A 72,089-nucleotide genomic window follows, 5' to 3' on the forward strand; every position below is an offset into this window, starting at 1 on the left:
ATGTAACCCATTGTCTCTGAGATCATTTTCGTAAACCTCCTCTGAACCCTCTCTAAAGCCAGCGTGTGGGGCGCTGACCTGTGCGCGGCTGCCCAGCCAGCAGCTGTCTGTCTTTTCATCTTTTTTTTATTTTTAGTTAGTTAAAGTGTTTTTGTTTCTGGAGTTCTAGACTTTTTTATGTGGGGGGTGGGGGGGGGGGGAAGGGGGAAACTACCTTTCAGGGTCCCTACCTGGTCGGAGAGGCAGCTTTTCTCCGGGCTGCAGTTTCGACCCATCCTCGCGGCCTACCAGCGGGCCTGGAGCGGTGTTTCCTGGAGGGGACCGCCCAGAACCACGGCTTCGGCAGCGGCACAGCGCTGGAGCGCTATCGTGGAGCGGGCGATGCCTTGCCCGGGTCGCCGCGCTGGAGCTCTGGTGAGCTGAGATCGCCGGGAACAACATCGTGGAGCTGCGGGACTGAGGAGCGACCAGCTGCGGGCGGCGGCGCTGAACTTTACACCGGGAGCCTGGGATCTCGCGACGAGATCGCCAGTAGTGGAGCTCCAACCAGCGCGGCCTTGTTGGCTTTGGAAGCCGCGGCCTCCAGTACGGAAGCGGCCGTTCCAGGTGTCCCAAGCCGCTGTGAGGATTCTCCCGACGCCGGAGCAACATCATCCGGCGAGAACGGCCAGGAACATCGGGCCTCCGTAGAGGCAACTGTGGAGGCCTCAATTGGCTCGACTATGGGTGAACTGGGGATGGGGACTGGACTTTGTGCCTTCCCTCATAATGGGAACCATTGTGGGGGGATGTTCTTTATGTTTAAATCTCTTATTAATGTTATGTCTGTATTCTTTCTTTATGTGCTGCATTGGCAAGAAGCATTTCACTACACCTAGGTGTATGTGACCAATAAATAACCTTTGAACCTTTGACCTTTGACATCCTTCCTCAGATTTGGGGCCCAAAACTGCTCAGAATATTGCAAATGTGACCTCACCAGCACCTTATAAAGCCTCTAAATTACATCCTTGCTTTTATATTCTAGTCTCCTCAAAATGAATGTTAGACAGTCAAGATGTCTGCGTTTTAACTGCACACTGCTCCCCGGTTCAGGAGCTGCTGACCATTCAAGCTAGACCTTTCTACCTCCCCAGAGAGTTCAGCTCAGTCCTCCTTACAGCTGTTTACATTCCCCCACAGGCTGATAAATCACTAGCCCTGGCCGAACTGTATAGGACTGTAAATGAGCTGGAGAACTCCCACACTGAGGCTGCGTTCATTGTTCTGGGAGACATCAACATAGCCAACATGAAGAAGGTTCTCCCAAAATACTTCCAACACATCACTTTTCCCACTAGGGGAGAGCAGACCCTGGACCATTGTTACACCCCATTCAGAGGCTGTTATAAGCCCCTCCCCCGCCCTGCCTTTGGTAAGGCAGATCACTGTTCCGAAACAAGAAACAAGGGTTTCGACCCGAAACGCTGCCTATTTCCTTCGCTCCATAGATGCTGCCTCACCCGCTGAGTTTCTCCAGCATTTTTGTCTACCTTCACTGTTCTATTTTACTTCGGAGTCACGTGAGTGACTACGTGAAGAAGACCCCGTCCAGCCGCACACGCATCATATCGTCAGACGTATAGCGCAGCGACCGGTTGTAGAGGAGCAGAGCTCCTCCAAGCGGTGAGTGTAAAAAGCCTGAAGGTGAGTGGTTTCATTTTCCCTTTCAGGTCGCTTTCTGCCAGGAGACTTGTGCTGAGTGCTAGACAAGTTTACTATGGAGAAAGTGCGTAAAGGCAAGGGGAGGCGTATCGCAGGTAAAACTCGAGAGGACCGCGGGTCGGTGACAGCAAAGCCAGCGACTACAGAAGCGGTTACGCAAAGTACCGTTGCAGCGCCTTTAGGGTGCAAGGCCAAGGTAAAGTCTGTTCGGCCAGTAGACTCTGAGGAGTCAGACCCGGAGGTTTCCCCGCCTCAGACAGACGTTATGTCTACTCGGGTCGCAAATCTAGAATTCCTCATGGGGAAAATGATTTATCAGGACCCACTCCAGGAAGAGTACAGCCCGCGTTGGCCTATGGGAGAGCCAGCACAGGGAATACCTGGACAAGGTCCGGCTCAGCTGCTGCCTGCGTACAGGCAGAAACTAAAACAGGAAAAAACGGTTTCCAGGGACATTTACAAATGGAACAATGAGGCTGATGAGGTCTTGCAGGACTGCTTTGACACAACTGACTGGCAGATGTTTGAGGACGCAGCAGAAGGCAACATCAACGAATACACAGACTCTGTCTCAGGCTACATAAGTAAGTGTATCTACAATGTTGTTCCGAAAGCCACCATCTGCACTTACCCAAATCAGAAATCCTGGGTCGGACGGGAAATTCGTGCTAAACTCAAAGCACGGACCACAGCCTTCAACTCAGGGGACCCCAACCACCTACAAAGCAGCCAGATATGACCTCCGGAAGTCCATCAGGAAAGCCAAGAGAGACTACAGAAACAAAGTGGAATCTAACTACTACAACTCTGACCCCAGATGCATGTGGAGTGGATTCCGCTGCATCACAAACTACAAAGGGAAAAACTGGAGCACTGTTCAACCTAACGCATCACTCCCGGACACCATTAACACCATTTACGCCCGGTTCGATGCAGACAACACAGAGCCCACCATGAGTCCACAGGTGTGCAGGGGGACTACCACACTGACCCTACAAACAGCAGACGTGAGGCGGTCCTTCAAAAAGGTCAATGACCGCAAAGCTCCAGGGCCGGGTGGTATTCCAGGGCGGGCTCTCAGGGAGTGCGCTGAGCAACTGGCAGAGGTGTTCATCAACATCTTCAATCTCTCCCTGAGTCAGTCTGTGGTTCCCACTCCCTTCAAAGCATCCATCATTGTTCCTGTTCCAAAGAAACCATTAACCTCCTGTTTAAATGACTACCGTCCTGTAGGACTGACATCAGTCATCATGAAGTGCTTTGAGCGACTCGTCAAAACTCACATGTGCTCCTCTCTCCCTGACACCTTGGACCCTCTTCAGCTTGCATATAGACCAAACAGGGCCACGGAAGATGCCATCGCCATGACAACACACACTGCGCTCACCAACCTGGACAAAGGGAACTACATATGTGAGAATGCTCTTTATTTACTACAGCTCGGCATTCAACACTGTCATTCCCCCAAAACCCGTCCCCAAGCTCCTTGATCTTGGACTGGAGACCTCCATCTGCGGCTGGATATTCGACTTCCTGACGGGCAGGCCCTAGGTGGTGAGAATTGGCAGCCACACCTCTTCCTCACTGATCCTCAACACAGGCGCACCACAGGGCTGTGTGCTCAGTCCTCTCCTGTACTCCCTGTTCATGCACGACTGTACTGCTAAGCACAGCTCCAACATCATCTTAAAGTTTGCAGATGACACGACCATCCTGGGCCTCATCACAGACAACAATGAGATGGCCTATAGAGAGGAGGTAAAGGCACTAAACAGCTGGTGCCAGGAAAATAACCTCTCTCTCAATGTCAGCAAAACTAAAGAGATGATCGTGGACTACAGGAGACAGCAGGTGAGTGGAACCTCCCCATCCACATCGGTGATGCTGAGGTTGAAAGGGTCAGCAGCTTCAAGTTCCTCGGTGTGCACATCACTGAGGACCTCTCTTGGACATTGCACACGGGCACAATAACAAAGAAAGCCCGCCAGCGGCTCTTTTTCCTGAGAAGATTGAGGAAGTTTGGCATGAACGCCAGCATCCTCACAAACTTCTACAGTTGCACCATTGAGAGTCTGCTGACGGGCTGCATCACAGTCTGGTACGGGAACTGTTCTGCCCACAGCCGCAAATCACTACAGACAGTGGTGAAGGCGGCACAGCACATCATTGGTAACTGTCTCCCGGCCATTCACAACATTTTCCACCGGCGGTGCCTGCGGAAGGCACACAGCATCATCAAGGACCACAGCTACTCAGCGCGCAGACTGTTTTCCTTGTTACCGTCAGGCAGACGATACAGGAGCAGGGCTGCATGTACCACCAGACTTAAGAACAGTTTTTATCATCAGGCCATCAGGCTTCTGAACTCAAAAACACATTTCACATCATATATGTTGATTATTTTATTATTGTCTTTTTACCTTACCAACGTCATTTTTATCTTATTTTATCCATGTAATATTATTGCTGAAGTGACCCGTTGTCTTGTCAAACACATTTCATTGTACCGTTGACCATGTGTTAACCTACATATGACAAATAAAACTGAATTGAATTGAATTAAATCAAGCAGTTGTCTTTACAGCCTGAAAAGGTTCCTGGCAGAATACTAAATCGGAGAAAAGTAGTGAAGTCATTATTGTTAGTGGTAGAGCAGACATAGTTGGAGTAGGAGAACTGGAGAGTTCAGGAAGATTGTGATAGGGGCTCAAAGTAATTGCTTCAATGTCCTCTACATTCACTGGAGAAAGACTCATCCACGGCTGGATTTCATACAAGCGATGTGACAAACAGCTGATGCTGTTAAGAGAGGTCATGGAATCATACAGCAGAAATACAGGCCCACCAAGTGACCATCATGTACCCATTTACATTTATCTTATATTTTGGTCTCCCCACATTCCCATCAACTCCCCACATATTCTGCCACTCGTACATACTAGGGACAAATCCAAATGGCTAATTAACCTGCACTTCTTTGGAAAGTGGGAGGAATTTGGAGCAGCCTATCCACACAGACAGCAGCGAAGGTTGGGATCAAACCTGGGTCACTGACAGCAGCTCTACTAACTTGGTTATTGTACTGGCTTCTGCTGAACAAACAAGGTTGGAGAAGTGTTATCAGCATGGATCTTTCCAAGATCTCGTTCAGTCCTCATTGTCTCTGTGAGGAGGGCCGGCCTTAGGAGGTGCGAGGCCCAATTGGGAACAATTTTGGTGAGCGCCAGGTTCCCAGCCAAGGTCTGTAGATTCATAGAAATATAATTAAAGTCAATTATAGACTTTATATCTCTATGGTAGAAAGGAAAGTAATCAAAATGTGCGCTTAAAAAATGCCTGCGACTTAATGGACCAAACAGATCTAAGCTACATTTTAATATAAAATTGCATACATGTAAATCTACAAGTAACAAACAAAATGTTTAGATCATCTCTGAAAAGTACATAGTTACAATACCACTTGTTTTAGTGACTGTGAAATGGAAAAAAAAGTAATTTAATTAAATAGATCCTGGAAAACCAATAACCATTGGTGAAAAACCAGCCCAGGCATTACATTTTGGGCTTCAGCCCCATCCTACCCTTTGGGCTTCTACCCCATCCTAACTTAGTTGTGTGTGTTAATTGTCTGTGCGTGATGTGTGTGTGGGAGGGAAGGAGGGGAGGGAGGGAGGGAGTGAAGGGAGGAAGGACAGAAGGGAGGGAGGGAAGTAGAGAAAGGAGGGAGGGAAGGAGCGAAAGAAGGGATGGAGCGAATGAGATAAGGGAAAAGAGAGAGGGAGGGAGGGAAGGAGAGAAGGGAGGGAGGGAAGAAGGGAAGGAGAGAAGGGAGGGAGAGGGCCTGCGGCGGGAGCGGATGCCGGGGTCCGGGCGGACGGGTGTGAGCTGAGGCTGAGGTTTGTAAATGTTGCTCCAACCCCCAGCCCGGCCCTCCCTGTATTGTCGGGGCTGTGTGCGTGAAGCACGGCGACTGGAGGGGTGACAGCGCTGCCCCGGGATCATGAGGGAACGACCAATCTCCCCCTTTCCCCCTTCTCCCTCATAGCCCCCTCCCCGACTACCCCTTTCTTCCCCCTCCACCCCCCTACACTCTCTCCGCCCCTCTCTCCCCCCGCCACCCGGGGTAGATCTACCCGAGCCGAGAGTAGATTACTCTGGCGCGGGGCCCAATTGGGAGCAATCGGTCCAATCAGCTTAAGGCCGGCCCTGTCTGTGAGTCACACTGCTTTCCTGTCAGACAGTGACCATAGCTCATGATGTCAGTACGGGAGGACAAAGTGGAAATCAATAAAAGGGTAGCATGAACAAGGATTAGGAATTTTGGGATGACGATATTGGATTTGTCCACTTTTCTTCTAGTTGGAAGACAAACCATTTCAAATAGTGTGTCGACATGCAATATAACTTTAATGTGTCTAAAAGCAGAATGATCCATAAAAGCTGAATTGATGGCAACGCTGTTGCCCAGAGTAGGTGAATCAAGGACCAGAGGGCGTAGGTTTATGGTGAAGGGGAAACGATTTAATCGTAATCTGAGCGGTAACTTTTTCACACAAAGGGTGGTGGGGGTATGGAACAAGCTGCCAGATTAAGTTGTTGAGGCAGGGACTATCGCAATGTTTAAGAAACAGTTGGACAGGTACATCGATAGGACAGGTTTGGAGGGATATGTACCAAATGCGGGCAGGTGGGACTGAGATATGTTGGTCGGTGTGGGCAAACTGGGCTGAAGGACCTGTTTCCACGCTGTATCACTCTGTTACAATATTGCACACAGAGATCACAAATAATTAACTCCCCTACTAAATAAATGATTTACCAAGTCTGCTTAGTCTGGCTTTGGTAAAATGATAGCGGTTCCCAAATGGATTAATGCTGTTGTCCAGCATGATCGGAAATAAGCACCCACCCTGAATGTCCTTGGGAAACTGGTGCAAACTACTATTTGGATACTATGATGAACATTTTGCAATGCTGCTAGATAATGCATTCCAGGAAACTACCAGCAAGTTAAGAAACAGCAATATATTTCCAAATCAGTATGGTGCTTGTCCGGAAGAGGAACTTACATGGAGAGATCCATGTTGATGTTTCCAAAGGTCTACCGTCAATGTTTATTATAAAGGTGCTGGAGTTAGTTTGTAGAAGGTAGTCACTGCAAGCACAGTCTATTCCCAGTGAAGAAGAGTGTATTTTGACTTTGCTGGACGGTGTGCAGATCAAAGATGTGGCATTGATTTGGGTGGTTTCCAACCCCTTCAGTGTTGTTGAAACTGCACTCACCTACATTATTCCAATTCCCTCCTGTCTCTTGCTTTCTAATTGCAGACGGGCTTGGCAATGCAGGAGAATGAGGTATACCATTCCATTGATTGAACTCCCTTTGAAAAATCATTTTAGAAGAAATTGAATCTGCGAAATCATCATCAAATAATCCTTCTTCTAACATCATGATAAATAAAACAGATAAAGTGGCTAAAGATGGTTTGGCCCGGTACACTGGCTGAAGTTCCCTGCGGCATTATTCCGATTCTGAAATGACTATCCACCATATTCCCTGATGCAAATTGTGGGAAGAGTTTCCAGCTTCATTCTCATTTCAAGCTTGTACCTTGCGTGGAGTTTTGGACATGTAACCAAGAATGAGAGCACGTATGAAAGAGCAGTAAAAGAGAGGAGACACAAAATGCTGGAGTAACTCAGAGGATCAGGCAGCAAGTCTGGAGAAAAGGAGGTGGGTCAGAACCCTTCTTCAGACTGAAAGTAGTGGGGGGGGGGGGGCAGATAAACTAGAGGCGAGAAAAGGCTAGAACAAATCAGGGCCAGCTACAGATGACCCCAGGAAAGGTGGAGCCCATAATGCTTGGGGAAGGTATGATAACAAGGGGATACAACCAGCGGACCAGGTAGGACTACTGGTAGGACAACTAACTAAGGTTGGGGAGCAAGGGGAAGAGGAATGCAAGAGTTACTTGTTCATACCGCTGGGTTGTAATGTGCAGGAAAGAACTGCAGATGCTGGTTTAAATCAAAGGGAGAAACAAAGTCTGAAGGGTCTGGATTCAAAACATTGCCCATTCCTTCTCTCCATAGATGCTGCCTGTCCCGCTGTTACTCCAGCATTTTGTGTCTACCCGCTAGGTTGTAAGCGAAATATGAGGAGCTGTTCCTCCAATTTGCATGGAAAGAGAAAGCACGCAAGAGGGTCATGATAACATTATATAGAGTGATGTGTTACTGTCAGCATTGCTGTGCCAGGAACATGAGGAGAAACCTCCCTGCTGCCGTACACTGCATTGTTGGAGGCACCAGGAATTTGGCACCAAACTCTCACCACCCCATTGCTGTGTGCTAGTGGACTGCAAACCTGCTTCCAACCCTTGTTCTCCAATGGTACTCCAGCAACTATGAACAGCCTATGACTCAGTTTTCAGAGATTGAGATGAGGTTGCACTCATGGTTGCACTCTGGCCAGCATGGAGAGTGTGGACCAGTGTTTTGGTTTGACAGCTCTATGGCTGCTCTATCTGTTAGATCAGAATCAGAATAGTTTATTGTCATTTGATCATAAGTTCAAACAAAATTACGTTTCTGCAGTCATAATACAAACAAAAAAAACAAAACACACAATTACACACAAACATCCATCACAGTGAATCCCCAAACACCTCCTCACTGTGATGGAAGGCAAAAGTCGTATCTCTTCCCCATTCCTCTCCCGCAGTCAAGCAGCCAAACTACTGCATCGAGCTGATCGAGGCTCCTGATGTTAAATGATAGAGCCCCCGGCGGGCGATGGTAAGTCCCGCGGCCGTTAAAGCCGCGCTGGGCGATGTAAGGCCCCGCTCCGGCTCAATTTAAACCCCTCGATTGGGCGGGCGAAGTTTGCCCTTGCAGGGGCTCCGAAAAACGGCCTCCCACCAGGGACCCGCGAGCTGCCGATGTTACCGTCCACAGGACCTGCAGCCAAAGCCTCCGAGCTCCGGTCGGGTCGCAGCCGCGCGCCACCACAGCTCTCCGCAGTCCGAAGTCGGCCAGCTCCACGATGGTGTCCGCAGGCCCAGCGACTGGAGCACCAGGTCGATTCCGCCGGCTCCACGATGTTAGGCCCCAACGACAACGGAGACTCGACAAGGAAAAAGTCGGGCCTCCCTACAGGGAAGAGATTACAAGTCCCCCCCCCCCCCACATACACACAGCTAAAAATAATATACAAACTAAAACCAAGATATACACTTAACAAAAAGGAAAAAAAAACAGACGCTGCCATCTTGTCCCTGCACAGAATCTCTTGTCCAGAGTAAGAGAATCGAGGACCAGACGACATATGTTCAAGGTAAAGGAGAAAAGATTTAATACGAATCTGAAGGATAACATTTTCACACAAAGGATGGTGGACGTATGGATCAAGCTGCCAGAGGAGGTAGTTGAGGCAGGGACTATCCAGACGTTTAAGAAACACGTTAAACAGGTACATGGATAGGATGGGTTTGGAGGGATATGAACCAAACACGGGCAGGTGTGACTACACGGGCAGTCACTCTCACACAGACACACCCTCACTCTCTCTCTCTCTCACACACACACTCAGTCACACAGACAGACCCCCTCACTGACTCTCACACACAGACAGACCCCCTCACTGACTCTCACACACAGACAGACCCTCGCTCTCACACACACACAGAAACACTCACTCACACACAGACAGACCCTCACTCAGTCTCACACACACATACAGGTGTGACTAGGGTAGCTGGGACATGTTGGCCGGTGTGGGCAAGTTGGGCCGAGGGGCCTGTTCCCACACTGTATCACTCTATGACTCTGTGACAGGTTGCCCGGGACCCACCAACAAACTCCCAGCACAGATTATCAGAGAGGAGGAAGCTGCTGCCTCCCCCTGTCTGTTCTTGTCCATTGAGCCTGTTACCACAGGGAAGCCTCTGGTCTTGGGGAAACCTCACAGGCAGTCAAAGAAAAGGGGAAGAAAGCCATCTCCATCACATCCAACACAACATCCCGCGGCTGGGGCCTGGGTCGGCGGCTGGAGAGAGGCCCAGCGACAGCGGAGACACCCGACCCGACCCGGCCCGGCGCAGTGATCAATGATGGCGCCGACCAAAGATCTTTGATCGCAAGCAAAGATCTTATAGCGGAGCAAGATATGCTACTCCTGCGAAATGCAATGGGCTGACGCAAAGATCCTATAGCGGAGCATCTTTGGGCTGACGTGTAGTACGCTATGGAGGGGATCATGGGCATTTTTCCACGCCCATTTTAGTAACCTGAGCCTACCTGACCCTGACCCGACCCTGACCTGACCCGACCCGACTCGCTCACGTTTGCGTGAGAGTAACCCATCTTGCTCCGCTATAGGATCTTTGATCGCAAGCTCCGCTCCTAGCGACCTCAGGCTCCGCCCCCAGGTGATTGACAGTCCGTCAGTGATCACAAGCCCCGCCCACCGATTACCACATGTGGGCCCCGCCCCCTGATGATTGACAACCCACCCGCCAGTGATCACAAGCCCCGCCCACCGATGACCACACGTGGCTCCGTCCCCAGGTGATTGACAACCTACCCGCCAGTCATCGCAGGCCCGCCCACCGATGACCACACGTGGCTCCGCCCCCAAGTGATTGACAACCCACCCGCCAGTGATCGCAAGCCCCGCCCACCGACGACCACAGGTGGCTCCGCCCCCCTGATGATTGACAACCCATCCGCCAGTGATCGCAAGCCCCGCCCAGCGACGACCACATGTGGCTCCGCCCCCCTGATGATTGACAACCCACCCGCCAGTGATCGCAGGCCCCGCCTCAGGGGTGGGCGTCCCCGTACACGAGGCCCCGTCCCGGGTGATTGGCAGGCGCCTCCGCTCCGCTCCGCCCCGCCCCCAGTGGTCACAGGCCCCGCAGCAGTGCGGGCGGTGGCGCCGCCGGCCGGAGAGTGGCTGCGGCCGGTAGGAAGGGGACGGGTAACCGAGGGCGGGGGCACCGTCCGGACGCGCCTGAGTCGGGGTGGGGGAAAACCGCGATCCTCCCTCCGATCCTTTCCCCCCCCGACACGGCCGGTCCGACTCTCTGTGGAAGGTGCTAGGCCAGAGCCTCGGCCCCTGGTGCAATCCGGCGGCCTGGGCCGAGAACCGGGCCCTCGGTAGAGGTGGTGCGTGATGGCGCCTCTCCCTGGAGGCCAGAGGGTCCCCTCTCCTCACTCTCTCTCACACAGACATACCCTCACACAGAAACACTCACTCTCTCACACACACACACTCAGTCACACACACAGAAACACTCACTCACACACAGACAGACCCTCACTCAGTCACACACATACACATACAGGTGTGACTAGGGTAGCTGGGACATGTTGGCCGGTGTGGGCAAGTTGGGCCGAGGGCTCTCACACACACACATACAGACCCTCGCTCTCTCTCACACACACACAGAAACACTCACTCTCACACACAGACAGACCCTCACTCAGTCACACACACACAAAGACCCACACACATAGACCCTCACTCACACAGAAACTCACTCTCACACAGACACACTCACTCACACAAACACTCACTCTCTCACAGTCACTCACCCACTCAGTCACACCCCTCATTGAGACAGACACACTCATACACAGGCACACTCCCCCACTCAATCACATTCACACACAGACACACTCACACACAGACACTCACTTTGACTCACACAGACACAATCACACCCACTCACTCGCAGAGCAACTCACACTCGCCCACTCTCTCGCACACAGTCACTCGCTCTCCTGCGCAACCCCCACAAATTTCACTCAGCTGCAGTAGACAGGTCTGTGGCCATAGCATCTTGCTATGTCAAAAACATTGGTGTAGGTAAAGTACATTGCAACTGCATTATCAAAAAAAGATCAATGCCGTGCAGAGGATGGAGAGAGTGATCATAACAGTACTCTAAAGTGTACTGGTTTGTGCATTCAAATGATCTTGGCCCTGTTGAAGTGATCTATTCAAATACAAATACAAAGTGTTAGAGTAACTCAACGGGTCAGGCAGCATCTGTGGAGGGAATGGAAAGTATTGGGTTGTGACCCCTCCACAGATGCTGACTGACCTACTGAGTTACTCCAGCACATTGTGTTTTGCTTAAAATTCCAGTACCTACAGCTCCTTGTGTCTCCATGTTCAGTCTGCTCTGTAGGTGGCTTGATGTCTGAAATTCGCACAGAATCCCTGTTTTGCAAAGCTGCTGCTGTGCATTGTGGAATATTGTGCTGGTGCATTTTGTACTCAAATTGTGAAGTTCCAATTTATGTGAAGATTTATTAATAACATAATTTCTGTAGTTTATCATGGAAGATCGGATGGAGAGCAGCAGAAAGATAAAGCAGAACCCAAGCACATCCTCAATGGAAGAAAAAAGAAGAGACACAGGTACTGGTTGTTCTGTTAATGCTAGAGATAAGGTTCCGCATGGTAGGCTGTTCTGGAAGATTAGATCGCTTGGGATCCAAGGAGAGATGGCTGAATGGTTAGAAAATTGGCTTTATGGAAGATAGTAGAAGCCTGTGACTAACTAGTGTAGTGGCCCAGGTTTCGGTGCTGGACCTGTCACAGTTTGTCATCTATATCAATGATTTGGATGAGAACGTGCATGGCAAGATTAGTAAGTTTACTGATGGTACAAAATGGGTGGTTTTGTAGATAGTAATAATAATAATAATAATAATATATCTTTTATTGTCATTGCACGTCAGTGCAACGAGATTTAGTGTGCAGCTCCACTGATGTACAAGAAAGGTAAATAAATACAATACATAAATAAACAAGCTGAATTGATTGACGTGACCATCTGAGGGAGACTGTCCAAAGGGGGTGGGTGGGGGGGCACTCATTAGGGCCGGTTCAGAGCCGCTATAGCTCTTGGGATGAAACTGTTCCTGAGTCTGGAGGTTCGGGCGTAGAAGGCCTTGTAACGTCTGCCGGAGGGAAGTAGTTGAAACAGACCGTGGCAGGGGTGTGATGAGTCCTTATGGATGCTGAGGGCCTTCCTGAGGCACCGCGTGTGGTAGATGCCCTCCAAGGCTGGTAGCTCTGTCCCGATGATCCTCTGCGCTCTGTTGACGACGCGCTGAAGAGCTCTCCTCTCCGCCTCCGTGCAGCTGAGATACCACACAGAGATGCCATACGTTAGTATGCTCTCTGTGGTGCAGCGGTAGAACGTTGTCAGCAGCTGTTGGGGCAGACCAGTCTGTTGGGGCAGACCAGACCAGTGAAGATGGTTGTGAAAAATTGCAGCAGGATCTTGATCGATTGGCCAGGTCGGCTGAGGAGTGGTTGATGGAATTTAATAGAGAAATGAGAGGTGTTGTATTTTGGAAGTCTAGCATGGGCAGGACCTACACAGTGAATGGCAGGACTCTGGGGAGTGTGCAGGGCTCGAAATTAACGGCTGCCCAGGTGCCAATGGCCACCTAAAGTCCCGCCGGGCAACCTAAATGCAGTGCCATTTTGCCCGGCTTGGCAGGCACCCGGGACACCTATCGTTCAACTCTGAGCTGGGTCCCCTCTCTATCTCTCTCTCTCTCTCTGTCACTCTCCGTCTCCGCCCGCCATCCGTATCCGTGTCCGGGCCGCCGGTTCTCCACTCTCCACCTGCTCCTCATCAACCGGCACTGTCGGGCGCCTTGCACATGCGCACTGCCACGGCCTGCACATCCTCCCCTGAACATGCGCACAACCACGGCCAGCACATCAGCCGTAGTTGTGCGCATGTGTCGCCTTGCACATGCCCACTGCCACTGTAACATTATTTAGTTATGTTAAAGTGTGTTTTTTTGTGTTTTTTTTGTGTTTTTATGTGGGGGAAGAGGGTACGGTGCGGGGGATACCGTTCTTCAGCGGCTTCCTGGTGAGGACGCGACTATTATTCGAGTCGCGTCCTCGCCCCCCCCAGCGGCCTACCTACTGGATTGGCGCGGCCTTTCCTGCCGTGATCGACCGGAGCTCCAGCAGCGGCGGGACAGCGCTGAAACATCACGGGGCTGGCGATGCCTTACCGGGGGTCGCCGTCTGGAGCCCGGAGTGCTGGGCCTGCGGCACCGACATCCTGGAGCTGCGGTTTGCGGGCTCCCTACGCGGGCGGCGCTGATGGACAGCGCGGAGTCCTGCGACTCTGCCCGGCTCGGGAGCTGCGGACTCCGCCTGCGGGAGGCGGCTGATTGGGAGGTCCGGGCCGCTGAGGAGGATGTTCACCGTCGGGGTTCGGCGTCGGCGTTCCACCAGCCCGGCGAGAGGGCCTGAACATCGGGCCACCCGGGGCGGCGACTGCGGGTGCTAGGAAGGCCTCGACCACGAGTGAACATCTGGGAAGAACGGAGGGGAGGCTGGCTGGACTATGGTGCCTTCCTCACCTTGGTGCCACTGTGTTATGTTGTGTCGTGGACTTTCAGTGTTTGTGCTTTTTTTTTAATTCTATTTTATTTTTAATATGTTTTATTATTTATTATTATTTATTTATTTTTATGATACTGCCTGTAAGGGAAATTCATTTTGTTGTCTCTAACTGAGACAATGACAATAAATTTGAATACAATACAATACAACTGGTCGGCGCCGGGCACTTTCTCCCTCCCTTTGCATTGTGGGAGATCTGGCCGCAATTGCTGTCCGATCGCCACCTCGCCGCGACCACTGAAAACCAACGCAGATTCACTCCCTGGAGCTGGAGTAACTCCCTGGAGTAACTCTTGCTTCTTGGTTTCCTGGTCCTCCAAAAATATTCCAAATGGAATTTAAACTGGAGTGGATCCTTCACCACCAAACTCCAAACTCTGAATAATAACGGCCTATTGCACTTTATCTGTTTATTTATTGTGCATATATATGGTCTATGGTATATAGACGCACTTAACTTTTACCTCCTGTTATGTATTATGTTTACATATTCTGTTGTGCTGCAGCAAGCAAGAATTTCATTGCCCTATCTGGGACACATGACAATAAAACTCTCTTGACTCTTGACTTAGACTTAAGTAAAAAAGGGTTCTTGGGGGAAAAAAGAACTACCTTAAATTTAGTTGTGTCTGGTTGGGTAACTATGGTAGGGTGAAGACAATTCCATGCTTTAATTGTGCGGGGGAATTCCATGGAGCAGCCAGCATCTCTGGATAGAAGAAATTGGATGATGTTTCGGGTTGAGATCCTTCTTTAGATTTCCTCTGGTTTTAATGTTTTTAGTTTAATTTAAAGATACAGCGTGGAAACAGGCCCTTCGGCCCACCGAGTCCATGCCGACCACCGATCACCCGTACACTAGTTCTATCCCACGCATGAGCGACGTAAGTCAAGAGTGTTTTATTCTCTCACGTCCCAGTTAGAACAATGAAATCCTTACTTGCAGCAGCACAACAGAATATGTAAACATAGTACTCTGTAAACAATGTTATAAACGAGAAAACAAAATATATGACTATGTGTGTGTATGTATATATATATATATATATATATAAATAAATAAATATATGTGTGTGTGTGTGTGTGTATAATATATATATACCCACACACACAATTTCCCTCCTGCGATTAATAAAGTTATATCGTAAGGTATCGTATGTGTAGGAAGGAACTGCAGATGCTAGCTTAAACTGAAGATAGACACAAAAAGCTAGAGTAACTCAACAGGTCAGACAGAATCTCTGGACAAAAGGAAAATATGTTTTGGGTTGGGTCTTAAAAAGGTTCCTGCACACCTTTGGAATGTGGAAGGTATCAAGAGCACCCAGAGAAAACCCATGCGATCAAAGGGAAAAGAAGCCAACTCCATACAGACAACACCCATATTCAGGATAAATTCCGGGTCTCTGGCATTTTTAGGAAGCAACCTTATGGCCAATGTACTGCCCCATAGTCTTGAACTGAATTAAAACATACAGTAGCTGTAAAGAGGGACATAGCGTCACTTAGAGATTTAAGACTGAAAATGGATAGTTTCTTTTTTTTTAGTAACCGGGGGGGGGGGGGGGTGCAGAGGAAAGGAAGAGGCGGAGACAGTGGGCTGAGGGAGAGCTGGGAAGGGGAGGAGAAAGCAGGGACTACCTGAAATTGGAGAAGTCAATGTTCATACCGCTGGGGTGTAAACTGCCCAGGCGAAATATGAGGTGCTGCTCCTCCAATTTACGGTGGGCCTCACTCTGGCCATGGAGGAGGGCCAGGACAGAAAGGTCGGATTCGGAATGGGAGGAGGAGTTGAAATTCAGAGCCACTGGGAGATCAGGTTGGTTATTGCGAACCGAGCGGAGGTGTTGGGCGAAGCGATTGTCAAGCCTACGCTTGGTCTCACCAATGTAGAGCAGTTGACACCTAGAGCAGTGGATGCAATAGATGAGGTTGGAGGTGGTGCAGGTGAACCTCTGCCGCACCTGGAAAGACTGCTTGGATCCTTGAATGGACTCAAGTGGGGAGGTAATGCGACAAGTGTAGCATTTCCTGCGGTTGCAAGCGAAAGTGCCAGGAGAGGGGGTGGTTTGAGTTGGAAGGCACGAATTGACCAGGGAGTTACGGAGGGAGCGGTCTCTGCAGAAAGCTGACAGGAGAGGAGATGGGAAGATGTGGCCAGTGGTGGGATCTCGTTGGTAGACAAAAAAGCTGGAGAAAATCAGCGGGTGAGGTAGCATCTATGGAGTGAAGGAATAGGCGACGTTTCGGGTCGAGATCCTTCTTCAGACTGATGTTGGTGGGGGGGGAGATTCGGAATGGGAGGGGGAGTTGAAGTGCTGAGCCACTGGGAGATCAGGTTGGTTATTGCGAACTGAGTGGAGGTGTTGTGCGAAGCGAACGCCAAGCCTGTGCTTGGTCTCACCGAGGTTGATCATACGCTGAATAATCCAACCACATTTTTGTTTGGAACGCGGAAAGAAATAATAGAAATTGCATTAATTGCAACGTGTAAAAAGAGTTGAGATACTGTATATACTGTATTATAATTTTGCTGCATGTCATTGTGGTATATATCATGTCTTGATTGGTGAATATGTTTAGTTTGTGACTTTATTTGAAGTAGAAATAATATGTGAAAGCTTCAATGAACATAATTCCGACTGGTAACTACGCACTTCGTCCGAGCACATTATCGCACGTGTCATGCAAGCCGTCTTAATGACCACCTAAGCTGTCATTTGGCAACCTAAAAAGCTGCCTAGGTTGCCCGACTGGAAACAGAAAAAAAGTTGAGAGCCCTGGTGTGGTAGAGCAGAGGGATCTAGGAGTGTAGGTGCATGGTTTCTTGAAGGTAGAGTCGCAGGTAGATAGGTTGGTCAAAAAGACTTTTGGGACATTGTCCTTCATCAGTCACAGTATAGAGTATAGAAGTTGAAAAGTCATGTTGCAGTTATATAAGATGTTGGTGATGCCACATTTCGAGTATTGTGTTCAGTTCTGGGCACCATGTTATTAGAAAGATGTTGTCAAGCTGGAAAGGGTACAGAGAAGATTTACAAGGATGTTCCTCGGACTTGAGGCTCTGAGCTATAGGAAGAGGTTGAGTAGGCTGGGACTGTATTCCTTGGAGCACATGAGGATGAGGGTTGATTTTATAAAGCTGTATAAAATTGTGAGAGTAATAGATTGGGTAGATGCTCGGAGTCTCTTGCCCAGAGTAGATGAATCGAGGACCAGAGGACATAGGTTTATGGAGAATAGCAAAAGATTTAATAGGAATCTGAGGGGCAACATTTCACAGTTAGTGGTGGGGGTATGGAACTGTTAATCCTGGGCAGATTGTAGAGGCTAGGACTTTAATCTTAAGGGCTGCTGGGAGACTTGGTCAATTTGGAATTGCTCTCTCCAGAACTGGGGCAAGCTGCAGAGAGGTGCCAGTTTGTCTAGAGCCTAGATACAAGCTGCAGGAAAAGAATAAGAACATCTGCAGACCCTGTCAATTAGGTGCAAAATGCATAGAATGGGTTGGATGACTGCAAACCAGACATATAACTTGTAAATAATTGTAAATAATGTTGCAGAGTTCTACTTTGCCGAGTGTTGATTGGATGAGGTATTGAGCCTTGTCTGGGTTTCTTGCAGATCAGGGTAAATGTTGCTAAGTTTGCTTCCCGTGAGAAGCCCTGTTTGAATACAATGTATTAACTGCTGTATTATTGGGTTAGGGAAATGTCTATTATTTATGGGGTTAATCGATATCGGTAATTGGATTGTAAAGAGACCACCCCCATGTGGTTCCCGGGACCTATAAAATTCCGCTGCCACGAGGTCCCGCATCGAACTTCTTTGAGAACGCTTGGGACTGCGTGACCTTCTGGCGTGTCTCTGTTTGAGCGAGGCCTAGAGGGTTTGATCAGGCAGATATGAGGCTCAAACCCGCGGTGGTTAGGTACAGTGTTGGGAACTGTAATTGTGATTTGTTAAAATAAAGATTAGTTGATCAAGTGCTTGATTCAGTGTTTTTTGACTGAAACTAGACTGGGGGAAAGCTTAGAACGAGCAATTTACAGAACAAGCTACTGGAGGTGGTAGTTGAGGTAGGGTTAACCAACGTTAAGAAACAGTTAAACAGGCACATAAATAGGACAGGTTTGGAGGGATATGGGCCAAACACGGGCAATTGGGACTAGTGTAGCTTGGACATATTGGCCGGTGTGGCATGTTGGGCCCGAGGGCCTGTTTCCACGCTGTTTCATTCTATGACTCTGGAGACCTTAATTTGATCACATAAGGATAGTTCAAACAATTTCCAATGCCATTTCATGAAATTTCATGACCCACTTAAATAAACTAAAAGGTATGGTGTCAGGATCTTGAAACTCAATAACTTGGCTTTGTAGGATTCCCTCTCATTTATTCACCGGAATCTACACCAGATTTTCGGATTATGCCTGCTTCTAAAAATAGGAATATGAATGGCCTTGATAATCTTTTGATCCCCAATCTTCCATTCAACAGCAAGATAGCCAAAATAAAAGCAGAAAAATACTCAAATCTGAGCAGAACTGGCAGCATCTCAGGCTGGTGAAAAGAAAACTTACCATATGACCTTTTTTTTGCCTTAATTCCTGCTATCTCTTTATGTGGATTGTCCTCAATTGTTAGACTGTGGTCATGTGAAGCATCTTAAGCATTTTGTCAGTTCAAAGGCACATTGGTGCAAATTGTTGATACTTCAATGGAAATGACACAAAATCCTTATTTCAAGCACGTTTGCTTGCTTGTCAATAGCTTATTGTATTTTATGATATTGAGTCATACTGTTCTGGACACCTGCTGAATGAATTTGTCTCATTTAGTCAAGTGTTAATGGAAGTAGATGGTTAAATGATTAGGTATCAGCATCCAGTAATTGTTAAAATAAAACATAGGAGCACTTCAAATTTAGAAGATGAATTATTAATGATTAGAGTCATAAAGTCACCGAAACAGGCCTTTTGGTTTAACATGCCCATGCCGTCCAAGATGCCCACATCTACTCTGTCCCGTTCGCTCCATATCCCTCTAAACCTGTCCTATCAATGTGCCTGTCCAGATGTCTATTAAACGTTATAGTACCTGCCTCAACTACCTCTTCTGGCAGCATATTCCATATACCCACCATCTTCTATGTGAAAAAGTTGCTACTCAGGTTCATATTAAATCTTTCCCCTCTCGCCTAACTTCTCTGCATTAAACTCCATTAGCCATTCCAGCTGATCAAGATCTTCTGGAATTTTTTTTATTCTAACTATTGACATGATAATAAAAAGGCTGATATTGTTTGTGAAATGGTATTCACAAGAATAAGGGGTAGGCCATTTAGAACGGAGATGAGGAAAAACTTTTCACCAAAGAGTTGTGAATCTGTGGAATTCTCTGCCTCAGAAGGCAGTGGAGGCCAATTCTCAGGATGCTTTCAAGAGAGAGCTAGATAGAGCTCTTAAAGATAGTGGAGGATATGGTGAGAAGGCAGGAACGGGGTACTGAATGTAGATGATCAGCCATGATCACAGTGAATGGCGGTGCTGGCTCGAAGGGCCGAATGGCCTACTGCACCTATTGTCTATTGTCTAAATATGCTAATTATCTTTTATGAAGGAAAAGATAAAAGAAAAAGGAAACGGAGTAGAAGTAGATCTTCTTCTGTGACTTCAACAACTTCTTCGTCATCCTCATCATCGAATTCATCATCAAGTTTGTCATCATCCTCATCGTCTTCAAAAAGCCGAAACAGATCAAGCAGTAGAGGTGAGTATGCAAAACATTATTCCTGGATGAAATTTACACTGACATCCCAGAGCAAACCTGACCTCACCCTACGGGTGGAGGAAGGAACTGCAGATGCTGGTTTATACCGAAGATGGACACATCAATGCTGACTCAGCGCGTCAGGCAGCATCTCTGGTGGAAAGAAATAGGTGAGCCTTTGGGGCGGAACCCTTCTTCTTCTACCCTGTCAAATCCTCCAAATCTGAAGAAGGGTTCTGACCAAAAACGTTGTCTATTATGTTTCTCCGGAGATGCTGCCTGACCCGCTGAGTTACTACAGCATTTTGTGTCTCACCCTATCGGTGCTGTTTCCTTTGTCCTATGTAATTCCACTCCCCTCACCACCACCACTGCAAATTAAAACTAACCTAGCCTCTTTCCCAGCCCTAACAAAGAGTCAACTATTTGAAATGTTAAATTTTCTTTCCAATGATGCAGCCTGATCTGTGGAATCATTTCAGTGGTTTTTTTGTTTTTATGTCAAATCTGATGTTGCTTTCCCTTTTGTTAAAGTCAAGACAGATCTTTTAGATCAGTTGTCCGTTACCAATCATGTATCCCTTTATTTCCTCCAGTCCCCAAAAATCATTTTGATTTGGGTCTTTAATTTACTTATGGTTACTGTGCATCCTCTGCCTTCGAGAATGCCTAAGTTTTACAACCTCTAGTAAATAAATGTATTTCTCTCCACTTTAAATAACTGATCCCTTATCCCAAATCCATGCTTCCCTATTGTAGACATTCTAGCAAAGGGAGAAAAGTTCTAATTTTCTACCTTGTCAAATCCTCCCAGTAAAATGCGTGGGAAAAAATTGCAGATGCTGGTTTAAACTGAAGATAGACACAAAAAGCTGGAGTACCTCAGCTTCTGGAGAGAAGGAATGGGTGACGTTTCGGGTCGAGACCCTTCTTCAGACTGGAATCCTCGACCGAAACATCACCCAATCCTTCTCTCCAGAGATGCTGCGTGTTCCACTGAGTTACTTCAACTTTTTGTGTCTCTCTCCAAGTAAAATATTTATGTTCCCCATACTCAGTAATTTGTTATTTTTGGTTGTTTGTCATCTTTCATTCATCTTTACAATATCCTACTCTTTTTCTAATGTCTTTAAGTTTATTCTCTCCATGGTTCCTAGAATTGTATGTTGCACTTCAGTTGATGATTAGCCTGTGTGATTCTTTACTTTTATATTCAGTTTTCTGTTTATAAACCTCAAATAACCTCATTCAAAGGTTTTGGGGAAATACTGAAAATATTTTTTTACATGGGACACAAATGTCACTTTGCTCATATGCAGTATTCAATATTTTGCCATATATTACAAAATGAAATGAGCATTAGCTTAACATAAAACTGCAGTTGATAGATTTTAATTTTTCATTGTTGTGCATTTATGCAGCATTGCCAAAACAGCTTGAAACTGAGACCTGATCAGGAATTAAATATGAATGTTAGAAGATCGCTTATTTTATTTTGGGCTCAACTTTGTACTACATTTTCTCACAAATCAGTGTGACGATCCTGTCCCTTTGTGATACATGTCCAGGATGATTAGAGTGCATAGTGCAAAAGAAGGCTGGACAGCATTTGGATTGATGTATTATTTTGATCATGTGTTGAGCTAGACTGATGGTGAATCTGATCATTTGGGTCCAGTTGCAGTTGAGTGGCCCTCTTCCTTCTCATCCATATCTCTGAATAAGACAGCAACTTTTGCAAACCATATGGACAAGAAGTGAGCAATCGGGTAGAAGTGCAAATTAAAAAATCAGAGAACTTGAAAAAGTGCAGTGGAAGGAAAGGCGTGTAAGAAGCTGAGGTGGAGGATCAAGCACAGGCTTGGCGATCGTTTCGCTGTGCACCTCCACTCAGTCCGCCTAAACCTATCTGATCTCCAGGTTGAAGAAGTATCTCGACCCGAAACGTCATCCATTCCTTCTCTCCAGAGACGCTGCCTGTCCCGCTAAGTTACTCCAGCATTTTGTGTATGTTCTATGAAGTTTTTGATCAGAAATCAAAATGTTTGCAGAAGTGTTTTATCATTTTTATCAACACTTGTATCAATTCTTTCTCTAGAAGCATTGTTGGGTGTTTTGCAAATGATCTTTTAATGGTTTGAACGAAACGAGAAAAAAATTGAAATTTGATAAATTCTCCTTCAAAACAATAAAAAACAGATGCTTTTTAAACAGATTTCTTTTAAGAGGTTGGCATGTTTAAATATTGAACACAATTTACCACACATTACTTTTGTCTGATCCTATAACTGCTTTGACAGAATCACAGAAAAAATCAAAAATTAAAAAAAAGAAGAAAGAAAAACAGCATAAAAAGGTGAAGAATTTTATTTTTCATTTTTAAATATTTACAAGAAAATGACGGATGAGCTAAATACAATATTTTAATACATAGCTGCCAATTCAATTCATGAAAAATCATTATCTTAGTTTTATCTACAATGTGCTTCATTTTAGAGAGGCAAAAAGGAGAAAAAGAAAAAGCAAAAGAAGAAAAAGAATGCATCTTCGGGGCCTGTTCAGATTTCTAAGGTAATTCAGCATTCAGTTGATAAATTTAAAACATTTCGAACAAAGCCGTAACAGCTAATTCACTTTGTTAAAAAGAATAGTAAGATATTGGCACTTTTGCATAATTTCCATTAACTAAGCACATCACATATTAAAGCAGTTAATTAACATTTGTACATCTGATGTAAAAATATATATCGCCATCTCTCTTACAGTGGGTATGTTACATGTTATCAGTAGTGTAGAATATTTCCCAAAATGACACTTTTAGATCAATAATGGTGTACATGGTCACAGCAAAGAGATTCCACCTTGAAATGCCAATCTGTACTATTCTATAACTGTTCCCTGTCAGTAATCAAATATTATTTTTTGAGTATGTACAGACACTCCCCAACTTGCATTCTGTAACCCCTTACATGAATCAGATTTTATGCAAGTTGTAATTTCCTTAAAACTAGGTAGAAACAAAGAACTGCTGATGATGATTAATACACAAAACAACACAGAATGCTGGAGCAACTCGGCAGGTCATGTAGCCTCTCTGGAAAACATGGAAAGGTGATGTTTCTGATCCGAACCCTTCTTCGGACAGGGTCTTGACCCGAAAGGTCACCTATCCATGTTCTCCAAAGAAGTGCTGTCAGCCAGAGGCTACAATGTGAGCCGCAGCAACAGCTGCATCAACCTGACAGTGCGGCAGCTGGTGAAGAAGGGCCGGTTGGTGCACCTTGTGGAAGATGTCGGCTTTCTGCTGCAAGTTGCTTGCCTTCCCAGTGTCGCACCAACAGTGACCAAAGCTGTAAGAGCAGCAAGCCCGGGCGACACTTCTATATATGAAGCAGATGGGAAGTCCTCGCTCTTCTCCTGTTGCAATATCGCAGGTCATTCTGGAAACAGAACTGCCTACTATTAATTGTTTACACAAGTGTGAGTTAATGTAAGTCACTTATATCTAACTTTAAGTAAAACCCTTTTATTGGTTGATAACAATGGAACATTATCTCAAAATTGAACCTTGTCTTTGGGAGCGAAGTTAGAAGTTTCTGTCACCTGCAGAGGATAGTCAAGATGATTTGTGTAATGGCCAGTAGTGGGTAAATTCATTTAATTTGAGATTGATTATTAAAAATCTGGAGGAAAAAAAATAACGGTGAGAAGATGGGTATGCGAGTTTTGGTAGCAGATCTGTCCTGATTGAGTGATGGAGCATGTGTAAATGTCTAAGAGAACAATGCACACAAAAAAATCATAAAGGAAGCATTTTAAAGAGGCTAAGGGTTTAACACGTGGGACATACAGTTAATATTTTAAAGTTATGCATTTTTGAGCCACAATCAAGTGTCGTCTTAATATTCCCAATTTGTAGCAGATACTTTCCTATAGATTTGAATTTCAAAAATAAATTGTTTGCAGACAACTGAAGGGATTTTGGACAAGACATTGTTCAGACATGGGAAGTTATTAAACTTATGGACGTGTGTTTTTTTTTTTAAGTGATGTGAGATGAGCACAGTATAGGGCAAGAAGGTAATCCATGTAAGAGTGGGGAAAACATCAATAAATATAAAATGGAAAGAAAAATATGCAGAGTTGGAAAGAAGAAAATTAAAAATGTACTTTGAAGTATCTCTTACATTTGGGTTAACTTTTACTTATTTTCAGCTGCAGGTTAACTTTTTAAAATTGCAGAATGCTTATGAGGCGATTCTTACAAATAGTTTTGTTCTAGCCATTCTTGACGAGAATAGTTAATAAAAATTAAGAATTTAATAATTGAAAGAAAATCAGCAGTTCATGTAAATGAGATGGACGAAACTAAGGTTGCTAAATTTGCAAGTGACACAAGGTAGGTTAGAAAGTATGTTGTGGAGAGGTCATCGGGCTACAAATGAATACAAGGATACATGCGTGGGCAAAGATTTGACAGGTGAAATCTGTGGCAAATGTCATTGTTTATTTTGACAAGATAGCCAGCATGTATGTGGGGAGAAATAATGTTAACATTTCAAGTCAATGACCTTTGATCAGCACAATTCCTGACCTGTGTATTTCTAGTCTTAGAAACATAGAAAAATAGGTGCAGTAGGCCATTCGGCCCTTTGAGCCAGCACTGCCATTCAATATGATCATGACTGATCATCTAAAATCTGTACCCCGTTCCTACTTTTTCCCCATATCCCTTGATTCCTTTAGCCCTAAGAGCTAAATCTAACTCTCTTTTGAAAACATCCAGTGAATTGGCCTCCACTGCCTTCTGTGGCAGAGAATTCCACAGATTCACAACTCTCTGGGTGAAGAGGTTTTTCTGCATCTGTCCTAAATGACCTACCCCTTATTCTTAAACTGTGACTGTTCGTAAACTGGTTCTGGACTCTCCCATCATTGGGAATTTTTTTCCTGCATCTAGCCTGTCCAATTAAGAATGTTATATGTTTCTATAAGATCCCCTCATCCTTCCAAATATCACTGAATACAAGCCCAGTCGACCTATTCTTTCATCATGTGCGAGTCCCAACATCCCGGGAATTAACCCGGTGAACCTACGCTGCTCAATAGCAATAATGTCCTTCCTCAAATTAGACCAAAATTGCACACATGTGCGGTCTCTCCAGGGCCCTGTACAATTGAGTAGGACCTCCTTGCTCCTAAACTCAAATCCTCGTGCAATGAAGGCCAACATGCCATTAGCTTTCTTCACTGCCTGCTTTATCTGCATGCTTACTTTCAGTGACTGATGTACAAGCACACCCTGGTCTCCTTGCACATCCCCGTTTCCTAATCTGACACCATTCAGATAATAATCTGCCTTCCTGTTCTTGCCACCAAAGTGGATAACCTCACATTTATCCACATTATACTGCATCTGCCCACTCACCCATCCTATCCAAGTCACCCTGCAGCCTCATAGCATCCTCATCGCAGCTCACATTGCCACCCAGCTTTGTGTCATCCGCAAACTTGGAGATGTCTAAATCGTCTAAATTGTTAATATATATTGTAAATAACGGGTCACTGCACTGAGCCTTGGGGCACCAATCTAGTCACTGCCTGCCATTCTGAAAAGGACCTGTTAATTCCTACTCTTTGCTTCCTGTCGGCCAACCAGTTCTCTATCCATGTCAATACCCTACCCCCAATACCACGTGCTCTAATTTTGCACACTAATCTCTTGTGTGGGACCTTGTCAAAGGCTTTTTGAAAGTCTAGATACACCACATCCACTGGCCCTACTTATCCATTCTACTTGTTACATCCTTAAAATTTCAGAAGATTAATCAAGCACGATTTCCCCTTCATAAATCCATGCTGCATTTGACCGATCCTGTCACTGCTTTCCAAATGCGCTGCTGTAACATCTTTAATAATCAACTCCAGCAGCTTCCCCACTACTGATGTAAGGCTTACGGGTCTATAATTCCCTTTTTTCCTCTTCTCCCTCTTTTCTTAAAAAGTAGGGTTACATTGGCTACCCTCCAGTCCACAGGAACTGATCCAGAGTCGAGAGAACATTCCTCATTACACAATACCCAGCCTTGGATGGCCTGTCCTCTAGTCGGTTCCTCTACATATTGGTTTAAAAAACTATCCCGTATACATTCCAGGAAATCCTCCTCCTCAGCGCTGCTGCCAATTTGGTTGGCCCAATCTATATGTAGATTAAAGTCACCCATGATAACTGCTATACCGTTGCTACACGCATCCCTAATTTCCTGCTTGATGCTATCCCCAACCTCCCTACTGCTGATTGGTGGTCTGTATACACCTCCAACAAGCATTTTCTGCTCTTGGCTATTTTGCAGTTCTACCCATACCGATTCTACAGCATCCAAGCTAATGTCTCTCCTTGCTATTTCATTTATATCCTCTTTAACCAGCAATGCCAACCCACCTCCTCTTACTTTCTGTCTATCCTTACTGAATATCGAATACCCTTTGCATGTCTAGCTCCCAGCCTTAGTCACCCTGGAGCCATGTCTCCATAATTCCAATGATATCATATTCCTTAACTACTAACTGCACATTCAATTCATCCACCTTATTACGAATGCTCCTCGCATTAAGGTGCAATGCTTTCTTTTTTAGTTTTTCTTATTTCCCTTCTACCTTTAGCTTCTGTCCTCCTTTTATGTCCCCCTGTCTCCTTGCATTGGTTCCCATCCCCCTGACCTGTTAGTTTAAACATGACCTTTCCTACACTCTCTTTCCTGTTAACTGCACGCATACGCTTCCACGTTGTTCACTCCAACCCCCCCACTGTTTAGTTTAAACCACCCGTGTAGCACTAGCAAACCTGACGGCCAGAATGTCGGTCCCCTTGCAATTAAGGTGCAACCCGTCCCTTTTGTACAGGTCACACCTGCCCCAGAAGAGATCCCAGTGGTCTAGATAGAAATCTAAATCCCTGCCCCCAGCACCAACTCCTCAGCCACACATTCAGATCCCCTATATGTGTGGCTGAGGAGCCCTAACACACCTTCCTCGAGTCCCTCCTGTCGCCACAGAATCTCCTGTCCGCACCTCTGCTAATTTTGGTCCTTGGCTGCCTCCATTGCCAGAGTGAGGCTTCACGCAAATGGGAAGAGCATCATCTCATATTCTACTTGCGTAACGTGCAACCCAGTGGTATGAACATAGAATTTCTCAATTTCAAGTAATACCCCTCCCCAGAGCGTACCTATCTCTCCCACCATTTCCCACCACCCCAGTCACCCCAGTCACCCTGCCCCTTTCCCCTCATGTATGGCCCTCTCCCATCCCTTTGTCCCATATTTCTATTTATCCACCTTCCCTGTCCCTTCCACACATATCCCTCACTCTGGTTTTACATTTAATTCCCTCTTTCCTTATTCCTTAATATTTCCTTATTAATTGGGTTTTGTTACTCTCTCCACCCATCACCAATCACCCACCTCACCTTAGTCCATTATTGCTTGCCAGGTTTTGCTTCTGGTCCCATTCCCAACTTTCTCTTCCCTGACTATCAGTACGGGGGTCCTGACCTGAAATGTTCTGTCCAACCCCTTCACAGAAGCTGCCTGACCCACTGAGTTTGTATTAACGTTTAAAAATTAAATTCCACCAAATTATATACAAATTTGAAAGGAATAATTCCAACAATTTGCAGATTCATCTACAGGCACAAGAGGGCGATCTGTGCATTGTTATTTTTACAGGGTATGGATTTGTGTTTACCAAAAATGTTCTCCTTACAGTTTCTGAAAGACCGTGACAAAAATGATAAATATAGCACGATTACAGGAAAGAAAATAAAAATGAAAGTTAAAAAGACCAAAGGTGATAAACAGGTATGTTATTTTTTTATGCTCTTAAAATTTGAAGGAAAGCAATATTTGTAAAACACTGTACAGCCTCTTACTTGATGTGTGTAAAGTATAAAAAGAAAGGGGGGAAAATTCATCCATTTCCTGCAATATAATTTAAATCATATTAAATTAGGAGTTCTCATGATATTCAATTATGTTCCACTATCATCAGGCACATCTGTGCAAATTTGGACCAGTTTGTTAAAGTTTTGATGTTCCTGTTTGTCTCCTCCAAGAGTTGTTAAATTTTGAACTCATCCTAAGAAATTGCTATGCCTTCTGTTAAACCATGTTGCCATTAAGTTTTTTGGTGCTTTCTGGAATGATTCTCCAGCTAAAGAAAAATGAAAGTATTCCTTTTGTCTCAATGGTTCCATTTAATAATCTATTAAAACAGATAACTTTTTCCTTTCCACAGCGAGACAGAAATCGAGCCGAACTCCTTCAATTCTTGAACTCTGCTATGTAGAGAAGATGTGCATCACTGGGAAATCTAAACCATGAAGGGAAGGCTCTAAACAGCATGGTCTTTGTCGGTGAAGGCTTTTGTGTCTGGTTGCACAGCTCAGGGAAAACCCCTTCAGAATCGAATGGAGGAGATTTTTCTATTCCAGCCATGAAGGTTTAAATCTGACAATGATTTTGAAAAACTTAACATAAAACAACCTAAACAAGACTGGTATCCTTCAGGATATTTCTCAACCTATTACCAAAGTAGCCATTTGGAAAAATAATTCTTAAGAGCTCGGATTGTTACGTTGCTTGGAAAATTGCCTTGTTGGACAGAATTTCGTATTTGGGCAATGTTTACAACATTTTATACATTCCAAGTTTCTGAGAAAATGCAAGGCACATTAATTTTAATAAAAAATTCAATGATAGAGGCATAGGATATTGTTTCTTAAATGATAACTATCCTATAAGGCTTAAATATTGTATTGAACTATCTTGTCGGATCCTTAAGAATAGAATACTTGCACTCGTAATTTGAGAATTGTCGGCATAAAATAAGATTATGGAAGTGAATATATCATTGTCACCCAGTTGGACAGAAACACACTGCACTTGGCCCCCACAGAGGTATTTTAAGTTAGACTCCTGCACTGAATGTATTTTGATTATTTGAAAACTATGCGGTGAAAAAACAAAGGAGGAATTAACTATCATGTGGACGATCGTGCATAAGAGAATAATAGTATGTAAATCTGGATAGAACCCACAAATTAATTCCTTAGACTTGTGCATCTCTCATGCTTCATTGATTTATGTATGTACTCATCAGAAATGTTCCTGATTATGATTTGAAATTTGGTTTTACTTTTCCATTAATTATATAATGTTCAGGTAGCTCACATGTCAGTTGCTGTTATGAGGTTGATGACATCATGTACTGATGGAAATCTATATGCCTACATAAAAACAAAAGTTGAAAACTGCTGATTATTTTGATGTATTTTCAACTGTGAAATTAATTCCTAGGCCTAAAAGATAATGCTCACTGGTTGGTTTAGCTTAGTCACATTTGTTTTTAGATGCCTTTTGTTTAGATGCCACTCATCTTTTTTCCCTCTGTATACATGAGGTTGTACAAAATTCTTGTCTGCGTTCATTTTCAACAAACTTCCCTCGTCTGTCTCCTCTATGGATTTTGGACACACATTGGTTCCTGGTTAACCAAGATCTTAATCTGAAATTTTCATCTTGGAATTTCCTTGAGCCTTCCTACCCTACAAGACGTGGCATGTTCCATTTCTGACTTATTGAGCATACCCAGATGTAACCATTCCACCTTTGGCAACTGTGGCTTAAGCTGGTCTTCACTTACAAATTCCCTCCCTAGATGTACAACTCTTTTATTTTCACCCTCCCTTCTATCTTGTTGATTAAGCTTTTAGTCATTATGATAATATCTGTTTATATAACGCTACCAAATTATGTTTGTGAAGTGCCTTAGAATATTTTAGTATCTTAAAATAGTTTTTTAGTGTGATGGCATTCTGAATATTCAGACAGTAATCTGTGAAACTTGAAAAATGACGTGTTGCCATCTGCAAATTGCAGCTATTTTAGAAAGAGAAAAATTGAAGCATGCATGCATGACATTTTAATGCTTTATTTAGATTTACTCCAGGGTCTGATCAGATCTTCTGCAAAAAAATTGTTCAAGATAATGTTGATTACTTTTTTAATGTTGCTGCATTTTCATCTCAAGTTTGCAGCACTTGAAAGAAAGGTAAGGAATATAGGTAAGGAAAATAGATAAGCTCATGAGTCATCTCTCATATACTGTACGTGCCAGATAGTGAGTGTAACTAAGTAGATGCAGAGCAGCATATTTCTTGTTGAGATAGCAATTAAATAAATAGGTGCTCCTTTGGTAAATAATATACAACGCTAGAAGCTATTTTTTTCTTGGCATTGAAACTGCAGGTAAAGGAATAGAAAGACAAAACTGCAATTGCTGTAAATCTTAAAGAAAACACAATGCTGGAAAAACTCGGTTGGTTAGGCCGCATCTGTGGAAATGAATAAACGGTATATCTTGCCTTTGAAGCTCTTATCTAGTTGTATAAGTGCATTGCTGCAGAAGTGACGACATCATAATGATGCCCAATTAAAAAATAAAACAGAGTGTAAATGTATATAAACACAGCAATGACTTGTAAAACGGCTGCAAAGTTACCTTTGTTGGCGTTCCAACTGAGAACTTGGTTAAGTTGCAGAAGACACCTTGCTAGGTACCCGTACAGCAAAGGGGCTGTCATACTGACATGGATCACGCAGGGTGCCAAATCTAGCCTGTGCTCAAAACTAATCAAAATTGAGCCAGCTAAGCCCTTGTGAACTTGGCATAGATGATACTGTCATTTGTGATGATCAGAAATATTCGTGCTTAAGAGATTTAAGTTAAGTTTATGATATTTGAAAATATATAGTTGGTCTTTGAAGTGATCTAGAGTAATTATTTATGAAATGTGCTTGAATTCTTAGAAAGATTAAATACACATTTTGAAGCTATCTGAACACCTTTGATGGATTGAAAAGAAAATTACCCAAGGAATCTATAGCAGGTCCCTGCCATTCAAGCCTGGGATCAAAACAAATTGTACCTACTCTTACCTTGCAGAGTACTAGTGTGAAGTATATACAACAGGTTTCCACTCTACAGAGGTCAACGTTATTTATCCCGTTTAATATAAGTTATCAAGAAAATTATGAAGTAAATTTAAATGGTATTTGAATACGCAAGTTAAAGTGGTGCTTTTCTACGGTCCCAAGGACATGAAGGTCTTCATGAAAACACGAAAATACAATATAATCAACATGCAATAATAATAATAATAATACATTTTATTTATGGGCGCCTTTCAAGAGTCTCAAGGACACCTTACAAAAATTTTGCAGGTAGAGGAAAAACATGTATGGGGAATGAAATAAATAGTAGAGACATGACTAGTACACAAAGTAAAGACAGAATTCAATACAAAACACAATAATAAGGCAATTAATGCACAGATGAAAAGGGAGGGGGACGTGGGGCTAAGGATAGGCAGAGGTGAAGAGATGGGTCTTGAGGCGGGACTGGAAGATGGTGAGGGACACGGAATTGCGGATCAGTTGGGGGAGGGAGTTCCAGAGCCTGGGAGCTGCCCTGGAGAAGGCTCTGTCCCCTAAACTGCGGAGGTTGGACTTGTGGATGGAGAGGAGACCGGCTGATGTGGATCTGAGGGACCGTGAGGGTTGGTAGGGGGAGAGGAGGTCAGTGAGATATGGGGGGGCCAGATGGTGGAGGGCTTTGTAGGTGAGGATCAGGATTTTGTAGGTGTTCCGGTGGGAGATGGGAAGCCAGTGAAGTTGTTTGAGGACTGGAGTGATGTGATGCCAGGATTTGGTGTGGGTGATGAGTCGGGCGGCTGCGTTCTGGACCAGTTGGAGTCGGTTGATGTAGGTGGAGCTGATGCCAAGGAGAAGTGAGTTGCAATAGTCCAGTCGGGAGGAGATGAAGGCATGGATGAGTCTTTCAGCAGCGGGCGGTGTGAGAGAGGGTCTGAGTTTGGCGATGTTGCGGAGATGAAAGAAGGAGGTTTTAATGACATGGCGGATGTGAGGCTCAAGGGTGAGGGTGGAATCAAAGATCACGCCAAGGTTGCGGGCCTGGGGAGATGGGGAGACGGTGCCGTCGATGGTGAGAGTGGGGTTATTGATTTTGCTGAGTGTGGCTTTGGAGCCTATGAGGAGGAATTCTGTCTTATCGCTGTTGAGTTTGAGGAAATTATGTTGCATCCAGGTTTTTATAGCTGACAAACAGGAGTTGATATGGGAGAGGGGATTTGGTGCCAAGGTAGATCTGGGTGTCATCAGCGTAACAGTGGAAGTCCAGGTTGAAGTTGCGGAGTATCTGACCAAGGGGGAGGATGTAGATGATGAAGAGGAGGGGGCCGAGTACGGAGCCTTGGGGAACGCCTTGAGTGACTCTGGCTGTAGCAGAGGTGTGGTTGTGGAGAGAGATGAAGTGGGATCTGTTGGAAAGGTAGGAACGGAGCCAGCTGAGTGCAGAGCCTTCAATGCCGAGGTCTTTGAGTCTGGTGTGCAGGATGTTATGGTTCACTGTATCGAAGGCTGCGCTCAGGTCGAGGAGGATGAGGATGTTGAGGGAACCAGTGTCAGCAGAGGTGAGGAGGTCGTTGAGGACTTTGAGGAGAGCGGTTTCTGTGCTATGGAGGGGGCGAAAGCCAGATTGGAGGGGTTCAAGTAGGTTATACGCAAGGAGGTGGGAATGAAGTTGCGACGCAACGATACGCTCCAGGGTTTTTGAAAGAAAGGGGAGGTTTGAGATTGGGCGGTAGTTAATGAGAGAGGAGGGATCAAGACCAGGTTTCTTTAAGATTGGTGTAACAGCAGCAGTTTTGAAAGCGGAGGGGACAATTCCTTGGGACAATGAGGAGTTGAAGAGATTAGTGAGGTAGGGGCAGAGAACGGGGAGGCAGGACTTCAACAGGGGAGTGGGGAGAGGGTCGAGGGAGCAGGTAGTGGGTTTGGAAGAGCAGATGAGTTTGGAGATTTCAATAGGGGTGACCAGGTCAAACTGGGAAAGGAAGCAGTGTGGAGGAGGGGTAAGGAGGTCAGTGGAGATGTTGAAAGGAGGGGCCTTGGTAGGTGGTGGAGTAGATGCAGGGGAGTCGGGTACAGGGGATAAAGATTGATAGATGGTGCTGATTTTATCAGCGAAAAAGTGGAGGAATGAGTTGCAGAGATCCGGAGTAGAGGTAGGGAGAGTGTTGGCTCGAGGCTTGAGGAGGTTGGCCACTGTGGAGAAGAGGGTTCTGTGGTTTAGGCAGGGATCGGTGAATATGGAGGAGAGGTAGGCAGATTTTGCAGCAATGAGGGCATCTTTGTAGTCAGTGAGGTGGAGTTTGTAAGCTTCAAGGTGGACTGTGAGAGATGATTTATTTGTGAGTCGTTCAAGTCGGCGACCAGTCTGTTTCAGTTTACGAAGTGCAGGGTGAAGATGTGTTGAAAGTTACGGTTCTTGTTTTGAGGGGGGCCAGAGTGTTGAGGGAGGTAGACAAGGTGGAGTTGAGATGGTTTGTGAGATCATCAGGTGAGATGGGGGTTGAGTCCAGGGGGAGAGTGGTGGAGTGCAGGTCAGAGAGATGGTGGGGATCAATGGATTTTAGATTACGGAAGGGGATTTCTCGGAGGAAGCGGGGGCGAGGTGTCGGAGAAGGGATGGTGAACCGTATAAGCTTATGATCAGAGAGGGGGAAGAGGCAAGGATGGAGGTCGAGTACCGGTTGATTTGTGGAGCAGACCAGGTCAAGGATGTGACCTTTGTCATGGGTGGGAAAGGTGATGTGCTGAGTGAGAGAGAAGTTGTCAAGTAAGAAGGCGAATTCAGATGCGAGCTTGCAGGTGGGGGAGTCCATGTGAATATTTAAGTCACCAAGTAGCAGCAGACGTGGTCGGGGAATATGAAGTGAGTTTTAAATGACACTCCCCCACTCCCAGCAATCACAGTTTATGAAGCCAATTTTAACCTGCCTCATGTCTCACCCTTTAAAAGAGATGATATTTGACTCTCACTGTTCATACTGGTATGATTTTCCCTGTATTATTCACCGTACACTTTTTTCCGTCGCCAACCACTGGGTACTTTTCTCTTCAAATTAGTGTTGCCCTCGCTCCACAATAATTCAACCTGATATCCACTTCAGAGTAGTACACTTCTCTCCTCTCAGTTTCCTCGGTACACGTGACAATTAACTAAACTAAACTCTGCCCATTCTCAACACAGAGCCGTCATTTCATTCCATTGTCAAACTTATCCTGCAGGTAGTATTACACTCAACACTTCCCTATGTTCATCTGCCTTCCTAGTCCCCCCAATTTAGTTTATTCCTCTTTTTATATAAATTATCATTAATTGCATCTAGAAATACAAAAATGCCTGATTTACCTTCTACGCTGCCTATTCAAACCTTTTTAACCTTTAAGAAGCATAATAACATTGCTAGCTTCACCTTAGTAAGAAAAGTAAATGGTAGAAGTACTACAGACGCTTCAATATGTTGCCTCTCCTCCATTTCAGTGGTAAAAATTATAAAGAAATGTGTAACTAAAAAGATTTTGCAATAAAGGTGTGGCTATGACCTTACCAAAATTTTCTGCTTGCACATCCAGAATAATACATCATTTTTATTCTGTATTTGTAAACAGTTACTTAAAAGTAAATTTTGCTTGGGGGCGAATATATTACTTTTTTATATAGACTGTGATTTGATGTAATTGGTTTAAAGGGAATTTCACACAGCATTCCTTCATCATTCCTGAAAATGGTGAAATGTACTTGTTGGTCAGTCTGGAAAGAAGAAGAGTTAATTCGATTGATTGATTGATTGATTATACCTTTAATAATCCTTTACAGGAAATTACAGTGCCACGACAGCTTCAAGACAGACATAACACCACACATTTCCTCAAATGGCTTCCATACTTAACAAGTTAAAATACAAGTTAAAATACAAGTTAAAATACAATTAATTAAAAAAAAAGTGCAGTTATTTATGCGCATTATATAACCTTATAGCAGCTGGTAAACAGGACTTCCTATGTCTCTCAGTTTTGCACATTGGTGCAATCAGCCTCTGACTGAAGATTTTTTGGATTCCTTTGGATTCTCGCACCATTGACACAAAAATCATTACAAAGAACCAGTGTGATTTTATTTTTGGACAATAAATCCTCTGCTTATACTGCGATATGTTCCTTTACATCTCATGACACCATGGTTGATTCTTCCCCAGAGTGTGAGCTTTGTACTGTGCAAATTTTCCCTTTAATTTTGCCGTAGAAATATACTAATGTAATCATTCTGCATGACTGTCACAGCTTGAAAATAATTTATTCAATTGATTTGTAAAAACATACGTTCAAATACAGTATGACTTTAAATGCTATTTGTGTAAAAATCCAATTGTTGACCTCAAATGTCTAATTTTTGGACATTATGAAGCTTTTAAAAAAGCATTAAAGCACAGAGCTTTGGCCCTGTCTCCATTGACAATGTGGTACATTGAACAATATGTATTGTACATATTTGGTGAAGGAAACAAATAAGTATAGTTATTTTGGGATATCACGATGTGGTTGTATAAAACATTGGTCATACAGCTCTTTGAGTATTGTGTGCATTTCTGGTTGCTACAATACAGGAATGTTGTGGCAGCAATAGAGAGAAAGAGAGAGAGAACGGGAGATTCACCAGGTTGTTGCCAGGCTGTAGTTATAAAGGTAAATTGTTTATTCTCACTGGAGTGTAGAAGCTGTGATTTTATAAAGGTTTGTAACATTGTAAACATCATAATTAACATAAACAATTTCTCTTTGTCCAGGGTAGAATCTAAACCGGAGGACATTGGTTTAAGGTGAAAAGGGAGAAATTTGGAGGAGATCTAAGGGGTTAGGTTTTCACAGTGTGGTGGTTATCTGCAAACAGCTGCCATGGGAATAGGTAGAAGCTGGTACATTAACATTTAAATGGTACTTGCACAGGTAGTTGGATAGACCCCCAATATTGCGTACTGTGTTTGCAATGCTGCAGAGAATAAAATATATAGCTCAACATTAAATATATGATTTCTTCTCCAGCTTTCAAATTTCCTTGATTTTATCTATTTTGTTAATGCTATCCCAGATAGTAATTTGCTGAATGATTCCAAATTCTGCGTATACACCCTTTATATTGGTCCCTTTTCTATAATGTATAGTCATTATGCATTTATTTATTCTTCACCTATGCTTTGAAGCTTCTTATCTCTATCTTTCCCTCTTGCATCATTTAAACATTTGTAGTCCAAGCCAGGGGCAATTGATTACTCTCCATTTGACATTGGCTTTTTGCAAATTATGTACTGTCTGCATTAGGTAGACTCAAAATGCTGGCGTAACTCAGCGGGACAGGCAGCATCTCTGGAGAGAACGAACGGGTGATGTTTTGGGTCGAGACCCTTCTTCAGACTGCATAAACTGTCTGCATAATATGCCTTCACATTTTTGAAAATGAAGCTGCATAGTAATCATCACATCCTAAATGAAAAGAATACCAAAGCACATTGTGCAGAACAGTACATAGTTTACAAATTTTTCCACTTGATTCAATTCAGATTGGAACAGAAGGATCTCGATCTCTTGTGATGTCATGTATGTGTTTTTTAAAGCAACCAAATATGATATATCTTCAAAAATGCCGTAGAAGGTGTGGAAACGGGTCTTTCACCCCATCAATTACGCACTGACCATCAACCACCCATTTACATTACATTAATCCCATTTTTATTCCTATCCCAAGTTGTTAGCAGATTCTACTACTGACCTACCAAGGGCAATTTATACTGGCCATTTAACGTCTCAACCTGGACATCTTTGGGATTTGAGAACACCCAGAGGAAACCCATGTACTCATTAGCAGAATGTGCAAACTCAACACAGATACCAACCAAAGTCTGGAATGAACCCACATATCAGTGAAGGCACCAACTCTACCAGCTGTGCCACCGTATAGGCATGTATGTACTGTTCACTGTTCCAGGAGCAATCCATGCAAAGAACGTGAATGACAGTAAACATTGGGATCAGTGAGCGTTTAACATATTCGGTCTGGACAAGATGTTTATTCCGAAAGAATTAGACAATGAACTTCATCGCCTAATGAACTTGATTGCAGTTTAAAAACAAAATGTCTTTGCAGTGTTGATTCAAACTAGTTTGTATGGTATTAAATACATTATGGTTGTCAGACTTTTTAAGTGTTGATATTCTCAAAATCAGGTCATGAGTACAAGCTCTACTCCAGAGACCTCATCTTGTCTGTCATTTTGTTCAGAGTCCCACCCTCCGAACAACTGCGCCACCGACCGGAACGCGCCCCGGTCGACCTGACTCGCCCCAAAAGCCTCCCAGGGATGGCAAGGCCTGTCTGGGCCGAAGGAGCCTCAGTGGTGGTGATGATGGGAGCCTCGGCGGCAACGGGAGCCATGGCGGGGGCATCGAGGGCCTCAGTGGCAACGGGAGCCTCGGTGGTGGCGGGAACATCGCGGTCGATGAGCGTTGAGGGGGGATGGGGACCTGGCATGGGGGGACCACTGAAGAACAAAGGGACCCAGTGTGGGGGTGGGGGGGGGGGGTAGTTTAGAATCCTCTGCCCAGGGGGATAAGTCTTTGCTCATTTGTTTCGGTGAAGGCACTGTACACACGGCAACCAGACAACAGTCGCTTGTCTTTTTCTTTTTTGTTTTCACCTTTAATTTCAAGTTTTCATGTACCTTGTGTGTTGTGTCTGTTGGCAGACCAATTTCCCTCTGGGGATGAATAACGTTTTATCATATCGTAATTGCAGCACAGCAGAAAAAGCATTAACTAAAGACTTGTGCATAATACGTAGAAGTGCCGGATAGGTCTCTTGCAACTGGCTAACATTTCGCTCCATCCATTGATACAAAAGTAGATTATTTGGTAATTTATTTTGTTGCTGCTTGTGAGATCTTGCATTGTGCCAGCTGACTGCACCACAACATTTACTATACTTCAAAATTGCCTTCATTGGCTGTGCACCCGTTTAGAACATCTATGACACTATATAAATACAACTCTGCTTTTCTGCCTAGATTCTTAAAACAAATTCTGTCACAAAATATTGGGATATTGGAAGAGAAATTCACAGCATCGATGAAACTTTATTCCACCTGTGCCATTGAGCTACCTTGTCAATCTATTTAGTGAGCCATGTTGGCCTCCCCTATTTTTTGGCTTCGTTTCGGCTTCCACTCTTTCACAAGTGGGTATCGTCCCTTTTTATAATCTCATCCTGCCTTGAATACCAATTCTTACTGTGAAAAATGTAGCTGAAAGCATGTGATATCAAACTGTATGTTAGCAAATAAACTATGGAATGCAGAGAGTGATCATAATGTTTTATTGTCTTTTTTAGACAATCATACACACATTTCTGAAATTTCTGCTTTGCAACATCTTGCTCAATACACAAGTTCAGACATTGCTTAGGTTCAAATGGATTTTTCTGGACTGGAAATAAATTGTTCAAAGTCATATATAAACGTCACACTTTATAAAAGTATAGAATCAAGAGTGTTTTATTGTCATATGAACTGAAACAGAACAATGAAATTCTCACTTGCAGCATTAACATTGCACTGATAGTAATGGGAACTGCACTTAAATGACAGCAAACTGTTTTGAGGGACAGCTCTGCCGGGCTACTCTCTGTCTAATTGCACATCTGTACAATAGTATCAACAGGTGTGTGGGGTGGAAGATTGCAACCTTCACGTGGTTCGCCCTGTTTTGACGAATGCAATTAACCCAGCGTGCATAATCAAATAAGATCAAATAGAACAAGTTGTCCTACAACTTTAGGCAGCACACGCCATAAGCAAGAAGAAGAACAGGTGTGTGGGACCTGTTATCGGATGAAAAAAAATCCAAATAAGTTGTGGAAACACGCATTTATCAATGTCGAGAAAATATTAGGTGTGTCAGAACTCCATGCTATTCCTAGTCTCATTTTTTAAGCATCATTGGATCCATAAAGAAGGATGGATTGTGTCATAAAAATCTCCCTTCCAATTAGCATCCAAGGCAGAAAAAGCATGCTTCTTTAGGACAAAATAATCCCATTAGTGGGTCTTCTGAGAACAAATGCAACACTTAAGTACTGATTGATTAACAGATACACCATGCAAGCAGATTCTTTGGTCCACTGAGTCCATGCCGACCATTAATTACTCATTGAAGCTAGTTTTATGCTAACCCACTTCCGTATCCACTCCCTCCCTACACACTTGGGGTAATTTACAGAGGTCGATAACCATCAAATACTCACATCTTTGGGATGTGGGAGGAAACTGGAGACCTGAAGGAAACCCCATGCTGTCATGGAGAAATTGCACATAGACGGCACCTGAGGTCAGGATCAAACCCTGGTCTCTGATACTGTGAGGCAGTACCTCTACCAGCTGCACCATTGTGCCAAATAGTAATCTTGATGCAGCATAGATCAAATAAACCACGCAGCTGTATGATGGCTTATACGTAACTGGCAGCAGGGCTGATAATTGTAGGAATTGTATTTTTTCCCCAATTAACTATTAGAGAAAGGTTATGAAACCTTAAGCATATGTAAAATGTTTGAGTGCAGTATTCTGCATAGAGTCTTTCTTCCCATTACGTTTCATGATAGTCTAGGTACCAATAACGTGTACCTGTGATACGCTGATCTAAAATAACAAAGGATCCGTTAATTATTCGTCTCATATGGGACATTTTCATTGCTATTGTAAACACCAGAGGTATAATGGATAGTTGAAAAGTAGCGAGACATTTCTCTTATATAACAACATACCAAAACAAGATGATTAGAAACCTGCGTCATGTTCAGCCTTGGACCACCAATCCTTCACAGATTTATTTTTATTTTGTTACTGTATCCATGCATCATTTTGCCAACAATGTCTCAAAATGCTAAAGTGTAGCCCAGTTGTCCTTTCTGTACTTTATCTTCCTTCCCTTCGAGGAAGTGAGGGGGGGGGGGGGGGGGGGGGGGGGGGGGGAGAGGTAGAGGGAGGGGGAGGGGGGAGCTGGTCACGTCTTTATGCCCCGACCCACAATGTATGTAGATTTTGAGGAACTGATCTGCATCATTCATATTGATATGGAGTGTGCCAAGGGCACTTTACCAGGTCGCAAACATACAGTTGACATTATCAGAAAAACGTCTGTTAGCCCTCCCCTATTCCTAGCTTCTAACTTGTACCATTTGAAGGAATTAATTGTAATATGATACATAGCATGATATTTGAAGACAATGAAAATAAAACTGATTTATGTGGAAATAACTGAAATAGTCTCCTTTTGCAACACACCTCTTAAAAATATCTGTAATAAAGAACATCACATTTCATTATTGATCTTGCACTATGGAAACTTGCTTATGGAGAAACACCTAAAATGCCAATGGATTATTTTTTTATAGACCACTACAAACATGTAGAGGAAAGAACTGCAGATGCTGGCTTAAATCGAAGATAGACACAAAATGATGGAGTAACTCAGCGGAACAGGCAGCATCTCAGGAGAGAAGAAATGGGTGACGTTTCGGGTCGAGACCCTTCTTCAAACAACAAACATTCCTTGGTATATCAGCAATACATGATGATATACTAATAATTCATATGTAAGTGAAATGACACGAGTTTATGTTCAACAGAAATTTGTTTAACGTCAGGTTTCCAAATCACTTGTTCTGTATTTTTGTTAGAAACCAATTTCAGTTATACTATATTCAGGAATAGGCCATTCATTTCTCATCCGCAAGTTCACAAGAGCAAATGCTGATTACAGCAGGTGGACAATACACATTCACATCAGTCACAGTTTCTGGAAGATTGCGGGCACATTAGCCTGGTGTGCAAGATTCGCATTTCAAAAGCCTTAATATTATATACAAGCTTAAATTGAAACCGCACAATGGCAGAAGGGAAATTTAAATTCAGCTGGATTGTGAAATCAATAAGCAAGTATCAGAAATGGTGATCATGATACTGCTGGATTGTTATAAATATACAACTAATTCACTAATGTCCCTTCCGGGAATGAAATTTGCTGTCTAACGTGTCTGCCCTCTATGTGACTCCAGATCCATAGCAACGTAGTTGACTTAACTCTCGTCTGAAATCAACTAGCAAGCCAACAATTACAGGAGATGAACAATAAATGCTGACCTTGCCAATTGTGCCATATCTTCTGAATGAATAGTTCAAAGTCGATATTAAATTGAATGATTAAGTACATTTGATGGACTCTGCACGGTCACTTAAATTAGATTGCACCATCCATCATAACTCTTTTATAGTCTTGAACTCTGGCATGCTCCATACGCGCCTTGGTGCAACAAAGGTTTGCTCCACATCTTCTGAAACTGTCTTGATGTCACTGTTGAAGGGATAGATCCTCACACGAGATTTAAATGTCATCATGGTGTGACTCACTGTCCGTTTCTTGCTCCACTGCCTGGTTAGTTTCCTTGTTTCTTGATCTTCCTTCATTCTCCCCATAGTTTCCTGAAGAACGGATTGGAATAACTGCACCACTTCATGGACCTCAGGTTCATCTTCAACCATCATTTGCCGAAATCTGCACAGATAAAATAGATACCTTTGTGTTTTTTAATTTGTAAATTCAATGGAAGTATAGGTCAGAGGGTGAATGGTTGCAGCAGGTCCTCACCAGGAATGATGCATTTACAAAGGAACGGGAGAAGGAGGAGGATGTTCTGTCCTTGAGCTGTTTCACCACTCGACGCAAGCACGGCTGTTGCAAACACCCATGATATCCTTCACTGCCTTCAATAGATTTTGTTCACCAGTGTTAGATTTAAAGTTAGCATTGAAGGGAGTTCCAAATTTCTACCACTCTGGCAAGTGAATTTCCTAAATTCACTTCTGAGAGAGTTGGTTGTAATGTTTAGATCATGACCCTTAGTGCTGAATTCGCCAACTGGCTGAATGTTTTGTTTTCTCTCTCTCCTTCTGTCTCTCCCTCTATCTCTGTCTGTTTGTTTGTCTGTTTGTCTGTCTGTCTGTCTGTCTCTCCCTCTCCCTTTCTCTCACCTTCCTTAACTTTCTAAATACCAGGAAATACAGCCCAGCTTTCTGAAATCACTCTTCACAACGTTAAATCTATGTCTCTCTGATTCCCAAATTCCCAAGGCCAATCTGTTCTTCCGAATGGATAGCATTAGAGCTGCTCATGATGTCCCAAGTGTGGTCTAATCTTGGGATGAAACATGTACACGTTTTAATAGAGTTTGACAAGATAAATGCAAAGATAATGTTTCCTCTGGCTGTGATATCTAGCTCCAGGGTTTGGCATCTGAAAATATATGATTAGCTATTAAGGATAAGGGTGAAAAAGATGTCTCTACCAGGTGGGTCATGAATCCTTGCAATTCACTACCCATGAACATTGAAGAGGATCAATAATTATATTCAGGGCAGAGATTTTTTGATATTAAAGGTATCAAAGGATATGAAGTTAGTGTGATGTAAAAGATCAAGCATAATTTTCAGAGCAGATAACAGGGGTTGGATGAGTTACTCCAACTTCTGTTACTATGTATATCCTTATAAATTTAAAGCAATCCCATAAACCCTAAATAAGGCAGCATATTGCAAAATAATCACTGGATATGATGGTCCTTGTTGTCAAATAGCTTCCTGTTTTCACAATCTAGTTTTGTGAGATAAAATATTTTTAAAAGAATATTAACCAGCTGGATTAAGGTGAACAGATCCTTGGAGCCATATCTCAACACAGAATGAAGATGTTTTCAAAATGGGTTAAGTTGGTGAGAGTAAAAAGAAAAACAAAATTAAATGAATTGTTTTATGACATAACTACAGCTAAGAGTGTTTCAAGCCTGGAATTAATTCTTGCCACAGTGGACGTCTGAGTGCCATCTAAAAATAGATTTGCATGTATTAAATATACAAATTATAGGAAAGTTGTATTAGTATTTATTATTTTATTTTATCATTGTTTTATCATTCATAATAATATACTATTAATTATATAATATTAATAATTAAATAATAATTTACTAAACAATGATTCAATTAATTAGATTATTATTTAATTATTAATATTATATGATTAATAGTATATTATTATGAATGATAAAACAATTATAAAATAAAATAATAAATACTAATACAACTATCCTATAATTTGGTAATTTAATACAATTTTTAGATGGCATAATTAATCCAGACCATTAATGCATTAAATAATGATTTAATTAATACATTAATGGTATAGATTAATTAAGATGAATGTAATGAAATGTAAATTAATATAAATGAATTAATAATCTATTATTATTATGTTATTTTATAATTTATTTATTTTATATCAGAAAAATTTCCACTGATTTTTTTTAGCAGAAATAGATAGATTCTTAGTTAGAACGGGTGTCAGGGATTATGGGGAGAAGGTAGGAGAATGGGATTGAATGGCGGAGTAGACTTGATGGGCTGAATGTCCTGATTCTGCTCCTAAACTTATGAACTTATGAAGTTTAACCTCTATGAGTAGCCCAATGAAATGATCTATCAATCTTTTTACAATGCATTCACTTAATTAATTGGTAAAACAATTGTTTCTGACTGCCAAGACAGGTGGACAAAGTATCACCAAAAGATAAATGAGTTGACAGAGGTCGATGATTCAAGCACAAAGATGGAGATTAAAATGAAAAACATTGCATTTACAAGGTGGCTTCCATGTCATGTTCAGCACTTCATAGAGCATCAGCCTTGTGGCACCTCACTAGTCACTGCCAGCCATTCTGAAAGGGGCCTGTTAATCCCTATTCTTTGTTTCCTGTCTGCCAACCAATTTTCTATCCATATAAATATCCTACCAATACAATGTGCCCTAATTTTGTCCACTAAACTCCTGTGTGGGACCTTATCAAACGCTTTCTGAAAGTCCAGGTACATTACATCCACTGGCTCTCCCTTGTCCATTTTACTTGTTACATCCTCAAAAAATTCCAGAAGATTTGTCAAGCTTCGTAAATCCATGCTGGACCGATCCTGTTACTGCTATCCTAATGCGCCGTTATTATATCTGTGATAATCGACTCCAGCATCTTCCCCACCACTGATGTCAGGCTAACTGGTATATAATCCCTGCTTTCTCTCTCCCTCCTTTCTTGAAAAGTGGGATAACATTAACTACCCACCAATCCACAGGCTGATCCAGAATCTATAGAACATTGGAAAATGATCACCAATGCGTCCACAATTTCTTGAGCCACCTCCTTGTATACCCTGGGATGCAGACCATCAGGCCCCAGTGATTTATCAGCCTTCTGTCCCATCAGTCCACCCAAACCATTTCCTGACAAATGTGAATTTCCTTCAGTTCCTCCATCACCCTAGGTCCCCTGTCCCCTAGTACATCTGGGAGATTGTTTGTGTCTTCCTTAATGAAGACAGAATCAAAATACCTGTTCAAATCATTTACCATTTCCTTGTTCCCCATAATAAATTCACCTGTTTCTGTCTTCAAGGGACACACATTTGTCTTTTCCTCTTCACATACCTAAAGAAGTTTTTGCTATCCTCCTTTATATTCTTGGCTACCTTACCTTCGTACTTCAACTTTCTCCCCGCATTTCCTTTTTAGTTATCTTATGTTGTTCTTTAAAAGTTTCCTAATCCTCTGGCTTCCCGCTCATCTTCGCTATGTTATACATCTTCTCTTTTATTTGTCACTGTTAGATTGGAAACAGAGCCATCAGAGCTGCAACCTGCTTGTTCCCACAAGCAACAAGATTATGGCCAGATCATCTCTTCAATCATGTCAACTTAAATGTAAGTAGCAGCCACAGTAGTTCATCTTCATCCAAGGCCATTTGCGTCCACCTTTGATCACAGATGAGGCTCAAGTTAACATCTACTCTGAGAAGCAACAAACAGCGCTCTGTCTGTGTCGATCCTTGTGTGCAAGTCTTGAGATAACAGCTCTCTGACTCCAGGGTGAAGATCCTATCAAAGACAATCCTACCTCGTGATGGCAAGGTCAAGCACCCATTGTCAGGGAAAGAGGGCAGGGGGGGAAATAGAGTAATATGTATGATACACAATAGACAACCTGGGGAACATGTTTGTCAAATGCTTGATGAATGGATTCCAATATTTACACTGGGTCAAAGGTCAATGGATCTTCAGGATGTTATTGACAGTGAACATTTTCTCGGAGAAGTGACAATTAGTGCACGGAAATAAAATATTGATTAGCCTTTAAAACTTCACAAAATATTCATAAAATGAGATGTCCTGAGGAAACAGCCCCATGTGTTTAACATCGATGTTCCCTACATAAGCGTCTGATTGAAAGAATTATCTCAGTGTAAGGTAAAGATCTCAATTTGAATTCCATGTCGATTTTAGGTCGATGGCCAACAAGATGAACTGGAAATTTAGCCAGTGAGGGCCAAGCCTCATTTAACATCAGCCTACCTACTTCTTACTCCAAAGGACTAGTTGTTCATTATGAAGGAATGTAAAATCATGCTGCCTCTTTATTCTAATACCACAGGTGATGTGAAGCACCTTGCATTATTGGGGCTTGGTAATGTACTATCAGCTTGCACATGCTGGCTCGGGCTAATAAAACCTTGATGGACAAGGCTTCTTGAAGTTTCAGTGAGATATCCCATAAGACATCAAAATTAAAATATCTACAGCATTTAATTAAGATTAATTTAATTAAAGTTAAAATGTAAGCAAAATTAAAGTAACTGCACTGAATAGAAAGATACTACCGGAGAGCTCAGCTACAAAAAATGCAGGTAAACCAATTTGCTGTAGTAAATAAGCATCAAGTGTAGCCACATGTACAAAAATATTTAATGTCAAGCCCGTCATTTTCAGTGAGGCTGAATAATCAGTCCGCCTGCCCTTTTTCAAACTTCCGTACCTACATAAAAGATGCATATTGACATAAAAGATGCTTATTTCAAAACATAAAGTCTACGATGCCACACAGAGCAATCTCATTCCCTTCTTTTCCTTCATGAAATCTATTCTCCCTGCATTCTCATCAGTCCCCCACCTGTCCCTCCCCCCGACAGAATGTAGCCCTCACCGAGTCGTTAGCGGTGATGCAGGCCCGTAGAAAGCTTTTCAAAAAGGGGGGTGGCATGACAGAATTACAAAATCTTTATGTGAAATAATGTGCGCACAGTGCACATCATGAGTGCGAAGCGCAAAGTCCCTCGCGGCCGGGAAGCTCTGGGGTTTTAGATCCTACCTGGTGCATTCTGGGCCTTATTTTGGCAATTTTTGCACCAATTTCATGACCAATATTTCAGAAATAATTTTGGTTGAGTCAAGAGTAATGAGTGGGTGGAATAGGATGATTGGGGTCATTGTTGTATACATTTTTTTAAAATCAAGAATTGAAGTTGTCCTTGTTTTAATAATCAAGTTATACTGTTGTAAAAATGCTATGTAAAATGCTATAATGGAGCATGCAAAAAGTGCAAATAAAATACTGTAAGTTTTTGCAGTAAAGAAAACCTTTTTTTAGAAAATGTTTAGTTTGTTGATTTGATTGCCTGTTGGTGTTAGACTGGGTTAGTGTGTGCAGTGCACCTTTAAAGGTCCTCCTGACCTAACTTCACATCATATCAATTTCCACATGGAATAGTGATATGAATTTCCATCATGAAAATTGAAGTCAAACTAAATTTACATTACTATGATCACTTTCATACTAACCTATTTTACTGTCATACTATTATAACAAATTCTAGTTCCATGATGACTCATAAACAAGATCACAAGTAACATTTTGAATTCTCAAACACAATGTGATTGTGAATAATTGCAGAGCTGCCAAGTTTCACCGAGCATTTCCGTATTTTGATGGCTGAAAATCAATATTTTGTTGGGGAAATCGGTATTTCTCACATAAATGCAATAGAAACATAGAAACATAGAAATTAGGTGTAGGAGTAGGCCATTCGGCCCTTCGAGCCTGCACCGCCATTCAATATGATCATGGCTGATCATCCAACTCAGTACCCCGTACCTGCCTTCTCTCCATACCCTCTGATCCCCTTAGCCACAAGGGCCACATCTAACTCCCTCTTAAATATAGCCAATGAACTGGCCTCGACTACCCTCTGTGGCAGGGAGTTCCAGAGATTCACCACTCTCTGTGTGAAAAAAGTTCTTCTCATCTCGGTTTTAAAGGATTTCCCCCTTATCCTTAAGCTGTGACCCCTTGTCCTGGACTTCCCCAACATCGGGAGCAATCTTCCTGCATCTAGCCTGTCCAACCCCTTAAGAATTTTGTAAGTTTCTATAAGATCCCCTCTCAATCTCCTAAATTCTAGAGAGTATAAACCAAGTCTATCCAGTCTTTCTTCATAAGACAGTCCTGACATCCCAGGAATCAGTCTGGTGAACCTTCTCTGCACTCCCTCTATGGCAATAATGTCCTTCCTCAGATTTGGAGACCAAAACTGTACGCAATACTCCAGGTGTGGTCTCACCAAGACCCTGTACAACTGCAGTAGAACCTCCCTGCTCCTATACTCAAATCCTTTTGCTATGAAAGCTAACATACCATTCGCTTTCTTCACTGCCTGCTGCACCTGCATGCCTACTTTCAATGACTGGTGTACCATGACACCCAGGTCTCGCTGCATCTCCCCTTTTCCTAGTCGGCCACTATTTAGATAATAGTCTGCTTTCCTGTTTTTTGCCACCAAAATGGATAACCTCACATTTATCCACATTATACTGCATCTGCCAAACATTTGCCCACTCACCCAGCCTATCCAAGTCACCTTGCAGTCTCCTAGCATCCTCCTCACAGCTAACACTGCCCCCCAGCTTAGTGTCATCCGCAAACTTGGAGATATTGCCTTCAATTCCCTCATCCAGATCATTAATATATATTGTAAATAGCTGGGGTCCCAGCACTGAGCCTTGCGGTACCCCACTAGTCACTGCCTGCATTGTGAAAAGGACCCGTTTACTCCTACTCTTTGCTTCCTGTTTGCCAGCCAGTTCTCTATCCACATCAATACTGAACCCCCAATGCCGTGTGCTTTAAGTTTGTAAACTAATCTCTTATGTGGGAACGTACTACACAGAAACTGGATTTTTGAAAATCAGTATTTTGCATGCAACCTCATGTATTCTCAAATATCAGTATGGAATACTGAAAATCAGTACTACTGATTTGTGAAACCATTTTTGAAATGTGAATTTATGATTCTTGATTTTGATTCATCATATCCATATCTATCATATAATATATAAAACTCTCGCCCAAAATTCCGAAACGGAACTCCGTCCGGCTGTCACATTTCTTCCATTGATTCCCTGCAACTCCGAAACTGGACGCAGAATCGCCGACATCTTTTCCATTTCGGTAGAGATTTCACTTTTCTTTCTAAGTATCCGCTCCTCATTACATTCCGTCGTGTTTAAGTACACGTTTTTAATCAAATCCTTCCCCCCCCCCCCCAATATTTCAAAACTAAACTGGCTTCACACCCACAGAACCTTCACCAGCCCCAGCCCCTGCTGAACGTTCCATCGTGTGATGTCACAATGCCCAATCTTCACATATGTCCAATCGGAATGGATCCATTTACATATGCCTATGCAGGAGCCCCAGCCAATGGTGAACGTTCCATCGTGTGATGTCACAATGCCCAATGTTCAAAGACATCGTTGCCATAGAGAGGGAGTACAGAGAAGGTTCACCAGGCTGATTCCTGTTATGTCAGAACTTTCATATGAAGAAAGACTGGATAGACTCGCCTTGTAATCGCTAGATTTTAGAAGATTGAGGGGGTATCTTATAGAGACGTTTAAAATTCTTAAGGGGTTGGACAGGCTAGATGCAGGAAGATTGTTCCGGATGTTGGGGAAGACCAGAACAAGGGGTCAAAGTTTAAGGATAAGGGGGAACGCTGAATCGCCGACATCTTTTCCATTTTGGTAGAGATTTCTCTTTTCTTTCTAAGTATCCGTTCCTCATTACATTTCGACGTGTTTAAGTGTACGTTTTTAATCAAATCCTAACCCCCCCCCCCCCCCCAATATTTCAAAACTAAACTGGCTTCACACCCACAGAACCTTCACCAGCACCAGCCCCTGCTGAGCGTTCCATCGTGTGATGTCACAATGCCCAATCTTCACATATGTCCAATCGGAATGGATTCATTTACATATGCCTATGCAGGAGCCCCAGCCAATGGTGAACATTCCATCGTGTGATGTCACAATGCCCAGTGCTCATAGACATCGTTGCCATAGTGACAGTACAGAGAGTCAGATGTGGGCCGAGGAGCCTTCAAGACAACATGAGATGTTCCCATATTGTGTGAAAATATTTACGTCATTCACCCCTGAACCTCGATAAGAACACCACCTGCACATCTTAATTAAATTAGAGAAAAACGGAAAAGAGGTCGGGCATTTACACTTTTAAGACTCTGTGTGTGTCGAAGCTTCGTGTGTGTGATGCCGCACCGCGAACCCCCCCACCACCCCCCCCACGCGTTGCCGAGACGGACCCGACTTCGACGACTTCAAGATACGCTATTTTAAGACGGCAGGGACCCGACTTCGACGACCATATCTCCCCTGGGGGCTACAGGTAGGGAACGGTCTTTATGCGCTTTTCCAACTCTGTGTGTGGGGGTGGTTAGTGTGTGTGAGGCCCCCCCCCCCCCCATTGGGGGCTATTGGGGGCCGCAGGACCGCCCACGTCTTTTCCACTTCGTCAGAGATTTCGCTTTTCTTTCTAAGTATGCGCTTCTCATTTCATTCCGTCGTGTTTAAGCGCACGTTTTTAATCAAATCCTTCCCCCCCCCCCCCCAATATTTCAAAACTAAACTGGATTCTCACCCATAGATTCAGCCCCAGCCCCTGCTGAACGTTCCATCGTGTGATGTCACAATGCCCAATGCTCAAAGTCATCGTTGCCATAGTGACAGTACAGAGAAGGTTCACCAGGCTGATTCCTGGAAATGTCAGAACTTTCATATGAAGAAAGACTGGATAGACTCGCCTTGTACTCGCTAGATTTTAGAAGATTGAGGGGGTATCTTATAGAAACGTTTAAAATTCTTAAGGGGTTGGACAGGCTAGATGCAGGATGATTGTTCCGGATGTTGGTGAAGACCAGAACAAGGGGTCAAAGTTTAAGGATAAGGGGTAAAGCAGATTCGCCGACATCTTTTCCATTTCGGTAGAGATTTCACTTTTCTTTCAAAGTATCCGCTCCTCATTACATTTTGTCGTGTTTAAGTACACGTTTTTAATCAAATCCTTCCCCCCCCCCCCCCCAATATTTCAAAACTAAACTGGCTTCACACCCACAGAAGCTTCACCAGCCCCAGCCCCTGCTGAACGTTCCATCATGTGATGTCACAATGCCCAATCTTCACATACGCAAAAGTGTAATGCCTTCTCCCCCCCCCCCCAGTTTTTCAAATACAAACTGGCTTCTCCCCCATACAAGCAGCCATTTCGGTAGACATTTCACTTTCCCTTCCAGCTATCCACTCCTCATTACATTTCGTTATGTTTATGTCCATTTTTTTCATTAAAACCATCTCCTCCCCCCCCCCCCCCTCACTCATTTTGTCGCCTCCTGCTGGCCAGCGACCATAACGGCTGCTGGCGCCCGCAGCACAACTTCAAGCGACGCCATTTAAAAACGGCCTTTCGGTGACGGCTCTACTTCGAGGACCACGTCTCCCGTGGGGGATACGGGTAGGCAACGGCTGTGTTGGGGCATTACACTTTTAAGGCTCTGTGTGTGGGGATGCTTCGTGTGTGTGATGCCGCCCCGCCACACCCCCCCCCCCCCGCGTTGCCGAGACGGACCCGACTTCGACGACTTCAAGATACGCTATTTTAAGACGGCCGGAACCCGACTTCGACGACCACGTCTCCCCTGGGGGCTACAGGTAGGGAACGGTCTTTATACACTTTTCCAACTCTGTGTGTGGGGGTGGTTAGTGTGTGTGATGCCTCCCCCCACCCCCCCCCAGTGGGGGCTACGGGTAGGGAACGGCTGCGTTGGGGGATCAGACCCAACGGGTTTGCCATTGGTCGTCGTGTTTAAGTGCACGTTTTTAATCAAATCCTAACCCACCCCCCCCCCAATATTTCAAAAATAAACTGGCTTCTCACCCATAGAATCAGCACCAGCCCCTGGTGAACGTTCCATCGTGTGATGTCACAATGCCCAATGCTCAAATACATTGTTGCCATAGAGGGAGTACAGAGAAGGTTCACCAGGCTGATTCCTGGGATGTCAGGACTTTCATATGACGAAAGACTGGATAGACTCGGCTTGTACATGCTAGAATTTAGAAGATTGAGGGGGTATCCTATAGAAACTTACAAAATTCTTATGGGGTTGGACAGGCTAGATGCAGGAAGATTGTTCCAGATGTTGGGGAAGTCCAGAACAAGGGGTCACAGTTTAAGGATAAGGGGTAAATCTTTTAGGACAGAGATGAGAAAAACATTTTTCACACAGAGAGTGGTGAATCTCTGGAATTCACTGGCACAGAAGGTAGTTGAGGCCTGTTCATTGGCTGTATTTAAGAGGGAGTTAGATGTGGTCCTTGTGGCTAAAGGGATCAGGGGGTATGGAGAGAAGGCAGGTACAGGATACTGAGTTGGATGATCAGCCACGATCATATTGAATGGTGGTGCAGGCTCGAAGGGCCGAATGGCCTACTCCTGCACTTAATTTCAATGGTTCTATGTTTCCCTCTCCGAAACCCCTCTCCCACCCATCCCTCTCTCCCCCACCCCCCTTCCCTCTCTACGCCACCCCCTTCCTCCTACCCCTCTGTCCCTCTTCCATCACTCCCCCTACCCCTCTCCACCTCCCTCTCCACTCTTTCCCCTCTCTCCCCCACCCCTCTCCCCCTCCCTCCCTCCTTCCCTACCTCCCCATCCTCCCCCTCCACCACATCTATCTCCCCATCCCCCTCTCTCACCCCCTACCCCGCTCTCCTTTCCCTCCCAAATCTGTCCCATTTCCTCCACCTCCTCTCCCCTCCCTCCCCTCTTCACATCCCCCCTCCCTCCCCCCACCTGTGTGTTTGGGGGTTGGTTAATATGAGTTTGATGCCGCAGCCCCCCCTCCCCCCCCCCCCTGCAAAACGCCGTTGGGGAAACAGACCCAACGGGTCTGCACTTGGTCTAGTTAATATATAAAACTCTCGCCCAAAATTCCGAAACGGAACTCCGTCCGGCTGTCACATTTCTTCCATTGATTCCCTGCAACTCCGAAACTGGACGCAGAATCGCCGACATCTTTTCCATTTCGGTAGAGATTTCACTTTTCTTTCTAAGTATCCGCTCCTCATTACATTCCGTCGTGTTTAAGTACACGTTTTTAATCAAATCCTTCCCCCCCCCCCCCCAATATTTCAAAACTAAACTGGCTTCACACCCACAGAACCTTCACCAGCCCCAGCCCCTGCTGAACGTTCCATCGTGTGATGTCACAATGCCCAATCTTCACATATGTCCAATCGGAATGGAATCATTTACATATGCCTATGCAGGAGCCCAAGCCAATGGTGAACGTTCCATCGTGTGATGTCACAATGCCCAATGCTCAAAGACATCGTTGCCATAGAGACAGTACAGAGAAGGTTCACCAGGCTGATTCCTGTTATGTCAGAACTTTCATATGAAGAAAGACTGGATAGACTCGCCTTGTAATCGCTAGATTTTAGAAGATTGAGGGGGTATCTTATAGAGACGTTTAAAATTCTTAAGGGGTTGGACAGGCTAGATGCAGGAAGATTGTTCCGGATGTTGGGGAAGACCAGAACAAGGGGTCAAAGTTTAAGGATAAGGGGGAACGCTGAATCGCCGACATCTTTTCCATTTTGGTAGAGATTTCTCTTTTCTTTCTAAGTATCCGTTCCTCATTACATTTCGACGTGTTTAAGTGTACGTTTTTAATCAAATCCTAACCCCCCCCCCCCCCCAATATTTCAAAACTAAACTGGCTTCACACCCACAGAACCTTCACCAGCACCAGCCCCTGCTGAGCGTTCCATCGTGTGATGTCACAATGCCCAATCTTCACATATGTCCAATCGGAATGGATTCATTTACATATGCCTATGCAGGAGCCCAAGCCAATGGTGAACGTTCCATCGTGTGATGTCACAATGCCCAGTGCTCATAGACATCGTTGCCATAGTGACAGTACAGAGAGTCAGATGTGGGCCGAGGAGCCTTCAAGACAACATGAGATGTTCCCATATTGTGTGAAAATATTTACGTCATTCACCCCTGAACCTCGATAAGAACACCACCTGCACATCTTAATTAAATTAGAGAAAAACGGAAAAGAGGTCGGGCATTTACACTTTTAAGGCTCTGTGTGTGTCGAAGCTTCGTGTGTGTGATGCCGCACCGCTAACCCCCCCACCACCCCCCCCACGCGTTGCCGAGACGGACCCGACTTCGACGACTTCAAGATACGATATTTTAAGACGGCAGGGACCCGACTTCGACGACCAAATCTCCCCTGGGGGCTACAGGTAGGGAACGGTCTTTATGCACTTTTCCAACTCTGTGTGTGGGGGTGGTTAGTGTGTGTGAGGCGCCCGCCCCCCACCCCCCCCCCCAGTGGGGGCTACGGGTAGGGAACGGCTGCGTTGGGGGATCAGACCCAACGGGTTTGCCATTGGTCGTCGTGTTTAAGTGCACGTTTTTAATCAAATCCTAACCCACCCCCCCCCCCCCAATATTTCACAACTAAACTGGCTTCTCACCCATAGAAGCAGCACCAGCCCCAGCCCCTGGTGAACGTTCCATCGTGTGATGTCACAATGCCCAATGTTCAAATACATCGTTGCCATAGAGGGAGTACAGAGAAGGTTCACCAGACTGATTCCTGGGATGTCAGGACTTTCATATGACGAAAGACTGGATAGACTCGGCTTGTACATGCTAGAATTTAAAAGATTGAGGGGGTATCTTATAGAAACTTACAAAATTCTTAAGGGGTTGGACAGGCTAGATGCAGGAAGATTGTTCCAGATGTTGGGGAAGTCCAGAACAAGGGGTCACAGTTTAAGGATAAGGGGTAAATCTTTTAGGACCGAGATGAGAAAAACATTTTTAACACAGAGAGTGGTGAATCTCTGGAATTCACTGGCACAGAAGGTAGTTGAGGCCTGTTCATTGGCTGTATTTAAGAGGGAGTTAGATGTGGTCCTTGTGGCTAAAGGGATCAGGGGGTATGGAGAGAAGGCAGGTACAGGATACTGAGTTGGATGATCAGCCACGATCATATTGAATGGTGGTGCAGGCTCGAAGGGCCGAATGGCCTACTCCTGCACTTAATTTCAATGGTTCTATGTTTCCCTCTCCGAAACCCCTCTCCCACCCATCCCTCTCTCCCCCACCCCCCTTCCCTCTCTACGCCACCCCCTTCCTCCTACCCCTCTGTCCCTCTTCCATCACTCCCCCTACCCCTCTCCACCTCCCTCTCCACTCTTTCCCCTCTCTCCCCCACCCCTCTCCCCCTCCCTCCCTCCTTCCCTACCTCCCCATCCTCCCCCTCCACCACATCTATCTCCCCATCCCCCTCTCTCACCCCCTACCCCGCTCTCCTTTCCCTCCCAAATCTGTCCCATTTCCTCCACCTCCTCTCCCCTCCCTCCCCTCTTCACATCCCCCCTCCCTCCCCCCACCTGTGTGTTTGGGGGTTGGTTAATATGAGTTTGATGCCGCAGCCCCCCCTCCCCCCCCCCCCCCTGCAAAACGCCGTTGGGGAAACAGACCCAACGGGTCTGCACTTGGTCTAGTAATTATTAAAAGTCTGACCCTGGATGTGTGTGTGTGTGTGTGTGTGTGTGTGTGTGTGTGTGTGTGTGTGTGTGTGTGTGTGTGTGTGTGTGTGTGTGTGTGTAATCACATCTTCTCGTAAAAACGATGGGCTAACGGTAAAATCTTTACATATTCCGGTAGAGATTTTCTCCGTGGAGTCCAAAATGCCTTATCTGAAAAGTTCATGCCTTATTTCTCAAGTTATTAATGAAAATATTCAAAAATCTGAAAAAACATTGAAAAATAAACAGCTGTCTTTCGCTGTGATGTCACAATGGATCTGCACACTGTGTTCCACACGCTGCAAGTGAAGAACGAGCTCTCGGGTCTTTCTCGGGTCGTGGTTCCGTCTCGGGTCGGGGTCCGTCTCGGGGCCTCGGTCCCTCTCTGCCCCTCTCTCTGCCCCTCTCTCTGCCCCTCTCTCTCTCTCTCTCTCTCTCTCTTTGTCTCTCTCCCTATCTCTGCCTCTCTCTATGCTCCTCTCTCTCTCTCTCTCTCTCTCTCTGTGCCCTACTCTCTCTGCCCCTCTCACTCTGCTCCTCTCTCTCTCTGCCCTCTCTCTCTGCCCTCTATCTCTCTCTGCTCTCTCTCTCTGCCCTCACTCTCTGCCTTCTCTCTCTACCCCCCTCCCTCTCCAGCCGCGCCAGTGAGTTGGCGGCTATGCGTGAGTGTATAGGGTGGGGGATGGGGTAAAAGGAGCGAATGAATAATATTAATATATCAAGAGGGGTGGTTAGTGTGTGTGTATGGGGGGTTGGTAGTGTGTGTGTGTGGGTGCGGTGGTTAGTGTGTGTGTGATGCTGCAGGCCACTCCCCCCCCCCTCAACACCCCCCCCTCCCCCCCTCTGCAGCTGCACATTGAGGGGACGGGACCCAACGGGTCCCACTTGGTTGAGTAACTATTAAAAGTCTGATCTTGGAAGTGTGTGTGTTTGTTCGTGTGTGTGTTTGTTTGTGTATAATCACATCTCGAAAAAACAACGCGCTAATGGTAATTTTTTTAAATATTCCGGTAGACATTTTTCCCCTGGAGTCCAAAATAGACTTATCTGAAAATGTCATGCTGTATTTCTCGAGTTATTAATGAAAATCTTCAAAAATCTGACAAGCTTTGAAGTCTGCACTGTCTTGTTCGCACTGCGAGTTTCGTCAGCCCCCCCCCCACCCCCTTCCTTTGGTTGATGCCCCCTCCTTGCTGCCCACTCCCCGCTGCTCACCCCTCTCCCCCCACCTCTCCCCCCTCCTCCTCTCCCCTCTCCTCCTCTCCCTCCTCCTCCTCTCCCCCTCCTCATCTCCTCTTCCCCTCCCTCCCCTCACCCCCTCCTCCTCTCCCCCCCCCCCCTCCTCTTCCCGCGGCCTTTCTCATCTTCCCCCAGTTCTCTGTCCCCTTGGACAGTTTCTTCGAGCACTGCGGACTCGAGCCCGAGGTGATCGAGAATCTGGCCAGGGAGAAGTTTGCCGCCGACGCCGCCTTCGAAGGCCTTTCCCTCAAGTTTCGCAGCGTGAGCTGCCCAGACTCAGAGAACGAGCCGTCCAGGTACAGCAGCAGCGATAGCGGCAACGAGCCTCTCCGGGGGAGGAACAAGCCCCCGCCCCCTGCCCTCTCGGTCATCGAGCACAGCGCCAGGCCATCCAGTGGCTGTACGGCTGCAAAAATGCAAAGGAGCACAAAGGCAAGGTGTAAATGTTTATGGTGTAAATTTAAAAAATATTGCGCCCCAATTTTTTTTTACTCTAGATTTTTTGGGGAAAAGTGGGGTGCGACCGCACCCATCGCACCCCACCTTCGGATGGTCATGTGATGCACAGTCATCATTTAACCTGCTAGTCTGCGCTTCTTTGGATGTGGGACGAAACCTGAATACTGAGAAGAAATACAGCTTATTCAACTGTGGTGACCACAGGGAGAATGAGAAAAGTCCACACAGAGAGCATTGGAGATTAAGGTTGAACCTGGACACTGGAACTGCACAGCAGCAACTCTATTCACTGCACCACTCTGCAGTGTTTCTTAATCAGTCTAGTTCATCCAAAGGATCATTTAACAAGTTAATATTAGAGTGCAGCAAAGTTACCTAAGTACCGTTGGTCCACAGTAACTGGGATGGATTTTGGAACAGGCTTCCTCAAGGTCAAGTCTCTCCCCAGGGGTCATGCCTGAACTGTGTTGAGAGTGGCTGACCAGCCAGCTGTAATCCACGCCTGTTTTTATTCTTCTGTACTCATCTTCTTGCTCCCTTTGCATCTTCTCAGCTTGTTTTAGCTGCCAATCAAGTTCCATCATGAGAGTCTCCACGACCATCTCTGTGGGGTTCCTCTGCGCGAATCTATGATAGGGCTCGTTCCATTTAAACCATGAAGATATCGACATTGTTCACTGGTGGCAGCGTGCTCTGGAAGTGCAGGAAGGAAGATTTAGTAACCTACACAGGTTTTCTCTTAAAGTCACAGAAGCCATAGTATTTCTGCCTTAGCCACTGAGGGCAACCATAATAAACAAGTGTTAAGTGATTGCACTTAAGGGAAATTCAACACCAACTGAAATACTTACTGTAAGAGGCACTCATAGAGTCATGCAGTCATACAACGTGAAACAGGCCCTTCGGACCAACTTGCCCACGCCGACCAACATGTCCCATCTATACAAGTCCCACTTGCCTGCATTTGGCACATATCCCTCTAAACCTGTCCTATCCATGTACCTGTCTAAATGTTTCTTAAACATTGTAATAGGACTTCCGGTGTGGCCATGTTGTGGTGAGGGCACAGCATTGAGCTCAGCTCCCCGTGAATCGTATAAAAAGCCTTTTTAAAGTAGGGAACGATTTAAAAAAATACTCACCGAAGGTTGCTTGGCGTCGTGGGAGTGACGTCATCATAAATCAACAAAAAAAATCGGAGTTTAACGGGACCTTTAGATGAGAAAAGGAAAACTCACACGAGGACCCAGGAAAGCTACTATCAGGCTTCAGGTTCAAGAAGATTTGGAAGCTCTTCAATCAACAAAGTCTGTTTCATATCAAACAACGGAAAGCTCAGAAGAAGAGTCCATTCCTCAACAAGCAGTATTTGAAATGGCTACAAGAGGAGAGGCCAAAGAAAAGGAGAAGGAGCTGAAACAGCTGGAACAAACGGTAAGAGCTAATCTTACTAAAGATCTTACTAAAGACTTCTCCGAAATGTTTGCCAGTATTAATACTACACTGGAGAACAATCTCTGTAAACTGGAAGTTAATTTATCCAAGAAAATTGATGCTGCTCGAGAAGAATCAAGGGAAATGTATACTTCTCTGAAGCAGAAACTCAGTGACTGTGATCAGAGAACAGCACTGGAATTTGAAAGACTAGAAAGTGATCATAAAAAGAAATTTGATATGTTGATTGAAGAGATGAAACAGTCTGACATCGTGACAGAAGAGATTACAACTGAAATGAAGGAGATGGCTCGTGAAATATCGATTCTGAAAAAAGAACAAAGTGATAATCGGGAGCAATTGATTAAATTGACGGACAAATGTCAAGATTTGGAGGCGATGTCAAGAAGACTGAACTTAAGGATTGTAGGAGTAAAGGAGGGACGAGAGCAAGGAATTGATATGCCAGAGTTTGTCTCCAAAATAATCAAAGAGGTCTTTAAGCTGAAGGAAAATGTGAGGATTGATGTGGCTCACAGAGTCGGTCCTCCCCGAAGAGAAACAAATGTTCCCCCCAAGACAAATTATTGCGAAGTTCTTAGATATTTCAACCCCGGAAAAACTCCTGAAGATGATACCACACGGTGAGAGGCTTATATTCGAGGGAGAGTCCGTGAGATTCTATAGGGACTACCCTCGCGAAGTAATGGAGAAAAGGAATCAATTCAAAAAAGCAAGCAACACTTTGCAAGGACAACGAGGGATAAGATACGGCGTGGTCTATCCGGCCAAGATGTTTATTTCTTACAAAACAACTCAACGTTCATTCAGGGATCCGGAGAAGGCACTTAAGTACACACAAGAGATTGTACAGAAAATTGAGAAGGATGATGATTAAAACTTTCAATAAAAGTCTGTACTACAATTAAGATGGCGGACCTGCTTCAGACACTAACAAGACAGCCTTATCTCAATGGAATGTGTTTTCAACTTGAACAAAAAGTTAGAAGATAAACAACTGAAGAAAAAATGACAGGCTGAAGAAAAACAGCAGAACTGATATTATGGACTGAATTTAAAGCTTTAACTATTATAATGAAGATTAAATAGTAAAGAACCAACTAATTATATGAAGCTTATTAAATTACTAACAGTTAAATAATTCCAATAGATGAAATGTAAGGAAATATATCCTGGATGTATTCTAATACTCAATAACTAATGAAAATAGGTATAAGAAGACTATAATACTATAAACCTGTAGTAAAGGGGGGGGGGGGGGGTGTTAAGGATTTGGAATAGTTCCAAAGGTTCCGACAGGAAGATGGTTACTATTAAGATATGGAAAATTAACCCTTGGAACAGGCTGGTAATTAGGTGCATCTCTGAGTATAAGGACAAGGCCTGTCCTTATGTCTTATGATTTCATGATTGTAAGTAAGGAATAAGAATTATAGAAGGTGTAAAGTTTGGGTATTTAAGAAATTACGTGGAAAAGTAATGATGATGATAATTTTTTATGATGAAATTTTGGTTGTGTTTTTTTTTGTTTTTTTTTTTGGCTTGACTGGTTACATTTTTTTTTTCTCTATGTAGGTTAAGATTTTTGGCTATATTAAGTGAAAATGGCATGATATTGTCTAGGACAGCTTAATTTGGGGGCTGAGCTCAATGTACAATTCCAACGGCGGAAGTCAATAATATTCGGGCCACCTTAGGTGGCAACGAGAATTTAAGGTATCCCATTTTTGATACCTTAAAATCACTCTTTTTTTAAATTATAATTCACTGTTATATGGTTTACTTAATAATAGTATTCTGTTTTTTCTATGTATTTTTCAACGCACTTCTTTTTTCTTCCTATGGAGGTTCAATAGACGGAGGAGATGTAAAATAACGTTAATAGGGGACGGTTACCCCACACCCAAAACCTCAAGGTATTTAACCACACCACATGAATTAAAACTAGCAAAACTAATTAAGAATGCAAGACATTAGGGGAAAAAGGAATGGAGGAATCACATTTTGTAGTTGGAACATTAGGGGTGCGAATGATCCAATTAAAAGGGGTAAGATTATGGCTCAATTAAAATCTTTAAAGGTGGATATTGCGTTTTTACAAGAAACGCATGTGAAATTACAAACACAGATGAGACTAAAAGCAAATTGGATAGGCCAAACTTATTATTCGTCATTTACTTCTAAAGCTAGAGGTACGGCTATTATTATTCGGAAAGGTATACCATTTATATCAAAGAACACTATATCTGATAAGGAAGGAAGGTACACTATAGTGGCAGGAGAAATTTATTCTACACCACTGACTGATAAATATTTATGCACCAAATTTTGATAACCCCCAATTTTTAAAGAAAATCACGGATATAATAGATGAGTATAATTACCAAAATGTAATATTAGGGGGGGATTTTAATTGTGTTATAGATACATATTTAGATAAATCAATAAAAGTAAGGAAGAGTAAGGTTAAATCTAAAACTAGTGAATTTTTAAACATATATATAAAAAACACTAATATAACAGACGTATGGAGAATAGTCAACCCTACGGGAAGGGAATACTCATTTTACTCAGCGGTACATAAAACTTATTCGAGAATTGATTATTTTTTAGTGGACACAAAATTAATTCCTTATACGATTAACCCTAAATATCACAATAGTATTATTTCTGATCACTCACCATTGACCTTTACTTTAAAACTAGAGGGAACGCCAGGTATAAAATCGTTTTGGCATTTTAATACACAGTTAATTAATAATCCACAAGGTTATGAGTATTTAAAACAACAAATGAAATTCTTTTTTGATACAAATGAGACACCAGGCATTTCACCATCTTTATTATGGGAAACTTTTAAGGCATTTATACGTGGAGTTATAATCTCATATCAAAGTTACCAAAATAAAAAGAACTCCATAGAACAAGAGACTTTAGAAAAGGAAATTAAAATATTAGAATTAGATAACGCAAAAGACCCAACTATAGATAAACATAATAAGATCACATTATTGAAATTTAAACTTAATCAAATATTATCGGCAAGAGTAATAAGATTATTTCAGATCACAAAACAGGCACAGTTTGAATTTGGTGATAAACCACATAAACTTCTGGCTAGACAATTGAAGAAACAGGAGAAGGAAAAGACGATTACTAAAATCAAATCAGAGAATGGGGAACTATTAACGTTACCCCAGGACATTAATAAAAGATTTGCCCAATTTTATCAAAACTTGTATACGTCTAAAACTAAAATAGAAGACAATATAATTGTAGATTTTTTAGATAATTGTAATCTGCCAAAATTGGATATTTTGGAACAAGAGGAATTAGGAGCACAGATCACAAGGGAAGAAATAAGTGAAACAATAAAAGAGCTGAAAAATGGGAAAACGCCAGGACCAGATGGTTTTAATAATGAATTCTATAAAGGTTTCCAGGAGTTAATGGTACCACGGTTATTTAAGTTATATAAATATGCCTTTACCGAAAATAAATTACCAGAAACATTAGCCGAATCCACAATTACGTTAATACCTAAAAAAGATAAGGACTTAGAAGAACCGGGCTCATATAGAGCCATATCACTCCTAAATACAGATCAGAAAATTTTAGCAAGAACTTTAGCAAGAAGATTGAGTAAATACATTAATAAATTGATAAATCCGGACCAAACGGGGTTTATACCTAAAAGACAATCATCTAACAATTTGAGACGCCTTTTTAATATAATGTATTCATACAAAACGGAAAAGGAAGACTTGTCAGTTATATCTCTGGATGCAGAGAAAGCATTTGATCAGGTAGAATGGCAGTATTTATACAAAGTACTCCAAAAATTTAATATGGGAGAGAATTTTATCAGATGGGTTCAATTACTATATGATAAACAAATGGCAAGAATACTAACTAATAATATATTATCTTCAAAATTTCAATTATCGAGGGGCAATAGGCAGGGTTGTGTTTTATCTCCCCTGCCATTTGCACTTATGATAGAGCCGCTTGCTGAAATGATAAGAAGGCATCCGGATATTCAGGGATATAATACTACGGATACTATTAATAAAATATCACTATATGCAGATGATATACTTTTATATATTACAAACTCCCAAACGAGCATCCCGAAGTTATTAAATCTAATAGAGGAATTTGGCTCTTTCTCCGTTTATAGAATAAATTGGAATAAAAGTGAAATTACGTCATTAAAACCCCAGAAAGCGAATCACCTATTAAAATTTCCATTTAAAATCGCAACGGAAAAATTTAAGTATTTGGGTATTCAAGTTACTAGAAGATATAAATCATTATTTAATGCTAATTTTATACCATTATTAAATACATTTGATTCACTGATTAAATTTTGGAGAACGCTCCCACTGTCACTAATCGGCAGAATAAACGCTATAAAAATGATAGCGCTACCACAAATAATATATTTATTCCAATCTATACCGATATATATACCAAAACACTTTAAAAAAATTAGACTCGAATATTTTTAATTTTATTTGGGATTATAAAGCACATAGAATTAAAAGAAATCACTTGTGCAAACCCAAAGAGGTGGGGGGGTTTGCATTACCTAATTGTCTATACTATTATTGGGCAGTACATATTAAAAATATAATTTATTGGTTGGACAGTTCTGCTCAACAGTTGGAATGGATAAGAATGGAGAAAGAGGATTGCGCCCCCTACGATCTAGGAGCGATCATTTCCCCCCCAATAAAGCTGAATAATATGTTATATAAGAAGAATCCAATTATACAAAATACAATACGAATCTGGAAACAAATAAAATTAACTTTAAGATTAAGAAATGTATCAGTGTTAACACCAATAGTGAATAACCCAGTATTTAAACCATCTGGTATGGATAAAACATATAAACAATGGGAAAAAGTGGGAATTAAAAAAGGTAGGTGATTTGCATGAATTGGGAAATTTATTATAATTTCAACAACTAAAATCAAAATTTAAATTGAATAACAATCAATATTTTAAATACCTACAGGTATGTGACTTTATGAAGAAATATATACCAAGATTCCAAAGTATAATTTTAGACCCACTGGAAGAAGTAATGAATATCAATGCGGAGTCAACAAAATTAATATCATACTTGTATTACAGTATTTTAAATATAGAATTACCATCAACAGAGGCAATTAGAGAAGACTGGGAAAAAGAATTAATGATAAAAATCTCAAAAGAAACATGGGAAAAATATTTGATACATATACATAAATGTTCGATCAATGCTAGACATAACTTAATTCAATTTAAAATATTACATAGATTATATTATTCCAAAACTAGGTTGAATACATTTTATCCAAATATTTCTCCCATTTGTGATAAATGTCTTTCTCAAAATGCCAATATTACGCACTCATTTGTCTCTTCTTCAAAACTTTATAAATTTTGGTGTGATATATTTGATATATTCTCAAAGCTATTTAAGACAAAAATGGAACTTAACACTGAAATGATTATATTTGGAGTAAGTGGAGATGGGAACAAATTAAATACACACCAAAACTCATTTTTCAATTATGGGTTAATAACAGCAAAAAAACTTATACTTAAATTTTGGAAAAATGCTAATATACCAACATTTAAAATGTGGATCAGTAATATGCTGGACACAGCACATTTGGAAGAAATTAGACTCCTCCTAATAGACAAACAAGACCTATTCTTAAGGAGTTGGTCCCCATTCATTGATTTCTTGGATTCATGTGGTGACATAGTATCATGAAAACCAACAGTTTCAGGTATGGGTGAAAGATGATTTAGAATATTAAAAAAAAAAACATCTCACTGTGGCAATGGAATAATCTCCCTCCTGCTTTCCTTCTTCACTTATTCCTTCTCTTTCACTTTCTCTTTATTGGTTTTTCACCCACACTCACTAATCTATTCTTCACTTCTCTCAACCTCTTTTTCTTCTCTCCTTTCTCACTTCTCTCTTTAAAAAAAAAAGGGAAGTTGTACAGAGAATGTAATATGTTAACATTGTTTTTGTATCAATGCATTGTACTCACTTCTAATAAATTTAAAAAAAAAAAACATTGTAATAGGACCTGCCTCAACTACCTCACCCAGGACTGACTGAAAAGCTCTTTCAAAGATATGGGTCAAATAAAGTCTTACTATATCTTTCTGTATTTCTCCTATTCTGTAACCCAAGCAAGCATAGTTTTAAATAATCACTTGACAGTCATAGTCATAGAGTCATACAGCATGGAACTAGACTCTTTGGCCCAACTCGTTCATACCAACCAAAATGCCCATCTAAACTAGTCCTTTTGCCCGCGTTTGGCCCAGATCCCTCTAAACCTTTCTAGTCCACGTACCTGTCTTTTAAATATTGTTATTGTGGGAATGTTTTTACCTGCCTCAACCACTTTCACTGGCAGCTCATTCCACAGATGGAACCCCTTGTGCGTGATGAAGTTGTCCCTCTGGTCCCTTTGAAATCTTTCTCCTCTCATCTTAAAGCGGCACAGATTCCCATTCCCTTAAAAGACTGTGTGCATACATCTTATCTACGCCCCTCATTACTTTATACACCTCTATTAGCTCCTCCCTCAGCCTCCTACGCCTGAAGAAATAAAGTCCTTGCCTGCCCAACCTATTCCAATAACTCAGGCCCTCGCGTCCTGATGACATTCTCATCAATCTACTTTGCATTCTTTCCCACTTAAAGAAATCTTTCCTCGAGCAGGGTAACTAAAACTGAACACAATAATCCAAGTACGGCCCTAGCAACACCTTGCTCAACTGTATCATAATGCTCCTGCATTCATTGCCCTGTCTGATGAAGACCAGCATGTCAAACACCTTCTTCACCACCCCATCAACCTGTAACACCTATTTCAGGGAATTATATATTTTATTCCTAGATCCCTGTGTTTCCATGGCTTCCTCAGGCACCTAACATTCACCATCAAAGTCCTACCCTCATTTGAATTCCCAAAATTCGACACCGCATCCTTATGTGCGTTAAACACCACTCATAATTTCTCAGCCAACTAACCTAGTTGACCAAGATCCTGCTGTAATTGTTGATAACCTTCTTCATTATCTACAATACCATCTATTTTAATGTCACTGCAAACTTACTAATTATACCTTATACATTCTCATCCAAATCATTGATCTGAATGATAAACCACAATGGGCCCAGTACCAATCCCTAAGGCACACTATGAGTCATAGGCCTCCAGTCCAAAAAACATCCTTCCTTCATCAGCCTCTGCTTCTTACCATCAAGCCAATTATGTATCCAGTCTGAAGAAGGGTTTCGGCCCGAAACGTCGCCTATTTCCTTCGCTCCATAGATGCTGCTGCACCCGCTGAGTTTCCCCAGCAATTTTGTGTACCTTATGTATCCAATTAGCCAGCTCTCCCCCATTCCCATGCGATCTAACTTTTCAAACTAATCTACCATGCGGGATCTTGTCTAAGGCCTTGCTGAAGTCCATATAGACCATGTCCACTGTCCTGCCCTCAACAGTCCTCTCAGTTACCTGGCGAGACAGTGGCACAACGGTAGAGTTTCTGCCTTACAGCGCTTGTGGCGCTGGAGACCCAGGTGCTGTCTGTACGGAGTTTGTACGTTCTCCCCGTAACCTGGGTGGGTTTTCTCCGAGATCTTCGGTTTCCTCCCACACTCCAAAGACGTACAGGTTTGTAGGTAAATTGGCTTGGTAAATGTAAAAATTTCCCTAGTGTGTGTAGGATAGTGTTAATGTGCAGGGATTGGCTGGTCGGCGCGGACCTGGTGGGCCGAAGGGCCTGTTTCCGTGCTGTATCTTTAAACTAAACTAAACTAAACTAAACCTCTTTCAAAAATCCTAATGGATTTGTGAGACATGATTCCCCAAGCACAAAGCCAGGCTGACTATCCCTAATGAGTCGTTGACTATCCAAATGCTGTAGATCATGTCCGTCAACAGTAGCTTACCCACCACTGATGTCAGGCTCACCAGCCTGTAGTTCCCTAACATATCCTTGCTCCCCTTTTTAAGTAACAATCAGCATTAGCCACCCTCTAGTCTCGCAGAAATTCTAAATATAATGTAAATATCTCCACAACTATTAACTCCAGCTTCACACAAAGTCCGGGTCTGCATTTGGACAGGCTCTACGGGCTTACCTGACTTAGTGCTTTAAGACCACCAACTCTTTGGTAATCCTCCTAGTTACAGGAGTCTCTGTATTGGTGGTGAATGAAATCAGGATTTTCTAAGTCGTTGTTTAAAAACAAACAAGAAAAAATGTTCCTAGCTTCTAGTGTCTATCTTTGGTTTAAACCCACATCTGCAGTTCCTTCCTACACAAAAAAAATCAGTTAATTTAGAAGTGTAAAATCTAATTGAGGTAGAAAACACAAAAGACAGACAAAACAAAATTATTCTCTAATGTTATTTCTCAAATTTGATTTGATTTGATTGATTTGATTTGATTTAATTTATTGTCATTGTCTTCAATGAAGAGACAACAAAATTATTTTTCCCTTACAGTCATACAAAAAAATAAAATTAAAAAAACACAGAACACAGAACACAGTAGTCCGCAACGCAAACATCCCCACAGCGGCACCAAAGTTCCCCTCTGTGAGGGAAGGAACCAGAGTCCAGTCAACCTCCTCGCTGATGTTCCCAAATGTTCACCCGTGGTCGGGGCCTCCCGAGCATCTCGTAGTCGCCGCTACGGACGGCCCGATGTTCAGGCTCTCTCGCCAGGAACCTCTCGTCGGCCACCTTCCACCAGAGTCCGCGGCTCCCGATGTCCACAGGTCGCGCTGGGCGGAGATTCGCACTGGCGACCCCGGCAAAGGGTCCCAGGACTCCGGGATGTTAAAGTCAGCGCCGCCCGCGTTGGGAGCTCCGCACCCACAGCTCCGCGATGTTGGAGCAGCGGCCCAGCACTCCGGAGCTCCAAGCGGCAATCCCAACAAGGCCTCGCCCGCTCCGTGATGTTTCCAGCGCCTCACCGCCGCTGCTGAAGCTCTGGTCCGGTCCCGGCAGGAAAGACCACGCCAATCCAGCTGGTAGGCCGCGAGGGGGGAGGGCGAGGACGCGACTCGGATAATAGCCGCATCCTCGCCAGGAAGTGACTGAAGGACGGTTTCCCCCTTAGCCTACCCGCTTCCCCCCACATAAAATACCGAAAAGAAACAAAAAAACAAAAAAAACACACTCTAAACATAACAAAATAAAAAAAAGACAGCCAGACTGTGGGCGGAGGCAGCTAGCAACAGCGCCACCGGATGTCCAGAAATCTTCTTTCATGCTAAATTGAATCAAATCAATCAGTATTAATAGAGCCTGAGAACAGATTATTTAGAGATTTTATATATTCTCTAAATACTCATGAGAAACTCATCAAATCTTAAAAGATATTTGGTATTTTTGCTGAACACGTGCTCTGTCCGCTAAGGCTTGCTAGCTCTCTGGGTTGCTAACCATTTTCGCTCCTTGTCCTATTTCCATATTGATCTTTCTGTCCTGGGCCTCCTCCATTGCCAGGGTGAGACCAAACTAAAATAATAGAAGCTCACATTCCCTATAGGTAGTTACAAGCCAGCAGCATGAACTTTGAATGCTCCCATTTCCATAATATTCACCCCCACTCTTTCCCATACCCACAACCTTACCCTAGTGCGAACGCATTTCTCCCATCCCTCCATGAAGCTGCACCTTTCCCCTTCTTTGGACACTCATCTCCCATCCATGAGTCCCAGTTTCTCTTTTATCCCCACTGTTCATCTCCTCCCTGTTCCTCTTCCCCTTATAGGTTTACATTGCACTCCTCTTCGTCTCTTCTTATCTGGACACCCTTTTGTTTCCTTATTCACCTCTAGTTTTTGTCACTTACTCCACCCATCTACCAATCTCCTCCCGCCAACCCACCCCCCCCCCCCCCCCCCCCCTCCCCCACCCTTTCACCTGTATCCACCTATCACTTGTATGAAGGAACTGCAGTTGCTGATTGATACCGAAGATAGACAAAGTGCTGGAGTAACTCAGCAGGCCAGGCAGCATCTCTGGAGAAGGGTTGCGATACAAAAAGTCACCTGTTCCCTTTCTCCAGAGATGTGCCTATCTTCCACCAATCATTTGCCAGGCTTTGTCTCACCTCGACTTATTTTTTACCAGCTTTCTCCACTCTTACTCCAATCATTGTGGAGAAGAGTTCCAACTCAAAACATTGTTTGTTCATTCCCTCCACAGATGCCGCCTGATCCACTGAGATTTTCTAGCACTGTGTGTTTTGCTCAAGATTCCAGCATCCGCAATTTCTTGTGTCCCCAATATTGACATTTATTACTAAGAGATGGTTAGTTAGGTTAATAATATTATCGCCTATTTTTTATAAAATGTTTATCGTTAATATATGATAATTAGATGCTCAATGGTGTTTAGTTTTTTAAAGTTTAGTTTAGTTTAGAGATAAGACATGGAAAAAAGGTACTTTGGCTCACGGAATCATTCACAGTAGTTCTATGTTATCCCACCTTTTCATCTGCTCCTTACACACTAGGGACAATTGGCCTACAAAACCTACATGTCTTTGGGATGTGGGAGAAAACAAAAGCACCTGGAGGAAACCCACACAGTTACTGGGAGAATGTGCAAACATCACGCAAACAACACCCAAAGTCAGGATCGAACTCCAGTATCTGGCACTGTGAGGCAACAGCTCCACCAACAGCGCCACTGTAGCCAAACCAGGCAAATTAGGAAACATATAGAATTTATCTACACCCCTCTCCATAATTCAATAACAGCACAATTTAAGTTATGAATAATATTCAAAATAACTTTTTTTCATATTTCAGTCTTCACATTTTTTTTCGAAAAGTTGTAATTCCTTCAGCCAGTAGTCTATTAATGTCTCTCCTAGATATTAACTTTTCATGTGTAAACATACGCTGTGATAATCATTAGACCCCCACGACTGTGGGGCTAGAAGTCAATGTCCTCTCAGCAAACATATTTACCCATCAGTACTTCTACAATGGAAACATAATGGCTGCATTGTTGAGTATCCAAGCTGGTCCACTGACACAATTACAGCATCTGCTCCCACTTCCACGCTAATTGTACCACAGAGTCTAATCGATCAAACACCAGCACAAATAAAACACTCACATGGAAATCAATGATGAGCATTGACTCTGTCGTTGCAAATATTTTACCCATGCTAGTGTGGACTAGGCCATAGACGAAATGGAAACCAAGTGTTGGAGTAACTTAGCGGTTCAGGCAGGATCTCTGGAGAAATAGGATGGGTGATGTTTTAGGACGGGAACCTTCTTCAGACTTCAGGGAACTGGAAGTAAAAAAAACTCAGAAGAAAGCAGCGCCGGCAACAGATGCCCAAGAAAGGGTGGAGCCCACAACGGCCCTTTGTTGGCTGGGGAAGAGGTGATAACGAAGAAATACAAGGATGCGAGCAGTGGAAATAATATGTGGTGGGGAGTGGGAAAATGCGAGAGGTAGCTACCAGTATTCATCTTTCTCCAGTGAGTGATGCTGAGCATTTTTTATAAAGCCCCTTTAATATTTCCAAATGAAATGGTGTGCAAGGACAGATGTATCACAGGGAAAGCTAAATCAACTGTGGGAAGCTGATTCATTTGTTGGGATCATTCCCTTTGCCCACATTTCAATTTCATCGCACTGTTAAAATGTCATTGTAGGAGTAATTGATGGGAAGCAGGCAGAATAGCAGGCAGCTGACACAAAGGCTGAGATTGATGTGGGCAGGGTCATACAATTTTTGACGGGTGACTTATGTGCAATAAATATGGTTTGAACACCTATTTCTGTTGAGAATTCCAATTGTTAAGGAAGGGACGAGTTTATGTGTAAGAAGGAACTGCAGATGCTGGTTGACACCGAAGATAGACACAAAATGCTGGAGTATCTATTCAGATCCTGAAGAAGGGTCTCGACCCGAAACATCACATATTCGTTTCCTCCAGAGATGCTGCCTCACCCACTGAGTTACACCAGCATTTTGTGTCTATCTTAAAGGAAAACTTTAGTCAGGTCAAGGCATTGGGCGAATCCTTCAAAAAAAAATGTTCGAGGTTGTGGGCAAACAGGGCAGTTTAAAGCAATAGAGATGTTTAATCTAAACTTGGCAGCCTTCTCTGAGAGGAATGTATCAGTTAGAACAGTTGAAGAAGGAGATTTGGTCAGGGACACAACACCACGAATCTTCAACACTGAGTCGTCATAAATGACTCAAAATCCCAGATGGTCGCAGCAAGAATAGTTCCCAAGCCAGAAAATTAACAAAGCAAGGAAGTTAGGAATATTCTCTGAATATTCTAACTGAGGCATATGTCAAATCAGGAGCTGCATGAGAGGACAAATGCAAAATCTATTGTCCAAGCACTAAAAGGTGACACCGAGAACCAACTAATACCAAAGATAGACACAAAAAGCTGGAGTAACTCAATGGTGCAGGCAGCATCTCTGAAGAGAAGGAATGGGTGACATTTCGGGTCGAGACACCTTCTTCAGACTGGTCTCGACCTGAAACGTCAGCCATTCCTTCTCTCCAGAGATGTTGCTTGTCCCGCTGAGTTACTCCAGCTTTTTGCGTCAATCTTCGGTTTAAACCAGCATCTGCAGTTCCTTCCTAACAGTTATATTATCAAAAACAGCACTCCATGAGAAATCAGAGCAAAAGAATAAACACCTTGTCACACAGAGACAAAGTGAACTACAGTGGAGATAAGGATGAAGGAGTCTTTCGACTGGCCACACACAGACTGATAGCTGTGAGGTTGTTTTGCAGGTCAAGGATGTTGTTTGAGGCATGAATAGAAAATAATGAGCATGTCCAAACCGTGTGAAACTGTATTCAAATTGCAATGTGAGTTTGTCTATGAGCATTCATCCAAATTGATTTGCTGTTAATTCTAAAACGACACATGATAGGAGCTATTATTATCTGGTTGGTAGGTGAGACAGTGGTTTTGTTGTTACCTTGGGACACTTTATTTTCAAATGTTATTTAACTAATTCAGGGACCTGGTTAAAAATATTGCTTTGCATTCTGTGTTTTGAATAGTCCCTGCATTGGTTGCTTTTATCTGAATGATTTAATATATTTTCCAGTTTTAACAAATAGCAGTGAAATGTACTGTATCCATTTTCAATCAACAAATATAGATATAATCTGTTCTCATAATCACAAAGCAAAATCATCTAACCGCATTAGAATAACTGTGTGCATGCACAATTATCATTATTAAGGATACCATAAAGGAGATATTGTGTTTTCAGGATTGATACTTAATGTTGATTATTTGATTCAATTCCTCTCTGGTACATCACTAAAAGATAATTTCATCCAGAACTTCGCACAACAGCGGGGAAAGCTGTTGGAAATGTGTCTGGCTGCCTCTTCTTATGTTAGGAAAGCATTAAAAAAAACAGAGCATCCTCCTCCCCCATTCCTATGCGTTCTCCCCCCCCCCCCCCCCCTCCCCACCCACCCACCTTGTCCCCTTACACCTATATTCCTCGCTTTACATTTCACTCCTCTTCCCTCCTTCACTCTTTTGTCTCCTTGAGTCCTGTAGTCCCCTTTCGATTCCTTTTCATCTCCAGCCTTTGTCCACCTATCTACCAAGCAACCCCCACCCTCTCTTCTCTCCCGCCCCAAATCTTTTCCACCTTTCTCCCCCCCCCCCCCCCCCCCCCCCCCCCCAACGCTGCTAAAATGAGGGTTCCGACCCGAAACGTCGCCTATCCATGTCCTGTTGAGATAGACCCAAAGTGCTGGAGTAACTCAGTGGGTCAGGCAGCAACTCTGGGGAACAAGGATGGGTTCCAGCATCTGCAGTTCCACGTGTCTGCATTAAAAACAGAGCTGATCGATTGACAAGCCAACAGATCACAGACAATTGCACCACTTACTCTTGTTGAAGGCAGATTCTCCTTGCTCGCATCCAGCTGAAAGGACATGGGAGGCAAAGATCCGCTGTGGTGCAGCAACTTTATTTCTGCTGTCCGCCACCGTGGCCAACGCTGGAGAAGCAGTTGTAGAATCTGCCCCCTCGGAACCTGTTGCCTCCGTTGTACCTTCCCGAAGATG

General features: G+C 43.4%; 2 protein-coding genes across 2 annotated transcripts; one reads left to right on the forward strand and one right to left on the reverse strand.

The window, feature by feature from the left end:
- Nucleotides 1–2,525: 2,525 nt before the first annotated feature.
- On the forward strand, nucleotides 2,526–29,242 carry LOC116976472 (uncharacterized protein DDB_G0271670-like). Its single transcript, XM_033026365.1, has 9 exons — nucleotides 2,526–3,117; nucleotides 10,577–10,669; nucleotides 12,046–12,133; nucleotides 18,656–18,717; nucleotides 19,778–19,927; nucleotides 22,228–22,283; nucleotides 22,424–22,498; nucleotides 27,694–27,786; nucleotides 28,223–29,242. Exons 1-9 carry the CDS (start codon nucleotides 2,526–2,528, stop codon nucleotides 28,271–28,273), a joined length of 1,260 nt encoding a protein of 419 aa, XP_032882256.1. The 3' UTR covers nucleotides 28,274–29,242.
- Nucleotides 29,243–40,444: 11,202 nt separating this feature from the next.
- On the reverse strand, nucleotides 40,445–57,182 carry rd3 (RD3 regulator of GUCY2D). Its single transcript, XM_033025003.1, has 2 exons — nucleotides 56,871–57,182; nucleotides 40,445–41,511 (listed from the first exon to the last, which is right to left on the reverse strand). The coding sequence occupies exons 1-2, from the start codon at nucleotides 57,164–57,166 to the stop codon at nucleotides 41,214–41,216; spliced, it is 594 nt and encodes a 197-aa protein (XP_032880894.1). The 5' UTR covers nucleotides 57,167–57,182; the 3' UTR covers nucleotides 40,445–41,213.
- Nucleotides 57,183–72,089: the final 14,907 nt, after the last annotated feature.

This window comes from Amblyraja radiata, chromosome 8 (genome assembly GCF_010909765.2).
Source record: "Amblyraja radiata isolate CabotCenter1 chromosome 8, sAmbRad1.1.pri, whole genome shotgun sequence".
Classification (NCBI taxonomy): Eukaryota; Metazoa; Chordata; class Chondrichthyes; order Rajiformes; family Rajidae; genus Amblyraja; species Amblyraja radiata.

Coding starts and splice junctions, on each gene's coding strand:
- LOC116976472 (XM_033026365.1), top strand. CDS start 2,526: ATGTGGAGTGGATTCCGCTGCATCACAAACTACAAAGGGAAAAACTGG. Junction 3,118..10,576: donor GGACAAAGGGAACTACATAT/GTGAGAATGCTC, acceptor GGTGATTGGCAG/GCGCCTCCGCTCCGCTCCGC. Junction 12,134..18,655: donor AGAAAAAAGAAGAGACACAG/GTACTGGTTGTT, acceptor TCCATTCAACAG/CAAGATAGCCAAAATAAAAG.
- rd3 (XM_033025003.1), bottom strand. CDS start 57,166: ATGTCGATATCTTCATGGTTTAAATGGAACGAGCCCTATCATAGATTC. Junction 41,512..56,870: donor TGTGGACCAACGGTACTTAG/GTAACTTTGCTG, acceptor TTATCTGTGCAG/ATTTCGGCAAATGATGGTTG.